This window comes from Colossoma macropomum, unplaced genomic scaffold (assembly GCF_904425465.1).
Source record: "Colossoma macropomum unplaced genomic scaffold, Colossoma_macropomum, whole genome shotgun sequence".
Classification (NCBI taxonomy): domain Eukaryota; kingdom Metazoa; phylum Chordata; class Actinopteri; order Characiformes; family Serrasalmidae; genus Colossoma; species Colossoma macropomum.
This window is the reverse complement of record NW_023494799.1, coordinates 8,619,537-8,683,549: the sequence shown is the minus strand read 5'-3', so window position 1 is coordinate 8,683,549 and position 64,013 is coordinate 8,619,537. Positions and strand designations below refer to the sequence as shown.

Below are 64,013 nucleotides of genomic sequence, written 5' to 3'. Positions count from 1 at the left end.
CCTGTTTTGGGACAGATGCATCCATATTGACTTCACTTTATTATAACTGCGCTAATAGACTAAAAACACCAGCTATAATTTTAGTTTTAGCTATTTTAAGCACTTCAATACTGCAGTAGCAATAAACAGTGGCATAACACTGTCCTTTCCTGTAGGTACCAGTCACGGTTGTCATATAATCCATCCTTCCTATTCGGTCAGTAACGTCCTGGATCTTTTTCCCACGTCGGGGCGGCGGGTGACGCGTCTGGGAAGAGTATGTGTCGTGATGAAGTGGAAGTCGGCAGGGTTGACATATCTATATAATCACATTCATTATGGGCATCTGCCAGGAGGCCCAGGCTGAGGCCTACTGCAGCCATAGCTGTTGCTATAGGGACCAGACTGGGGTCTATTGAGAGAACGGGCCCTGCAGACGAATCCTCGGCCCCCTGGGACCCGCCCAGACGTGACCCCTGAAGCCCCCCCTTCCAGCTGAAGGAGGAAAGGGGGTTAGTAAACCCAGACAGTTACCCAGTTTCTGACGCCGGAAGGGTGGATGTGATGCAGAGCAGTTGACTGGCAGTGCTTTTGGCTCACTGTGGACGTCACCTGTGTTTGTGAGGCTGTAATATAATTATATAATTAATATAATTAATTGTAATAGTAAGTGTTCATATTATCGTATTTTTTTTTATTAATCAGTGATATTTATCATATTATTGTATAACATTTATATAGCACCTTTTATACAGTGATGCAACTGAAAACAAATAAACGACCATAACTTGAAATGTAAATTTAGAGCAAAATTGCCATTAAAAAACATAAAGCAAAGAAAGAAGATTTTAGCAGAAATATTGATATGAAATCATCATACAATGATGCAGATAAAGAAACATGATAATGAAAAATAACGAGAAGAAAGACTAAAATAAACATGAATAACTGAATGTTTTGACAGTAAAAGATGGTTGGATGGTTCTATATGGAACTAGGAACACACTTTGCATGAATAAATGGTTCTTTGCATCATGAAAGGGTTCTTCAGAATGTGTTGTAGATGGTTCTATATAGAACCTTTTGGGAAAGGGTTCTACATAGCACCCAAAGGCAACGGTTCTGTTCAAAACCTTGACTTCTTTACAGAACCATTTGCATGCTTAAAGGTTCTTTGCAAGGTGAAATTGTTCTCCAGATTGATGGAGAATGTGTTGTATATGTTCTATATAGCACAAAAACAGATTCTGCTATTGTTATGATCCCAAGCTACTGTCTCAAAAATAGTGGTTATTTTAAGGGTTCTTTAGTAAAAAAAATGGTTCTATATAGAACCATGAACACTCAAAGAACCCTTTGTATGATTAAGGGTTCTTTGCATCGTGAAAGCATTCTTGAGATTGATGGAGAAAGTGCTGTAGATGATTCTATATAGAGCTTTTTTGAAAAGGGTTCTGCTGTTGTTACAATGTCAAACTTCAATCAATAGAACCCTTTTTGGTGCTATATAGAAGCCTTTTCAAAAAAGGTGCTATATAGAACCATCTACAGCACATTCTCCATCAGTCACAAGAACCTTTTAACGATGCAAAGAACCCTTAATCATGCATAGGTTCTTTGAGTGTTCGCGGTTCCATATAGAACCATTTTCTGTACTAGAGAACCTTTGAAGAACCTAATTTTTTAAATATGTAGTTCATTTGTATTTTATGTCCCAAAGCATGTAGACACCTGCTCATCCAGCGCTTCTTCTGAAATCAAGAGTAGGGAGTTTGGTCCTTTTTGTAGCTACTTTTCTGGGAAGGCTTTACACTAGAGGTTGGAGCATTGCTGTGAGGATCTGATTGCATTCAGCCACAGGGCCATTAATGTGGTCAGGATGATTGGTTCTGGGTCACGTTAGCTCATCCCAAAGGTAATGTATGGAGCTCCATCACTCCAGAGAACAGTTACACTGCTCCACAGCCCAGTGGGGATCTAGCCGACGCTTGGCACTGGGCATGATGACCGTAGGTTCATGTGCAGCTGTCCCATAGCGTCCCATTCTACTGGTCAATGCTTTTCTCTGAAGAAAAGGCCATATCATCGATATCACGCGCTATATTTGCTAGCTGTAACCTTTAGCATTAGCATTATTGGTGAGCTGATTTCCCTCAGTTGGTCTATAGGTGGTTAAACACTGATGTACTGACCGGGGCTTCTAAAGCGTCACTGCTACCATCTTCAGCTACAAATAGCTGACTTTCACCCTCATCTCTCCGAGCTCGGAGTCTCTATATAGCAACGGGTTCACCCACTTCAAAAAACAGACACAAAAGCCTCGCGCGTAATGCAGATAAAGGTTCTCGCTATCTCACGCGCTTGTGCGACTACTGAAATGACGGGTTCACCCACTTCAAAAAACAGACACAAAAGCCTCGCGTGTAATGCAGAGAAAGTGCATAACCCTCGCGCGAGAAAGGTTCGCGCTATCTCACGCGCTTGTGCGACTACTGAAATGACGGGTTCACCAAACATAGAAACGAACAGAACTTTAATCTTTACAAAAGATGGAAATGATCCACACAACGGCTCATAGCAGCAACATGCCGTGCTCGCGGTGGCGGACAAATAAGAGTCGTGTGCTGACCTCTTGTGGACAAAGCAGTGAACAGCCTAACTAGTTCTGAGTCCATCAGCTTCAGGGAGCAAAACGGACTCAGAGAAAGCCATGCAAACGATACAGACACACAACAGTGGACTAAAATTCTCACACAGAAGTACACTGATACTAAAAATGATGCTAATAATCACTTTGGCAGTTTGAGTCCACAAAACAATGTGCTTATTATCCATATTCTGTAAAAATATTAAAAAAGTAAAAATAAAAAGCATGGCTTTGATCAGTGCACACATACAGAGCAGCTACACACTCAAAAAAGATGGTTCTTCAAGGGCTCTTTGGCTTTAGGAAAGGCAAAGGCTCTGTTTAGAACCATCTGCACGCTTTGCAAGGTAAAAACGTTCTTCAGACTGATGGAAAATGTGTTGTGCGTGGTTCTATAAAGCACCAAAAAAGGTTCTGCTATTATGACGCCAAGCTACACTCTTAACAACGATGGTTCTTCAAGGGTTCTTTAGTAAAGAAAAATACAGCACATATATGTAAAGAACCACGACCACTCAAGGAACCCTTTGCATGATTAAAGGGTTCTTTGCATCATTAAAGGGTCCTTCAGATTGATGTAGAAGAAGGTTCTATATAGAACCTTTTTGAAAAGTGTTCTATGTAGCACCCAAAAGGATTCCTCTATTGTTACAGTGTCAAGCTCGTAACAATAAAGAACCCTTTCGGGTGCTACATAGAACCCTTTCCAAAAAGGTTCTATATAGAACTATCTACAACACATGCTGAAGAGCCCTTTCCGGATGCACAGACCCTTTAATCATGCAAAGGGTTCTTTGAGTGCTCATGCTCCGTTATAGAACCATTTTCTTTAATAAGAACCCTTAAAGAAGCATCTTTGTATGAAACAGGTAGCACCTTTTTGGTACGATGTAGAACCATTTTCATAAAGGTTCTGCATAGAACTGCATACAGCACATTCTCTATCAACCCGAAGAACCATTTCACCATGCAAAGAACCATTTAAGCATGCAAGTGGTTCTATATAGAACTCATGGCTTTTACCAAAGAACCCTCGAAGAACCATCTTTTTTAAGTGTGTAGATATTCAAGTTCACTGGTGACACAATATGTACTGTATACTTTATAACAGATTTCCATGAAAACTCTGGACTACAGTCGTCTACAGTCACGCTGCCCCAGAAATCAACTGATTCCGACATAAACCTCTGTACATTTCATTTTCTTTGAGCATCAAATAAGGTATAAACTACACAACAATCCAAAACAAAAATCAAATCAATCATTAACACGTTGCTTTATACATCAACCATCATCCTATTCCTATCAATGGAAATAGTGCATTTGCCATTTAAAGCTGCAGGTTAAAAAGCTGAGAGAAGTCCCTGAGAGAATATTGCAAGACAAATCATATTTAGCTTCCGAGATTATTTACAGCCCCAGTCAGGGATTGCTGAAACTACGCCACCAGCCAGGGCGTGGAATTCAGTGTGGGGGTCTGTAAGTGGTGACTTTCAGCCTGAAATGTGATGTTTAGGACATTCAGCTTTAAAGGGTTGAAGAAAGAAGTGCTATAAGCCATAAGCTACAGAAGGAAAGCCTTTCCGAGTGGAAAAGGGAAACACTGTTATGTTGTTTAACATGCGTTTAAATTTCAAGCGAGCGAGTAACAATCGGTTCAACATAACCTGATAAACTGAGAGACACTGTTTACAATGCTGTGTGTTCGTGGGTCTTCAGCCCTCTTAAAGGGATGATTTGGCCAAGAATCTATTTTACACAGTCTTCACTCTTACTCCAAATGCAGTCAGTCAATCAAGGCGTGTTTGGTGTCTAAGGTTTAGTTCTTTATCTCTAAACTGGAGCTATAAGCCTAAGTTGTGCGGAGTTTATGCCCATATGTTAGCGTCGTGCGATCCACATCGCCACTTGTCTCAAAGCATGTTGAGTTGTTAAGCAATCTCACGAAGACTTGTTTAAATGGTTTCTGACACTGTATGACATACAGTCATCAATAAAATGGACATAAATATACAAATTCTGGCTTGAAGGAGGCTGTAGGGATGTTTTTACCCATGTGGAAAAAATATATTCCAAATGTGTTTATCAAATATGTTTTTACAATGTATGAAAATGGCCAAAAATGTACTCATTACATATAATTTTAAAATGCATATTTGTATTCGTTATTATATTTTTAACAAAGGTTACAGATATAACTAAATATACATGAACTGAATGAATGGTACTGACTTCTATGTTTTGCATTGAAATTTGCATTAGCCATGTACATATCGCTGCTGTCGGAAGAAAACCTTGTATCTCTAAAATGGTAACTGTACAGTAAAAGCAAAAAACCTACTTTATTTTTAATGTAAGTCAGTGGAACCAGATTTTTTTCCAAGTAATTTTGGGCCGTTTCTTTTGGTTCATTCATCATAAAAAAGCAACAGGTACTTTCAAATTATGTAAAAAAAACTGAAAAATGACCAAAATGGAGATGCGAGGTTTTGTTTCAACAGCAATGATATGCAGTAAGACACTCGCACAAAATGTATTTCAAATAAATATCAAATCATAACTGTATGTTCACAGTGTATCAATACCTACAACACTTGCTTTTGCCATATTAAAGGTTAATTTGCTTATTTATATGTATATATATATATATATATTTCTATGTGTAATACTTTCCCCAAACATTTTAAAATAAATGTATTTTAAAATATATTTGGTTAATATGGCAATATATTCTGAAATACATTCTAGTGTTTGGAATGCATTACAGCATGGACTGCAATGTATTTGACATGCATTTAAAATATATCTATGTATCTATATATAAAACATATAATAAATCTATATATTTTTCCCATATGGGCAGCTATGTGACGTGCTCTTGAGTATATGAAACCGTCTCAGAAACCTCATAAGCAAGTATATTTAAAATTCAGTTTGCACGATGCTAACAGGTCAGTAAGTTTTCATTAACTATAATGTCTTGTCTTGGCTGATGGACTATATTGGGAGTAAGAAGAACATTCTGAAGTGATTTTGGCTGTTACTTTAAGAGGTACTGTGACTGAAAGTAGCTGAATTTCGGGTCCACTTTGGGCTAGTGTATGCAGAGCTGTGTGAATAGGGATTCAGGGCCGTCAGTTATCTCTGCCACTCATCACTCATGTCCAGCTGCTTCTCCTCCACAGAGCCGTGGGCTGTTCTGGGCTGGGCCGTGTAGCTCCCTTTCTGAAAGTCCTCCCTGTCCATAGCCGTATACGGTTCCGGAGGGGCATCACGGTCCCCCATTGGTGAGTGCTGTGGTATCTGATGGCTGGGGGGCGTGGCTGGGGAGCGGATGTGTTCGGGAGAGTGCCGCTCTGATTTGATGCTCAGGTTGAGAGAGGAGTGAGGTGGGGAGGAGGGGGAGGAGCTATGGGAGGGATAAGAGCAGCCAGCGCCTGACGACATCCTGCACACAGAGACAAATAAACAAATAAGTAAACAATCAATACAACATATCCTTAACAGTGATAAGACTGAGGGTACATACAGTATTTACACTGTGCAGTATAACATGCTTATTGGTAATGCAATTAATTCTAACACTACTAATCTAATCAAAGATGTATGTGCAGACTGAGCATGTGCAAAAATGACCTTACTGACTGTGTTGGTTTGGTAGTACTATGTGCTAATTTTAAGGCAAAAATAAAGTCCTTATGCTATTTTGAAACATAGACATACTCCAAAAACATACTGTATTTATTCCTATTGTGCAATTCAAAGATTGTGTAAATAGTACCTCCAGCCACATTCATGTATTCAGTGTATTTTTAAAAATAATTATGAAACATGCCAAAAATGTTAAATCATGGTGAAATTTTAGACTGAATAGTTTCCTCAATCGTTGCATTGAATTGATTAAAGAATCGTAACCAAATCGAGTTATTGTGAGATTAAATGTTTGCACTCCTGGAAGACTAATCAACTTTTTTCCAGTGAAAATGCTCTATTGCAAGAAGTAAGTAAATAATTATTATATATTATGTATATTTTTATTTAATCATTAAACAATATTAATAAAGTTTTACTGGTCATTTTGGATAGAAAATAAAATATATTCGCTATATACTATAAATGTCATGACCCCTGGTTCCTATCACCACCCCTAAAGTTTATAAGTTACATCACACCATAATGAATTACTCTCAATGACTTTGTTTACATCTCTATGACTGAATTATGCAGAATTTTGAAAAGTGGTGGAATTTCCCTTTAAATAAAACAGTGGCCAATTGGTCAGCACAGCTTTGCTCTGCTACAGTCACATATTCTGACCTGCTGCGTATGTCAATGATTTTAGTGCAGAAAGAACAACAGTGAACGTCACACTCTCACCCTGATTGTTGCGGCTCCTGGTGGCTGTGAGGTTGCCAGGTGTTTACTGAGCCGCGCTGAAAACCCATTGTGTACCCCGGGTGGCAGTAATCTGGAAACAGATCAAGTGGATGATTTCAGTACCTAGTATGAATTATTAAGTAACAGTTATGAAAATAATATGCAAGTCATACAGTTATGAGAGGTTTTAAGGTTCAGACGTTCAGCAGAATACAGAAAAAGTGAAAGGCAATTTGAACAGAGTTGCGCATTTACCTGAGGCCCCATAATTCCCTAGGTTGTGTCCAAGCAAGCCGGCCTTCCCCATGGCCACCATGTGGCCTCCAGGATTTATACTCTGATACAGCGCTCTCTGATTACACACAAATAAAAACACATTGTACTGTAGAAGTTCGTGAAGCCAACAGTGATACGATGAACAGTACATATAGTGTTACTCTATGTACTGTTATACTAATAGTGTACACTGTACAGTATAACACTGTTAAGGCTAAAGCAATTAATTCTAACATTACTAATCTAACCAGGCCTCAATGCTTAAAATCATTATATAGGACTAAAAGGAGACCTAAGAGCAGCTACTTCTTAAAATGTCTATTAAGACCTAAAAAACAACATGTTTAGGTTTAAGGCTCAGCTGTTACTGTAGCCCTTACAACAATGCTTATGCTGTAAAAAAAAACAATGATATTTCTGATGTTCAGAATTCTTCAGACAGGAGCTGTTATAACCTACAAATGATCTATTAAAAAGACGTTTCACATATTCCCATAATTCTACATAGGTTTTAATGTGCTTTTAGTTACACCTTTTTTAAATTTAATTTGTGAGCTACCATAGCTACTTAAATTCTAATTAGTTAACCACGTTATATACTTTAGCTAGTCTTTCATCATTTAATTTGTAAGCAACTGTAGTTACTTTAGCTACTTAAATAACACCAGACACTTTAGCTACTCATTTTAATTTGTTAGCTACTCCTTATCTATGTTCGCTATTTTAGCAACTCTTTTTACACTTAATTTGTTCGTTACTTTAGCTACTTAAGTTCCAATTAGATACTTAAGCGGCTCATTTTATATTCAACTTGTTAGCTACTTTAACTACTTTAGCTCCTTAAATTCTAATTAGTCATCTATGTTAGCTACTCTTATTACACTTAATTTGTTAGCTACTACACCTTAAGTTATACTTAACTAACAATGTTAAATACTTTAGCGGCTCCTTTTATATTCAATTTTTTAGCTACTTAAACTACTTTAGCTTCTTAAATTCTAATTACTTACCTGCTTAGCTACTTTAGCTACTCTTTTTATACTTCCTTTGTTGGCTACTTTAGCTACTCTTGTAATACTTAATTTGTTAGTTACTTTAACTACTCCTTTTATATTTAACTTGTTAGCTACTACAGTTACTTAAGTTCGATTTAGTTAACAACGTTAAACCCTTTAGCAGCTCCTTTTATATCCAGTTTGTTAGCTGCTTCAACTACTTTAGCCTCTTGTATTCTAATTAGTTATCTTTGTTATCTACTTTAGCTACTCTTTTAGCAGATTCTTTTATATTCAATTTGTTAGCTACTTTAACTACTTTAGCTCCTAAAATTCTAATTAGTCATCTGTTACCTACTTTAGCTACTCTGTTTACACTTAATTTGTTAGATACTTTAGTTACTCCCTTATATTTAATTTGTTAGATACTTTAGTTACTCCCTTATATTTAATTTGTTAGATACTTTAGTGGTGGCTCAAGTTCTATTTAGTTAACAATGTTAAACCCTTTAACGGCTCCTTTGATATTCAATTTGTTAGTTACTTTAACTACTTTAGCCTCTTAAATTCGAATTAGTTATCTTTGTTAGCTACTTTAGCTACTCTTTTTACACTTAATTTGTTAGCTACTTTAGCTACTCCTTTTATATTTACTTTGTTAAATGCTATAGGTACTTTAGCTCTCATTAGTTAGCAACGTTAGCTACTTTAGCGGTGGCTTTAGCTACTGGTACTTTAGCTGGTGGTACTTAAGCTACTCCTTTTAGCTACTCTTTGTACATTTAATTTAAAATTAAAAGAGAATTGATTACAGCAGTGATGAATGTGTGAATGACAGCATCACAAAGGTACCACATCAAAAAAGTGAACACTCCATATTTCTGATGTGAATAAGTACTTTGGTAGAATTTCTCACAGCATTGCTCAGATTGCTGCGGGCTCCGGTCAGACCCGGGTGTGTCTCCACACGCCGGCCGTCGCTGGCCAGGCCCAGCGGGGGTGGAGTCTTCATCTCCAGAGCTCTGCTCAGGTTGCCGTGGGAGAACATCGGGTAGCCAATGCCTTCACCCGCACGCAGACATATGGGAAGTGAAAACAAGATGTGGGTTAAATTCTCTTTTTCACTCTTATCCCCCTCCATCTCAATCTCACACACTCGCTCTCTGAAAGGAGAAGTATTTTTCACCCAGCTGACCTTTTGCTCAGTATCTACGCACGACATCTGTGAAGTGGTGCCGGCAAGCGTCAATTGCACCCACAGTAATGTCACCCGCACTGACTTGTCAAAATTCTAGTTTCATTTAAAAATTTTGTCAAAACTCTGCAAACTTGTCTGCATTTCAGAGATCAAAGTGGTGTCAAAGGTGGCGCTCGCCACATTCCAAACATAGTACCTGAGCTAGCGCTGAGAACCAAGACCTGAGCACATGTTTGGTTGGCTGGATTCCTGTACATTACTACTAATAGCAGCGGAGGGGTTGATGTGGAGGCTGCTTTAAGATGTCCAGCAGGTGCACTCTTCTGCATAGAAACCACAGCCTGCCTTCAGCCTTCAGCTACTGTTTCACATGTGTTTTGTGTGACTGTATGTGTGTGTGTATGTGTGTGTGTGTGTGTGTGAGAGAGAGAGTGTGAAAGTGTGTGAGAGTGTGTAGGAGGGCATGTATAGGCCTGCTGTTTCATATAGTAGAACTTCCTGTATTTAAACTATTAAAATACTGTATGTTACGCTTGGAATGAGTCCAGATGCCCCACCATCATTATACCGAGTTTATATACGCTTGTCTACATTAGTAACAGTTCCACAGACTTTCGTAATGCTCAGAAGACCATAACATAGAAAAGATAAATCCACAACATGCTGGAATTTATAGTTTCTGCATATGCATTTAACATTCATGTGACAGATACATTATATGGCCAAAAGTTTGTGGACATCTGGCCATCACATCTATATGAGCTAATGCATTAATACGGCCTTTACTGTTTGCACTATGCTTCCTGGTAGGCTGCGTTCTCCTGCCATTTGCCAAAACCAGACCATCAGACTGTCAGAAAACACGTTTCCACTGCTCCAAAGTCCAGCGGCGGCATGCTTTACATCACTCCAGCCGACGCTTGGCAATGCACATAGCGATCTTAGGTTTGTGTGCAGCTGCTCAGTCATGAAAACCAATTTCAAGAAGCCCCTTACACACAGTTAATGTGCTGGTGTTGCTTCTAGAGGCAGTTTGAAACTCTGTAGTGAGTGATGCAATGGAGAATAGGCGATTGGCGATTTTTCCATGCTATGCGCTTCAGCGCTCTATGAGTTTGCATGGTCTACTGCTTCGTGGCTGAGCTGTTGTTGCTCCTAGACTCTTCCGTTTGACAATAATAGCACTTACAGTTGCCTGAGGCAGATCTAGCAGGGCAGAAATTTCAAAAAACTGACTTGTGGCAAAGGTAGCATCCTTTGACAGTGCCAAGTTTAAAGTTCTTCAGTACGACCCATTCTTCTGCCTTTGTTTGTCTATGGAGATTGCATGGCTATGTGCTTGATTTTATGCACCCGTTAGGAATGGGTGTGGCTGAAACACCTGCACTCAATATTATGAGGGGTGTCCACAAACTTTTGGCCATAGATCAACAGAAACAGAATATATATACAAATAACAGAATAAACATAAAGTTAATGATATACAATGACTAAATATGATTATATTTCAATAGAATATACTGCAGTTAATAGGCAGTTTAAACCTGTGACACATAAACTGGCCACAGGCATTTAGAGTATCTACTAAGTATAGGCATACTGATAATAGGCATATAAACATAGAGAATATGCTTTAACCTACTAACATTTACTTTTAGACAGACAGAAACATAGACAGACAGACAGGCAGATAGTCAGATAGGCAGATAGATATATAGACAGACAGATGTGAAGTTGTAACAAATTTCTTAGATGCAGAGCTCCAGCAACAATGCAGTGCAATAACAAATATAAAACTATACTATTAAATAAATATATGCAAATAATGTGAAATATTGAACTGAAACTTGAAACTTATCAAAACATATCGATTTTTCATTTATCACACAGTTTGCAAACCCTGCTCTTTACACTGTTTGAACAGTACATGATGAGCCAATAAAAACTGTCCAAATTACTGTAAATTAAGGTAAAATCTTGCTACATTAATGTACATTAAAGTTGGAATTTTCCTTCTCCTCTAAATTTCCATCCAAATTCAGCTTTTGTTAAAAGGTTATTAAAGGTTCACACAGTACCTGCATGCGGGCCCATGAGTGCAGTGTGCGTGTTGTGGCCGGCGGGGCCGGTAGAGCCAGGTCTGGAGCTGAGCGGTTTGAAGGACGGAGGGCGGTTTGGGGTCAGGCTGGGGTTTGAGGCGCTCGGGTAACCGTTCTCACACCCGACGCCCATCAGCAGCTGAGCCTCAGAGGGAAGGAGAGACGGAGCCTGTAGAGGAACATCAGCCAGAGAAACACTCCTTTATATTCTCTGCCAAGCTCCAGAGACCTTGTCTCTCACCCTCAAGTGTCCTTCCCCTCTCATCTGCAGCGTTTCTGCTCAGTGACTACATTATGTACATTTACCAAGCCTAAAAATTCATTTTCAATGAAAAAAAAACTAAGCTCATAACTAACTGTATGCTTACGCTTATTGTACAATGCTGCACATTTTTAGCATATATATATATTTTATTTCATTTATTTTTTATTGTGAACACTTGATTCTTGTATTGATTTAACATTTTGTGGCTGTTGGAAAAAAAACAAACAAACAAACAAACAAATAAGTATTTTTAAAATGGTAACTTTACAGCAGAGGTCAAAACATTCTTTATCCTTAATGTAAGTTTATCTAAAGCCCATGTGTCAAACACAAGGCCCACAGGCCAATCCTATCCGGCCCGCAAAAGTATTTTAATTTTCTATTAATATTAGCCTGTTTCACAATGCGCTGCACTACAGTCCCCAGCATGCACTGCAAAGTAATGTGCCCTCTGACTGTCCTACACCAACAATAATATATGGGACAGCGGTTAGACTTCAGTTCTACATAACTCTACGCAATTCCACACCTGTCATATGACCACTAGCTGCATTTCAGCTGCAGTTCAACCAGTATAAACACTTAATGTCAGCTCAGCAGCTCAGAAACTGAGCATAAGTTTTAATGAACTTGCAGCAAAGAAAGGATGCCAGGTGTCTAGTTCAAGCAAATAGGTAGGTAAGCAATTTTGGAGCATTTCTGTTGGTTCATTCATCATGAAGGTTTAACACAATGCAAAGGGAACCTGTTGCATTCAAATGATGCTGAAAGATGAAAATACAAACGATGTTCAAATCATGTGCTTCACTTTTTGTCAGTGCATGTGACAACATAATAAACAATTCTGACTAATGAATGATTCAGATTTATACAGGTGCATTATTGTATTCCAGCAATTCAAATACTGTGACGTGGAGTCTGTAACAAGGATTGCCATTTAAAGAAGCTGAATTAAATAGATCAAATGGAGAAGTGCTGTAAGAAAAGTGACACATCATTTAATACAGTCAGTCCTAAGAAGTGATCATTAATTAATGCACTGATGAACTGTCTATCAGAAAGCTAAGGACTTATTTTGCTCATACTGACGTAGTAACGCTGTCGAGCGATGGAGAGGTCCATGCCCTCGTTCATCAGACACTTCTCTGCTCCCGCCTGCATGCCGTCCTCATGATCGATTTCAGCTCCTTCCAGGCCCAGCCCTTTCCTACGCAAGGTCTACGGTCACCAGCGAACAACAGACAGACAAGCAGGCAGACAGAGCAAGAGAGTGAGAGAGAGAGAGACAGAAATAAATAAAGATAAACTACTACGGTTGTTATGGTTGCTCTATTAAACTTGATTAGTAAAAAATAACAATAAACTAATAAAAAAATGAAAAAAAAAATATCAGATGAACCTGCAATGATTAGTTGGCAATTAATAATAGAACCTGCTCTTAAAATACAAAACAAAAACATTCATTTACATGTATAAAGATTTCTTAACAGTGGTGGCGGAACTAGGGGTCCTGATGATTATGATCAAATATAGCCATTTTATTTACTATTCAAAACCACCAGTGCAGCTGTCTTCCGAGTTTCTATATGTAATTTTAATGATTGGAAAATAGTAATTAATCCAATCGTTAAATAATAATTTAATGATTGGATTAATAATAATAAAAAGAAAAATAAGCTTTCTTTTGCGACTATTTTGCCTTATAACACCCTCCATGCATCCCTCCACCATAAATGGAATAAAATAAATTGTTTAAAATATATTTTAGGTCAAAACTTTTTTTACAAAACTACCGTAAAACAATGTCTCAGACATCAGGTGGTGTATTCAAAACCATTAACTTCCTGTGAGGGAGCTTTTAGAGGTGGACGTCTGGTTCCCATCGCCATCACTGTGAACAATTCTGACTCGGTCAGTTTCTCTAGAACGGAGCATTTCACACCAAACCACTCTGAATGACATTGTTGACATGTTAACCATTTAATAATGCAGACATTTTGAAAAATTGGTGGAGTTCCCCTTGAATACTACAAATTATATTATCAACATGACAATTTGAGTAAATGTAGAATCTTTGAAATCTTTGATATACATTCTGCAAGTCTGTGCAAAAGCCTTTGATCGGAAGATAAAACCTACCTGAGAGTCTGAACATGAGCTTCAATGCAAGGAATAAGACTAAAAACCTTATAAAAAAGCTTTAACATGTTCTATTTTTTCCAATTTGCTTAAATTTGAATAGTGACCTAAAACAGTGCAGAATTTTGAATATTTCTTCATCATTTTAATACGTCATAACTTTTTTGGGATGTTTGAGTTTTTGTCCAAGTAATTTTGAGCCATTTTTTTTTCCTCCATTCATCATGAAATTTACACACAATGTAAAGGACAACAGGCCAATTATGTCAAAAATGTATATATATATATATATATATATATATATATATATATATATATATATTTGTATACTTGTTATCTATTTAAGAAGTATTCATAATAATTGGTCACTTTCTAATTGATAACAATGAATAACGATGGCCTACGCTGTAAAAAGTGGAACAGAAGTTCATTTAAAAGTGTTTATGAGGTTTGAACTAAAGTAAAATCTTGAACTGATGTCAAATTTTTCTTTTGTCCATTATTTTACTCAAAGTATTTATTTGAGCTGAATAAAACCACATAAACTGCTTATTACCACATAAAGTATTTTTTTGGTTAAACTGACAAACCATAATTTACAGTGTAACTTGCAGGTGGCACTAACAATTCTATCATCTAGAAATGAAATAAAGTAAACCTTTATAAAGACTTTCATTATTGTTCTATCTATCATAATCAAACTCTGTGCTATACTACACAGGAACCTCTCTTAGCTGAGCATACAGGTCCAGCAGATCCAGTATAAATGGACTCAGAAGGGGAAGGTGTGTACCTCCAGTATGTCGGTGTTGGTGCGGCTCTCGTGCGGCTCGCTGTACTCGGTGTACTTGAGCAGAACTTTGTCCATGTCGGTGCTGGCGTACTGGAACAGACGGTTGGTGCTGTTGAAGATGATGAGGGCGATCTCGCAGTCGCACAGCACACTCAGCTCATAGGCTTTTTTCATCAGGCCGAACTTGCGCTTGGTGAACGTCACCTGGAGAAACCACAGCAGCCGTCAGAGGGGCCCCACAAGAGGATTCAGGAGGCGAAAACACACTCAGCTACTCACTGCTGTAACTCTTTTCACTGTTAGTAAAACCTAACTTATAAAATAACTTATAAAACAAAGCTTCCTAAATTATTTTTGGTTTGGACAAATGAGGCTCCTAACAACTGTGCAAGACCTGGTAGACCAAAACTGTCTGCATCAGATAAACAGGAGAAAATCAAGCTCCACACTTGATTCAGATCTGAAAAGATCCACAGGTATAACTGGGATTATTTGGATTGTGAGAAACAGAAAATGCAACCAACATCTAAGACTGAACTTTGGAAGTGTGGAAAAATATCCCTGCCGATTTCTTGGAAAAAACTGAAAATGAGTCTTCTGAAAAGAATGGAAGCTGAAATAAAGGCAAATAGTGGACATGTCAAATAGTTAAAATGACTGTTTTGACTGGAAATGAAACAAATGAGGCCTACGTTTACATTATGTGGGGGTTCTTTACATTTTAAAAACCATCACTTACACACATTTAACTCCCTCATACATCTCATTTACAAAAAAAAAATTCTTTGCAAGAATCACTCATTGAGTTCTAAGGGCACTAAAGGTGGTTCCTCTATTGCATCACTCCAAATAACCTCTTTTGGCACCTTTATTTTTAAGAGTGTTGTGAAACTTGAAGACGCTTCAAGCTAGTCAATGAATCTAAAGATGGATATCCTCAAGTGTTAGAGCACAAAGAATATCGCAAAACTGCAGTGTGAGTCTGAACGCTTCTTCAGAACGTTTAAGATGATCTTGAATCAGAATCTAGCTGTGGATCAGGAGTCTAATAATTCCACTGAATGATGACGCTCATAGTAATGTTGCTCAAACGTGGAGGAGCCCTTCTCAAATCCAGCTCTGTGGACCCGAAACTCTGTAGTTTCAGATACATCGGATTCAAAATAGCTGAATGTGTCAGAGCAGGGAAAACGTAAAACAATGTGCAGTATAGTGGGTTTCAAGGACCACAGTTGTCAACAATAGCCCTAAAATCAATGCGAATGCTGTTTTTGCCTAATTTGAGCTCTGTCAGTGATTGGGGGTCCTCAGAAACATAACTGACCAATCCAAGCTCTGCCTACATGTGTTCTTTCAAATACGTTGGCAAAAATCTATATAGAAATTATATCACATTAAAAACCGTCATACAGTGTATGATAACATTTCAAATAATACTTATTTTGAAAATGTGACAAGTTACACAAACAAACCAGGTTTTTTAAAATTTTGTCATGTCCAACCTGCTTAGTTTTAATTAGCGTAGCATTTTAAACCTGAAACTCAGCATCATGAAGCAAGTCAAACAAGCACAACTACAGATCCTCATTATATTGAATGGGCTTTTTGTCAATGTTCTGTTTAACTGGCCCAAGCTGGCAACAATTATTTCAAAAGAATGTTTTTTTTGGTTGGAGCATAGGTATCCAGTTAGCTGTATACTTAGTGAGAGTGGAAAACGGCAGGTTGCTGTCTTCACTATGATTTACCCAGCCATCAGCCTCAGCCTCAGACGCTCCGTCTATGAGTCTGTTGTAGCTTTGGCATGCTAGGCTGGGCTCAACTACCGGGATTTTGTTAGTTCCACTCGGACTGGCTATTTGCACATCCTTGTGTACACAATTCCATGCAGTAGATGTATTAGTCCGATGGGAAATGCATTTTTGCAAACAGCTCTGTGAGTTATGACTGAGCCTTTCAGAGCGTGATATAGTTGCTGAACTGCGGCATGCAGTCGTATGCAAAAGTTTGGACACCTGTGGTCAAATTCCATGTTTAGTCGATCTTCTAAGTGAAAATAAGTTAACATAGCCTCTACTGAGTACAAATGTCCACACATTTTAATGCACAAATACTTTTTATTTACTGAGTTTAACATATTTGGGTGAGGGGGGACATAAAATTTGGCCCGTGCAAAAGTTATGACACATTTTGTATTTCATGTGTTTTTATAATATGTTAAACTCCACAAATAAATAAAAATTGTATGCTAAAATGTGCTTATTTTCACCAAGAAAATCAACTTTTTGCATACGACTATAACAAGTTTAAAAGTTATTGTAGAGTGTTTTTTGAAGAATTTAGTAGCTTTTACACTTTTTTCACACATTTGCTGAAGCGCACACCAATTTGTTGTGTACAGGTTTGTTTTGTAGCACTGTTTTAACACACACCTGCCCCTGAACGTCACTATAAAACAGTGGTCTGTCACTAGTTTATTTGCATGGCAGCCAAACGGCCCCTTCCTGTCAAAGTAGGCGGTTCATTGCCATGTTTGGGGAAGAAAAGCAGTAGATTCTCTGACAACAGGCTTCCCAATCACATGCATCGGTCATGTTAAACAACAGGAATGAGTAGTTTGAATAGCAAACTGTACCTGGCGATTTCGCTGGTCAAGAATACGGGAGATCTGTATTTTCTTTCGCCCCATGATGTTCTCTCTTCAGCTCTTCTAGCAAACCGCTCTGTGGAAATAAAAAAAAGTTGAGGTCTAGTTTAGTCAATAATAGTTCCAAAAAACATGCATATTTTTTGTTTTTCAGTTAAACAATAACAATAATATGAGCTGAAAAATACAATGTAACCTCTGTTCTGCACAGCCAAGCCATCCTTAAACATGCAGTAATTCTTGTGTGATACATGACACGAAGTGCCACAACAAATCTGATGGGAAATGCTGTTTTGTCGTGATGCAATTAGTCCCGCTGCCCCCCCGCCCAGCATGAACGGGTGTTTATTTATACCCCTGAGAGGCGGTGGGGGGCTAAAGTTAGTGCAGGCAAACGCCCCCACAGTCTGAGCTGTCCCAGAGTGAGTGTGAGCAGTTCCACTGGGCATGGGTTAAAAATACGCCATCTCCATTTAAAGGTAGACTACAGTAAGCAGGGCTGCAGCCATGGTTAAAATAATAGAGCATCTCAGTGTGGGTAAAGTTCCTGTCCACCCCCTGCTCTCCCATGAGCGAAATGTACACAAACAGTGGGTCTGAAGGGGTACAAGGGTACACATGAGTTTGGACGATGCGGGGCAGATTAGAGTGACAGAAAGCATATCAGGTCCTTTGCATTGGCAACTGTATAATCAAATGGTGTTTAGCTGAAGATGCCATCTCTGATAGTATGAATGCAGTCTAGTAGATTATCCATACATTCAGGAGAATCCATATCTAGACGACTTATTCAAATAAACAATGATGTATTCCCGATCACAGCCACTGAGCTAATATCTCCAAATATAAAGTGACCTCTATATTTATGCTAGAACCACTAGTTCCTCATAGGACGATGTCAATACCATTTTCATTTTCATGTTTTAACACTTTGAAATGTAGCCTTATTCTTCAGTTATTAATACTAAGGCATATTACTTAGCATTAGGGATGTCACTACTGATTATAGAAGTAACAGAAATTTTTTTTATGATTAATCAAGTAATCAGAATTTTTAAGACCGAAACAATAAAAACAGACCAAATTGAACAATAATAAAACTATCCATGAACTTTCAAATATTCCAAAATACTTTATTGGAAAAAGATAAATAATAAAGTCTTAATCAAAAATGAATACATACTTTGTGGCCAAAAAAGCCTGGTAATGGGTTTGCTCACTGGGTGCTCATTGTCAGATGCTATATCGCACTAAAAAGGGGTTCTTCGACTCTTAACAATAGTGGAACCCTTTTAGAAGCCTGCATATAGAACCATTTTTAAAAGTATTCTTTAAAGAAGTCCATATACAACTGGTCTTTTATCATACAGAAAAATTTTGACAATGTAACCAATGACTCAAGTAAAGTCATTAACTAAAGAACCCTTGAAAAAACATTTTAAGAGTGATTTCTAACTGTAAGAGAAAACAGGAGAATATGAGAATTTAGAATATGTTATCAATGCTAACTAATCACTGTCGTTGTCACTGTTGTTCATCAAGGCAGTACGTTTTAATCACTGACTTTTATTAGGTAAATAATAATAATATTCATAACATTTAATAGTAACCTTTATTTACAATATTTTACAAGTGAGTAATTGAGTTTAATTGAGTAACCATGGCAACCCTAAAATATTCAGTGTAAAAAATCTATATTATTACCTTCTCCACGTTTGTCCCATTTTGAAATGTCATAAAACAGATAGTCCTGCTTCTAAAATCTGATTGGCAGAGCTGTGTAAGAAGACATTGTGAAATACTGGACAAAAGCACAGCTATGACCACCTCAACAACAACTGAATTCTGTATTAAAGTGCCAAGTCACCAAAACAATGTCCTGTTAATGGACTGCTATGCTGCTCACATGGTCCATTTTATTTAAACGGAAGGGCTGACGACACGTTTTCTTAAAAATGGAGCTAAAAGATCGCTAACAGGCTAATCGGCTGCTCCATTAATATTCACGGTTAGGCTTTGAATTGAAGTATTAACCGAACAATTCATTGCAAAACCGCAATATAATAGAATATATTACTTGAATATCATACACGCTTCGTGTCTGTGTGTTTAGTTAGAGCTGCCTTAAGTAGTACTGTAGCAAAAGTGCGGGAAAACAAATCTGTGGCACCGTTAGCTTGATGCTAACACAACACAGCAAACTACAGAGAGACACTAGTGGAAATTAGCATTAACGTTGAGGTGGATCTAGTCATAAGGTGAAGTTATAACGAATATTATAATGAATAGTTTTATGAACTGTATTTTTGGTGGAAAAAGTATCAATTTATTGTTAATTATAAATTAATTTGCTTGTTGTAAGTGCCGACATACTTACTTACTTATTTTTTTTTAATCCCAGGCCTTGTGTCCTCACCAGCCCTCCCCCCATCTCTGGGGGCGAACTTTATTTTAATGAGTATAAGTACCTGCTTATAAACACCTCCATTCAATATCTTACAGGATATATATATATATATATATATAATATATATATATATATATATATATATATATATATATATAATATACCAGTATTTATTTATTCAATTCTAGATATTTACTATCCCCCATCCCACCCATACATAGACAGAAGTGAAAACAAAATATCAGAAATGATATCAAAGCATTACACAAAAACACCCACACACACCAGCAAAAGGAACCCAAGAGATAGTATCAATACACAAAGAAGAAGAGAAGAGAGGAGAGAAGACAATTGTCTGTGTGAATCTGTGTGTGTGTGTGTGTGTGTGTGTGTGTAGTTAAGTATGAGCTGGGGTGTTTCACAAGTCAGCGTTGATTTATAAAAGCAATAACCACCTTACACAAGGTTTTAAGAACAAACCACAGTAACACACGGCCTCTCGTAGCTTTAGCATTGTGTTATCTATGTGTCACAAAGTATATAGGATTACTTGCTATTTCACCTGTAACCACTGAGCCAATACTGTCCTTATTTAAACATCTAAATTTACACTATGTTACGTTACAATAGCTCATCTTATATATTCAGTTCAATATCATAAGACCACATCATCAACATCTCCACATCGGCCCCATCTTAAAATGAAGTGAAGTATTGGTTGCCATGTTTCTCTCTGCATGGAGGGCACTGTCCCCAGCGTGTCCACTGATGATGCAAAAGCCTCAGGGAGCTCCACCGCTCCTTTTCCCCCCTCTCATATTAGACATGTTTGACCTCGCCTATTTTTAGACCCTCTAACCCAATGGTGAGCGGATATGGTGCCGAGGTTCTCATGACCCAGCAGTGCCCGCTGCCCTCTCGCCCACTCCTGGCACCCAGACGCATGAGGAATCCAGAGGAATCCAGATTTTGCGCCATTCTTTCCTTATAAAGAAGACGCTGCTCCGAGCCACTTGTGAAGCTTCATCATTCGCACCTTATAACTTCACAGGTGACTGGGTCTCAGCCATGGACAGTTGTTGTGTACAGATATGAATAGAAATGCAGGGAAGTGGTCTTTATCAAGAGATCTCTATCGCAAACCTTCACGTCTGTCTCTAAGTTTAAACTCTAAGGTTCCTCTTACTCACCAGCGAAGCCGCAAAGCTGAATCCATAAGCAAGGCTGCATATCGAATCAAGCACAGACAACATATTACATGAATATGTATACATTTATGACAACCTGCCTCAAAGTATTGGAGCTGTACGTTTGTGACATTAAACTTGAGTACATTTGACGTGTTTTGCAGACTTGCACTCTCAGATGGTTCTTCAAGGGTTGTTTAGTAAAGAAAATGTTTCTATATAAAACACTCAAAGAACCCTTTGCATGAATTGCATTTTATTGTTATATTATATTGTTACAGGGTTGACATTGTAACAATAGAAGAACCGTTTGGTGCTATATGCATGATTAAAGGGTTCTTTGCATCGTGCAATGGTTCTTCAGATTGATGGAGAATGTGTTGTACATGGTTCTCTATAGAACCTTTTTGAAAAAGGGTTCTGCTATTGTTACGATGTCAAACTTGTATCAATAGAAGAACCCTTTTGGGTGTTATACAGAACCCTTTTCAAAGAAGGCTCTATATAGAACCATCTCCATCAATATGAAGAACCAAGCAAAGAACTCTTTAGACAGAAACATTTTCTTTACTAAAGAACCCTTGAAGAACCATCATTTTTAAGAGTGTTCCATTGTAGGTTTGCATAATATACTTCAGATAGAACTTGCACAGCCAGTGATAAATTAGATGTGTAAGCATTCCATTAACTTCTTCTATAAGTACATTCAATAAGGTTAATATTATATATGCCATATTGTATTGGAACCATCAATTTATGTTCTCAGCAGAGAAAATCTGTGAGCTTGTTGCTCTTTTTAATTACCGTTAAAGGAGAATTCCACGAATTTTTTAAAATGTCAACATAATTACACGGATAAGATGTAAGCAAAGTCATTCAGAGTGGTCTGGTGTGAAAACTTACAGAGTCAGAATTATTCACAGTGGTGGTGATAGGAACCAGACATCCGAAGTGTTTTAAAGCACAAATGCACCACCTGAAACACTGTTTCACCATTGTTTTGGGAAAGTTTTTGTCTTAAAACACATTTTTAAAATACATTAATGGATGAGAGGTGTGTGCAAGGTGTTTTAAGGCAAAATAATCTCCTAGGAAAAATTGGCTTCTTTTTTCATCATCAACATTACATATTAAAAATGGCACGTGTAGGTTGACTGGTGGTATTGGATAGTAAATAAAATGGCTATATTTGCATTGTAGACTTCGGGCCTCATTCATCAACCGTTCTCAAGAAGAAATTTCTTCTTAAAACCCACTTACGAAGATTCTGACATTCACCAGTGCTTTCAGAATCTACACTAAGAGCACAAAGGTGAGAACAATTCTACACACAAAACCAGGCAACAACACAAGACATAACTGGCTTAAGAACACATCATGAATCTGATGTAGACTTTTTCTTAGGACTTTTCTCAAGAACAAATTTAAGAAAAACTTAGGAAGATATTAGCAAATGAGGCCCACCGTGACCCCTAGTTCCTATCACCACCACTTAAAAGAAATCAGTGCTGGTAAGCTTCTTAACAATGAACGCTTTTATATTGAACCACTCTTTGAGCTCTTTGTGCTCTTTGTTTACACCTCAGTGACTATGCTGAAATTTGGAAAAATTGGTGGAATTTAATTAACTCAAATTAACTTAAACTCTTAATTAACTTAAATTTTAATTAACCTCCTTTAGGCTAAAGAGCACCAAATTACTAAAGTCAAAATCTTTATTTGGATAAAGAAATAAAATATTTACTGAAATATTATGAGAGCTTTTCTCAATGGCATGAGTAGAACAGCTATTCGGCGATGCTAAAATTATAATTATGCCCCACATCTCTGACGCTGTCTGAGACAGTCAGGCTTCACTTCAAGTTAAAACGTAGAGCAGGAACAGAAACAATGATTTGCATTTTGTATTTACAGTTCTGACTAATTAAACTTCATTAAAAATGTGTGAATTAGCTTTGAGCCGATACATAATATCATCAAATACCATCATAAATCAAACAGGTTCCGATATTACGTAAATGATCATTCTTTCCGTCTTGTTCTCCTGCCATGTAATTTTTTTATTGCTTCGCCTTTTTCATTCATTCCATTTGTACAAACATTTTAGAAGTGTACAGTAGAATGACTGCACTCAATCGTAACCTGTACAAACAGAACATTAATTACTGTATATATATATATATATATATACCTCGCTGCTGTCGGAACAAAACCTTGTATCTCCAAAATGGTAACTTTACAGGAGAAGGAAAAAACATACTTTACTTCTAATGTAAGTCAATGGAACCAGACTTCTTTCCAAATAATTTTGGGCCATTTCTTTTGGTCCATTCATCATCAGATTTACAGACAATGTAAAGAGCAACAGGTATTTTCAAATTATGTCAAAAACTGAAAAACGACAAAACAAAAATGGAGATATATATATGCTTTAAAATTAACTTATATATATATATATACTTTAAAATTCTCTCGGAAAGATTATAACATAGATTTTTTGGCCAAAAAATGCTGGGAATACAAAACTCCAAGTAACTCCAGTACATTAGATCTGAACGTCGGTAGTGAGTAAAATAGACAAGCTTGTCCAGAAGACAGGAACTAACGCGGCAGTTTGGTTGATATTTTTGGTTTCCAATTAAACAAATGTGGAGAACCACTGACTATTAAGAGTTTTACATTTGCAAATCATAGTTTATTATTAATATACATTATAAAGTAATATTAGAAGCTAGTCCAGTTAGTAATTATATGGTAAATATAATACTCGCGCCACCTACAAGGTAAGGCCCTAAACCGCCCACACGGGGTACTGAATTTGGACCAATATTACAATTACAATTCTGCAGACTATAATCGTTCAATCATTATTATTGCTTAGTGAAAACCTACAGTACGAGGAGGTTCTTTACGCTTTAAAGAGTACATCTCATTCACACAAATTCACAAAAATTGGTTCTTTAAAGAATCATCCACTGGAAGGTTCTTCAGTGAAACTGTGGTTCTTCTATGGCACTGCTCTAGAGAACCCTTCTTAGAGCCTTCAGTTTTACGAGTTTGAGACCATGCTCGGAGACGGTATCGTACACTCATGCAACTATTGCGCGTTTTTGCTTTCCCTCAGCTCCAGCCTTTACCAGCTCAGCTTCCTATGAGGCCAGGCAGTGGAAAAGACGACACAACGGTGCCACAGCTCTCCGCCACTCTCTCCCACATGGGCCAGAGCAGACTAATTGCTGGGACCCTCATAGGACCAACAGTGCCTCCGCACCAACAACAAACAGTTTCATCATGGACAGTCGAAGCCACTGCAGTTCAAAAAGTAAGCAAGGTCACAAATCTTACGAGAACCTTAGTAAAATTACAGCAACTATATCATCACCGTCGGAACAAAACCTCATCTCTCCAAAAAGGTAACTTTACAGAAGGAGAGGGAAGAAACTTGCCAAACTGAACTCATATTAATGGGGAAAGATTTTTTTCCACGTAATTTTGGATCATTTCCAGGGCTCCTATTATCAGGAAGTATTTAAAATTATGGAAATTTCGCTCGAATATCGTTACTCACCTAGAATACAGTTTAGAAAGTGTCAGGATGACAACAAGTTTGGCTTCACACGGATGTGTAGATATTCTTGAATATGTCTCAAACAGTTTGCGCTAATAGTTGAACATGACTGGTTTGACTTGCGCAATATTTTAGACAGCACTGGTGCAATGCACACAGCACAGAAAATATTAATCCAGGTAATTCGTTTACCTCTGTGATTTGAAATCAACTCACCACAGAAGCCAATTTCAGGTATTAACTGTCGGACCCTCAAGGCTGCTCCTTGGAGACGAGACGGGTGAGATGAGAAACTAAACTAGGCCAAAAATAGCAAGAAAGGCTCCAATTTGCATACGAAAGGCATACATCCACATCCACAAGGCCTGTGCAAAGTCATGAGAAATTCTGAGACAGTCTGTATAAGAGCCAGAGCGTTTCCACGATAACACAATAAGTTCCTGAAGACGTTCATGAAGAACCATGGAGTACTACATCATTTTGGGGTCAATGTACATGGGGTCAAGGCCTGCACTGTTGCCCTAAACAGCTTATACACCTAGTATAATAGCTAACATGGCTTTAATAATGCGTATTCTTGGTGCGTCTCATACAGATTTCCTCAACACACTTATTTCTACACATCAAGGGTAATTCTCCAGCATCTCTTTGAGATCTGTTCTCTACAGCAGATGGAACAATGATAAAAAGACAAAGGCACTAAAGCAGCTGCGCCTAAAGGAAGAAGTGATATCAGCACCTCGATATGGGCACTGGGTATTTCTATTTCTAAGTGATAAACATGTACTATAATAAGTGCTAACAATAGAAATATCAGCGCAAGTGACTGCAGGTCTATCAGGCGTGAGTGGAAATGTTACAGTAGATATTTAGATAATAAGGTTACCCTAGTTTTACATCCTGGTAAGCCAGTGTTGCACCACAAAAGACAACGTGTGAACAATAGAACACTGCTTTAATTGTCATCAAAGCTGCTTGCATGTTGTAACATTTATGATCGCCCACTAAAACTCTGAACAGATGAGTAAAAGCGGAGTCTTAACAAAAATATAATACTTTGTCATATTACTTTTGGCCTACCTTAAGATAATCAGGCATGCATATTTACCGCCTAAGTGGTCTGACCTACAGGTCACCACTGACTTTTATCTGCAACAAAGTTTAGAGGTTTAATTACATATTATTATATGTAAATTATGCTGTACTTCCAGGTAATAGTAATGTTATAAACTGTTGCCTTTGCATCAGCATGAACACTATCAGCAAGGCAAATCTCGAGCTGGTAGGTTTGGAATGTCGTCTGGCAAAGCCATGAAAGGCACGGTTCACCACAAAATCAAATTTACACATTTTCTCCCTTAACTTGATAAAGTTGGCCCGGACATCTTTGCTGAATGAAGTTTGTACCTTTAGTCCTGCACTAAGGCTAATGTAGCTAAAAACGTAATGGAAGTCTAAGTCACTGAAAATCCTAATGTGCTTTTCCTTACATTAGCCTTGTAGTTTCAGTGCAAAACTGAATAAGCAAACATTTCTAGGCTGACTGACCACACTTAGGAGGAAAAATGTGTTAATTTCATTTTTGGGTGAGCCATTCCTTTGAGCCTTAATAACTTAATGTCTTTTTCTTAAAGGAGCAACGACAAAATTTCTTTCTCGATTTCTGTGGTTGAGATGTAAACCGAGTCATTCAGAGTGGTTTGATGTGAAATGGTTCACTGCACTGAAACTTACCAACTCTGATTCTTTACAGTGGTGCTGATAGGAACCAGGGGTCACAATGTCTACAACACAAATATAGCCATTTTATTTACCACTCAAAACCACCAGTGAAACTACACGTGAGTTCTGAGTTTTGTATGTAATGTGGAAAACTTGGGGGGCTATTTTACCTTAGAATGCCATGAAAGGACCTCTGTGCCACAATCAATCAATCAATCAATCAATAAATAAATAAATAAATAAATACATTTTAGAAAGCTTATCTCTACACTACTCTGAAATAATGTCTCAAACATCAGGCAGCGTATTCATATCATTTCATTCAATACATTTCTGTGCTGGAGCTTTTCAAGGCATTAAACTCTTCAGACGTCTGGTTCCTATCACCACCACGGTGAACAGTTCTGACAAAGAAGTTTCTCTTGGATGAAGCATTTCACATTAAACCACTCTGAATGCCTCTGTTTACATCTTCACCATTTAGGTATGTTGAAGTTTTGAAAAATTGCCCTTTATTTAATGGTTAAATAAATGCCTTTAAAGTCTCTTAAAGGGGAACTCCACCGATTTTTCAAAATTTCTGTACGATTAAATGGTTAACATGTCAATGTTCATTCAGAGTGGTTTGGTGTGAAATGCTCTGTTCTAGAGAAACTTACCGAGTCAGAACTGTTCACGGTGGTGGTGACAGGAACCAGGCATCCACCTCTCAAAGCTCCCTCACGGAAAGTTATTATACGAAATAATTATGAATACACTTCCTGATGTCTGAGACACTGATTTTACGGTAGTTGTGTGACAAATATTTGGTCTAAAATGTATTTTAATCCGTTCATGGCGGAGGGATACATGAAGGATGTTCTAAGGCAAAATAACCCCCGAAGAAAACTTAGTTTTTCAAATTGACCATTAACATCATCAACATTACATATAGAAAATCAGAAGACAGCTTCACTGGTGGTTTTGGATAGTAAATAAAATGGTTATATTTGCATTGTAGACACTGAGACCTCTGGTTCCTACAACCACCACTGTAAAGAAAACCTTTGTTGATAAGTTTCTATACTGATTAATTATTTCATATCAAATCACTCTCAATGACTGTGTTCACATCTTAACCACAGAATTATGGAGAAATGTTTAAAAATCGGTGGAATTCCCCTTTAAGACTAGTTCCAGCTAAGACGTCACAAAAACAATACCAACGAAGTCTGAGTGTTTTATGCAGATTAAGCCGCGTCCTTTTGAGGAACAGACTATAGATTATGTGTGCAGGTCATTTACATTAACTTACACACGGAGTCAAAAGAAAAACGCACAGTTGCCATAGTAACTTTAGCACGTCAACGAGATGGTGACGGTAACTTTTAACGAGCTGCAACTTTTACTCCCGTTTTCAGGCTAACCTGTGAAATCCTGGTGATAAAGTGTGAACTCTCACCTGATCCTGCAGTATAAGTAAAGGTCACTCTCTGAACTCCTCCTTCAGCTTCGTGCGTTAATAATCGCCGCGCTTCTCACTCCATCTCCAGCTCTTCATCCAGCAGCATCAGCTTATGTAGAAATTACCATAGCCCCGCCCACCGGTCGTGCCATTGGCTAAACAGCCCGCCACTCTGCCGCCTGCTCGCTCCACATTGGCGGCCCACTTCCACCCTTCCACCCAATCAATGACGCCAGGCTACACTGGCGCTGCAGTTGTTTAGCTCGTTTTAAAGACATAGAGCTGTAATTTATAAAATGCTTGGCGATTCTTATTATCTAGGTCGTGTTAAGACGGCATAAAAGAGGTTTAAACCATGAAGCAGGCGATCAAATACTGAACCACACGACTAAAAATTGAGCCTAAACCAACATGTCTTACATTCAATCCACAGGTGGTAATGGATGTAGATGCTGGGTAGGCCTTAGTTTGATTCAATAGAACTGCCTGCACTTTGTAGTTCTACAATTACAGACTGTAGACCATCTGTTTCTCTGCATTTTTTAGCCCCCTTTCACCCTTTTCTTCAATGGTCAGGACCCCCTCAGGACCACCACAGAGCAGGTATTATTTGTATGGTGGATCATTCTCAGCACTGCGGTTACACTGACGTGGCAGTAGCTTGTGTTGTGTTGGTACAAGGAGATCAGACGCAGCAGTGCTGCTGGAGTTTTTAAACACCCCAGTGTCATTACTGGACTGAAAATAGTCCACCAACCAAAAATATCCAGCCAACAGCATCCTGTGGGCAGCATCCTGTGACCACTGGTGAAAGACTAGAGGATGATTAACACAAACTCTGCTGCATCAGATGAGCTACTGTCTCTGACTTTACTTAGACAAGGTGCATAAACAAGGTAGACGTGTCTAGTAGAGTGGACAGTGAGTGGACACAGTGTTTAAAAACTCCAGCAGCACGTTGGTGTCACTCAAATGCTGAGAATGATCCACCACCCAAATAGTACCTGCTCTATGGTGGTCCAGTGGGGGTCCCAACAATTGAAGAACAGGGTGAAAGGGGGCTAACAAAGTATGCAGAGAAACAAATAAAATGGACAATGAATGTAGAAACAAGTAGGCAGTTTTAATGTCATTGCTGATCGGTGTATATATATATATATATATATATATATATATATATATGTATATATATATATATATATGAATATATATATATATATATATATATATATATATATATATATATCTGGAAGGTTTACTGGACAAGAGTCCGAAATTTTTCAACGCGACAAGCATTGAAAATATGCTCACCAAAGTATTTTACAAATAGACTGTGGGAAAACAGTGATGTCATTAGCTGATAGGGCATATATAGATACAGTTATTTTAAGGCCTCAAATGCTACTGCTGTAATATTGTTAATGACAAGCTAACTTGTCCTGATCTTCATGCTCAGTAAAATGAGACTGAGACTGAAAACTTAAACAACAAAACAATTTTCAAAACGTATTTTTGTGGCTGCTAAAAAAAAACAATTATCTCCAAAATGATGACTTTACAGGAGAAAGCAAAAACACTCTTTACTTTAAATGCAAGTCAATGTAATACATTTTTCTTAATTTCAGCCCATTTCTATCAGTCCATTCATTTTGACACAGTGTAAAGAACAGCTGTTGTGCTAAAATATTGGAAAAATAAAAACAGAAAAAACTGGAGATGGTGATAATGGAGGGTAGTGTAATTCTGAAGTTTTGTCATACATTTGTCTTCTCATCTCATCTTTAATGCAATATAGGAAGGAAAACTGAAATAAACTAGGGTTTTATTGTGTTTTATCTTCGGTGGTTGTGCCTGTGGTGCAGCGTTATATGTGTTTTAATGATTAAATTTATTCAGTCATTCATTCACTGCCACAGTCGTTGATAGGCATCATATATAAGAAAGGTGAGAAAGATAATGCACGTTTAGCTTCTCTCTCTCTCTCTCTCTATCTCTCTCTCTCATGCACACAGTAGTGAGGTTTCTCTCTAGGGGGACGGGGCTGCATGTCATCTGATGCAAGAACGAGCAACCTCGCGTCAGACTGCTAAACAGTCCCCGAACAGCAGGCCACATTCAGGCCTGCGCTGCACACATCTGGATTCCCTCAAATCCAGCCGAAAATTAACACCAAAGTATCTGTAAACAGGCAAATTAGGACACAATGGAGCTCCAAGAAAGCAAGAAAGTACTGCAAGAAGAGTGAATCACTAAACCTGTGTAATAACTAGTGTCAATAAAGCACTTGTGCGCTATCTTGTATTGTATCTACTACAAAATCACTAGGGCCACTAAAAAGAACACCTATAAGTCACATATACATTGCAGTGCATAAGTAATTAAACAGTGATGAAACATTTATTTCCTGTACTCATAACACATTGAGTTTAAAATAAAGCAATGGCTTTGAGTTTAAAGTGAAGAATACTGGCACTTCTTTCCTTCAGGCTTGTCTTCAGCAAGTGAAATGCTGCTCTGGAGTTCAGGTCAGACAATTTACTTCACCAGTCAAGAACATTCCACTTTTTGGCCCTGAAGTTGCTTTAGTATGTTTCAGGGCATGGGCCTATTGAAAAGCAGTGTACCATTACTGAGCTAGGTTGGTTTGGAGAGGTTAGGAAATCTCTCCACATGTCAGAATTCTTTTTATCTCCACATTTTCCTCTTTCTATCACTCTGATGCAGATTAAGCTCCATCTCAACTTTCCATAAAGTCTGTCCAGACCTTGGGCCAGAAATAAATGACATGGAGCATCTAAAAACCACAGGGGGCCACTACACACAGCTGAAGAAAATACAAATCTATGAATGTATGTCCAAAGGGGCCACACATCCAGGAGAGACTCAAGAGGTGAGCCACATTTGCCACAAATCTCCAAAGGTCCACCCATTTTGGAAATCTGTTCATTTATCTTTCCACAACATACAGCACATCCCTAAAATGCAGCCAGTTCAATATAATACATGCAAACCCTAGTATGTCAATCGATGTAGCTTTTAACACATGCTACATGCACGCACAAAATTCCATTTCACTTCGATTGTTTTTGTCGCCTGCCTCTGTAGAAGCATGTTTAAAACAGTGGCAAATAGTGGTCAGTAGAGAGCTAGGCCTTCCATTCAGGAATTGAAGGTGAAAATTCTGTCAACAACTTAGGGAAAAAACCTCTATGATAATGCTAATATATGCTAGCACCCCTATGGGATTCTAGTAATATGTTAGCACTAAGCTAAAGATGAGGCATGTTAAGATTTCATGGCTATTTTACATTAAACAGGGTTATCTGAAGCTTGTTATGTACATTCCATGTTTTATTTAAAGCTTTTAACAGATTTTAACAAATATTTTACTTTGTCACACTTTTACAATGAAGTAAAGAGCCCTGGCTCAGAGCTGCTGCTGTTTTCCATTTCTAACAACTGACTGAAACTCATTGGTCAGGCTACCAACTGTATTTCCAGTTAGTCACATATTTAGAACTTCCAGAAGGTTTAGAGCGATGTTTATTCTCAGAAAAACTGGTCCCACTCACTGGAAATGAGTCCTGATCAGTGATGATCAGTCCCTAGCGATGTTAATGGTTAATCTGACCCATTAGGCCTTCAGTTCAGCTCCTAAAGTCCTAACCAATGAGAGAGCTCGCTTGGCTGTATCTACCTAGATACCACAGAGGAAGAAATCCTAACTGAGATTTTACAGTGGGTTTTTAAAAATTAACCCTTTTGCTTCCAACCAAATTTTGACAAAGATGTACCAGTATTACTAAAGTACTTGCAGAGTTTAAGTACAACAACTACAATGATTCGATTAAATAAAAATAAACTAAGTTGCTTTTTTCTTATTTACAGCAATCATGACGCCTTCTCTGAGGTCACTGTTCTATTAAATGACCCCCTGATGCTGGGCTTGTCTTTGTCCCAGAACAGGTGCATGATGACGCAATCAAAAAGTTGAAAGACATTTTAGAGGTGTAAAAAAAAGTTGTTACCCCTTGATAGCAGGTTACAAGAAAACAATAAGATTTCACTTGCAAATGCTACATCTGGAATTAACCATAGACTTAATTAATGCTCTTGTGCTTAAACTTATAATTTTTCCAACAATGGATTGATCAGGCAGTTGTCCAGATACTTATGGTCCACTAAAATAGGTGATTATGTATAAAAAGGCTTGTGATTTCTATATGCTTCACTAGTAGAATTTTACCTAATAATTAGTTAATTTGTTCAATTAATAATGGTCTACTGAAATAGGAGGTCTATAGTCTTATTCAAAAGTTTGGACACCCCTGGTTGAATTGTTTTGTGCATTTTCTAATCACATCCTCTGCAGGAAACATGCGTCTGCAAAATTTATTGTACAACTTCTACTTAACTGTAGAAACTGGTAAATTTCACAGATCTGGAAAAAAAAAGAATTTGTATTTTTAAAAATCTCATATGTTAAATTCAGCAAATTAATAGGATTTGTGCACAAATGTGCCATATTTATATTTTTATATTTCCCTGTAGATGATATGTGTGTATAAAAAGGACTGTGATGCCATGTTTCTTCACGGGTCACCCAATACAGGTAAAAATATACTCGGATGCAGCTGATATTCTGCACTTTAACCTCACAGCCATAGCTTCACAAGTCCAATGTGGTGGACCAAAGACAAAGCAACAAAAAAGTGCCATTGTCCAATTACTTATGCACTGCTTACTATAATCTGCAATCTCTCTGAGCCCAAGAGTGCTCATGATTGTGGGCTGCCTTTTTGTAACTGTTTATTTATCACTACACAAAGAAAATACAGTTACTCAAGGCCTCGTGTTGAGTGAAGGAACCTTTGGAAAGCGTACATTAGACCGCTTTTTTTTCTTTTCCTGAAACTTCTCACTTCTGCTTTTGACAACATCAGTGGCTTCGATTTTTTTAGCATGTGGTAGGCCCTGTTGAATTCAGAAATAGCCTCCCTGGTCACTGTGCATGTGTTCGAGCGATTCTTCGCTGTGTGTACTTTTTTTTAGTAATCAGGTCTATCTCGCCTCGAACAGTGCAAACGCAGATCTTGAGTTCCCACCACCAAGTCAAAGCATTAAAACCCACCTGCTGCCTGATTCTGCAAGCTAACGGTACTGGTAATAATGAGCACTTTGTTCACTCTGTATCTTAGTCAGGCCCTGATCTCTTACTGAAGGTTTGCTCCATAGTGATAAGACATGATGTACTGGCTGAGGGCTTTAGGAAGAAGGTACCTTCAAAGTGTGTTAAAGAGCAGACCACTATAAACGTGTTGCAATGGGTCTGAAAGTAATCAAGCATAATTTTTGCGTAATTGTTGAAGTAAGTGTAAAATTGCCAGCAGCGAGTGGGGATAGTAGTCTATAGCTATACTGAAATTTATACTGATTTAATTGGAAGTAAAAGTAGTTCCAAAAAAAAACCCTCAAGTACAGAGTTCCAAATAGAACTGCAGCAGAACTTATATGTAGATTCAACATCAGTATGAGGACATGTGCCAATATTCAAGTAGAGACAGCACCAATTCGATACCAGACCTAAAGATTTCTGTGAAGTAAAAAAAAAAATCTAAAAAACTATTTAATATAATCATCATGCTTGTTGTACATAAGCTCTGCAAGCATTGTAGTAATACTCTTATTTAATTAACCATTTTGGTTGGGAACAAAGGGGTTACATTCTTGAAATGCCCAATGGAAAACTGTCCAATCAGGATTTTTTCCTCTGTGGTATCCAGGTAGATACAGTCAAGTCAGCTTTCCCATTGGTTAGGACTTCAGAAGCAGAAGGCCTTACACTTATATTACCCACTAACATAATTAGAAACTGACAGAAAACAGTTTGATTCCAATGAGTGAGACAAAGTTTTTGAGAATAATTGTCACTCCAGGCCTTCTGGTAGCTTTGGATACATCACCAACTGCGAGTACGAAGGGTAGCCTGTCCAAAACAGCAAAGCAGACCAGGACCTGAACCAACACAACAGAATGAAATAAATCCCCAATTAAAGATTTAGGAGCTAAATGTGAATGACTAAAATAGATGAGTACAAATATTAGCATTATGACCGAAAAATATTAAAAAACTAACTAGTTACTTTCTACCTCTGGTCTTTTAAGTGGCCTGAATGGCCTATACAAACCCATAGGCTATCAGTTACAACCCATTAGTTAAAGAGGAATTACATTACATTTTCAAAACATCTATATCATTCAATCATTGAGATGTAAGCAATCATTCAGACTGGTTTGATGTGAAAGGTTTCAATGTAGAAGGATTTATCGATTATTAACAGTGGTGGTGATAGAAGGTAGTGATGTTTACAATGCATAATACAGCCATTTTATTTACTATTAAAAAAGTGAACCTACACGTGAAAATTATATATGTAATACATGTTGATACTGGCAAAATGGGGAAAAAAATGATAATTGATAATGGTTTTAGGCCAAAACATTGTCTTGAAAGAATGTCTCAAGCAACATTTCATAACTATTTCATTTAATAACTTTCTATGAAGCAGCTTTAAGAGGCTTTAAATGCTAGAGACGTCTGGTTCCGTTCACCACCACTGCGAACAGTTTGTCTAGTATGAAGAAAAACCCCTCTGAATGGCTACGTTTACAGCTTAACCATTTCATTACACAGACATTTTGAAAAATCGGTGACATTCCCCTTTCATAAGCAAGGAAATATGTTGAGGCGAGGTGCTAAACTGGGAAAATGTTTTGGGACTTTGGACTTCTTAACATTGTTTTTTCTGAGGGCAATTTTTTCTCGAATTTGATCACTTTGCATCCCTTTCTTGTCCTGTTTTTTGGGACGTAAGCGACTTCCCAGAAAGCCTTGCACCTGTTCTTGCCAAGTGCTATGGTGGTCGGTGCTGGTGGAAGTTATCTTGCAGCTTAAAGTTGTTGTCGACCAAACAAGTCAGTTTGCACGAATCGAGCTGAAAAGTTCATTGTTGGGGGAGTTTTTCTGGTTTAATCTGGGGAGGATTGTACAGCAGCCTGTATCACATGCTCAGGCTGAGCCGCAACGACGGAGCGCAGAGATCTAATGTAACAACACCGGGGCAAAGAAAGTGTTTCCCTCAGCCTGGGCGGTCTGAGCGGTCCGGAGCCGCGATACACGGCGGTGTTTTCGGATGTGTCTGCAGAGAACGGCCTGCATGCACTTCTGTTTGAGCGTGTAAGGCGAAGGAGAGACTCTGGTTCCCGCTCGGCCATGTCTTACAGCCAGCGTGCTCTGGTGGTGCTGGCGCTGCTCGGCGTTTTGTCCTCAGTAATGTCCGTCCTGTCCGTGTTCCTCATCTTCCAGCTGCAGGCTCGGCAGGGGAGGGACTCGCTTTCCGTGGTGCCGAGCGAGATCTCGGCGGTTTTAATGCCAGTCGCCGTCGTGCTCTCAGCGCTTTCTCTCACTCTCAACTTCTGCTCTGTCGTCGTGTGTCTGCTGCACAGCTACTTCACTACCGAGATATGCCGAGGAGAGGAAGACACTCAGAGGTACAGCAGCGCTTTCACTCATGTTTAGACAGTGAAAATGAACCCCTCCCTCCTCCAACACCACCTCCATCATATTAGCATTATAGTTTTAAAGTTCTCTGAAAGTACAGAACTCTAAATGTAACATATTATCAGGGCCTTTTCTATACATTTGAGAAAAGGCCCTTCATTACACTTTCAAAAAAGATGGTTCTTCTATGGTTCTTTAGTAAAGTGAATGGTTCTGTTTGGAACCATGAGGTCTGTATAGAACCATTTCATGCTTAAGTGATTCTTTGCATGTTGATATGGTTCTTCAGACTGGTTCTGAGACAATAGAAGAACGCTTTATGGCACTAGACAGAACCATTTTCAAACTAGTTCTACATAGAACCATATACAGCACATTCTCCATCAATCTGAAGAACCATTAAGCATGGGAATGGTTCTAAACAGATTTAGATTTACAATTCCCTTGAGGAACCATCTTTTTAAGTGTACACTTGGGGTCCTTACACCCACCCACCCCAGTGGTATTATTTTGTATGTTAGGATGGAAATGAATTAATACTTAATTCATCTTGATCAGGGAACGTTAAATAAATGCGAAGGTAAACACAACGGTAACAATTTTAGTAACAAATGCTCGATTTGAAACCCATCTACTTTCTTAGTATGTAAATTGTTCGGTCTTCTTGACCCTCAGCCCAACATAAACAATGCACTTTGGCCCCAGCCAAGAAAAATATGTTGGGCACTCCTAATCTGAATGACTAAGAAGTAAATAAAATGCTTTTCGGTTGTGGGTGAATTACTTCTGCATTCTTGATTTTTTTTTGGAAGCAAAGTCCGTTTTGTCTTCATAAGATACTTCTCTGCTATTTCTCTGATATTACAGGGAAAAAAAAAACATACACTCACTGGAGCGCCTCATGACCCAGGGGCCATAACTGCTTTTACTGCTTACAGCAAGAAACGGCTGTGGTCCATATGTATTAGCCCAATAAACTACTGTATGATTTGTAATGATGGCACCCTTTGAACTCCTCTATGAATGTTCATTCAGAGTTAAATTGGCTGCCAATTATTACGTCTTGCAGCAAACTGGAATTGACCTTATGACTGTCTCTTCTCTCAGAGCTGACTGGTTTCTGTTGGACAGCAGGTCTGTCCGGCATGTCGCCATTGGATTGTTCTGCCTTGGAATCTCTGTTTATCTGGGAGGTGAGAGATGTCAGTAAACAGTGTTAAGCGTAGTTATGGACTACAGTATCCTTTCAACAGAGTACATCCACTTAGAGTGTTTAGAGTGTAATCAAAATTCACTCAGTTATATTCTCAGTCATTTTAATGACACATAGCCTACAAATCAATGTTAAATCAGTAAAAAAAAACAATATTTCAGAATATCATGTTAAAAGTAAGCATTCATAATGCAATATTAGTAGTATTGTACAGTATTTCAGGATTATGGCAATGTATTTAATTGCAGCTGAGAACAATCCTTTCTTTCAAACTCTTGATAAAATACTGTAACTGAGAATCTAGCAAAGGGCACGCTTTCACTCCAGCCCAGTGCTGAGTGCCAAAAGCCTGAAATCCAAAAGGAATTGCACTCTTAAGATGGAATGAGGCTCTTTCTGGCTCAGTGTCCATTCTGCAGACCAGTAACTGCAGTTCATATCCCAGAATTCTGCTTCTCACCACCATCCCTCATTATACTAGGATCCACAGCTCTTTTCCTGCAGGAAAGACAAATAAATAAACAAATAAACAAATAAGAAATAAACAAACAAGCAGACAGATCAGCAGTAGACCCACTAAATCTGCTTTGATTTGTCAAAAATCTAAAAGGTTTCAGATTTGTATTCATCACTTTTTCTCTCTAAATTCACAGCTATGGCTATCTACATGTTGCTCGTGTTCGAGATTGAGACGGGAATAGCCAGCGTTTGTGTACTCTCCTCCGGTGTACTGGTACTGCTGGTTATAGTGGCTCACTCGCTGTTCCGGGCTGCGCGCACAGCCAAGCATTTCCGCAACCAACATGTCAACACTGTGTACCAGAACGACCCTGAGAGTAGTCCTGGCATTCACACATCAGAGCTTAGCTTCAGAGAGAAACCCAGGAGACAAGCCAGCATGCACCGCCAGTTCCCCTACACACCCTCCGCTGAGCCCAAACAACAGTACTTGCCGCCGAGTGGCCCACACAGCCACTCCAGTGAAAGAGAGGCCTACAGTGGAAGTGGCCGGATGCACAGGACCCTGTCTGCAGAGTCTGGCCTGCTCCAGGCACAAGCAAAGCCCTGGAACGGCGTCAACAATGAGATGAGAACTGTGCTGGCTCGCAAAGCCACAAGCAAAGACTCCACATTAGTGTGAGCAACTGGAAACACAGAGTAGCTTTCAGTTTGACATGTTAAGCTGTTGCTTCTTTTACTGTGCACATATTGTGTTACGTCGCCTGTACCGGTATACTTAAAAAATTGTATGCATACATACCTAATATACCTAGGTATACACCTATATATATGCCTAATAAACGGTGTACCTACAGTACTGTCACAGACCACCCTTTATAAATTTAATTTCCAAATTTAAGTTTTCTAAAACTGGAGTTGAACAAATAGGACTCCTAACAACTGTGCACGACCTGGTAGACCACCAAAACGCTCAGATAAACGCTACATAAAGCTTTTGTCTTTAAGAGAGCGGGGAAAATCAAGCTCCACTCTTGCTTCAGATCTGGAAAAAAATCCACAAATTTTTCTGTCCACCTTCCACTGTGAGAAGACAACTCAGCGCGGTGGGTCTGAAAGGATGTGTAGCTGTCAAGAAGCCCTTATTGAAAAAAGGAAATAGACAAAAATTTGTAAATGAAAAAAAAAAACTTCGATCATGTGAAGCCAAAAGTGCAACCAACTTCTAAGGCTGCACTTTGGAAGTGTGGAAAAATATCCCTCAAGTACAAATGAAAGCAAGTCTAGCAATAAGAAAGAAAGCTGTAATAAAGACAAATGGTGGACACACTAAACACTAAAAAAATGAGATTATATTTAGTTGTTGAGACTTTTGTAAATTTTCTCTTAAATATGTTTTCTGCTTTTTATGTGACGCTAAAAATGAATAACTTGTATTCAATGGCAGTTTTGACTTGAAATTAAATGAATAAAGGGTGGTTTCTGACTTTTGCCCAGTACTGTATATATCTAATACACCTAGGTATATGCCTATAGGTGTACCTAATAAACTGTACAGTACTGCAGAGTCTCATTTTCCCCCTAACGCCCCTAATTCAGCACATAAAATGCTAAAGCGTCGGAATTAAAACCAGCGATGGAATAGACTAAACTGTTGGTCTCCAGATCCGGGACTAAAAACCACTCCAGCAGACCCTCTATGTTCAACACTAAGGACTGCGGCCTGTGTTCGTAAAAGCATGGAAACACTACAAACAGGCCACTTATGAAACTAAATACAGTGAAATAATGTTTATTCTACAGTTACAACACTAATAACATTGTTGAAGGATTAAAATATATGTTTATAGTCCATTTTCGTACGTGTTTTGTATTAGTAATTAATAATCTGAATTATATAAGGATATTTTCTAGATGTACTGGTTGGCACGGTATGTCACAAAGCAGGATTTTTCAGTTAACCAGATAATTTGAGACCAATCCCAAAGGTCAGGACTGTCCAGTAGGAAAGTCCCCCAGCTCTCCTCCTACTAGACAGTGCTGACTTAGGCCTTAAGTTATCTGACTGACTGAGAAAGCAACTTTGTGAATTAGGCCTGGGGTAAGTGGAAAATTGTGTAAATTTGTCCAAATCAAATCAAAACACATTTTTGTCACATCACATTAACACAGGTGTGAAGGTGAATGAAAATCTTAGGACCCCTTGTAGTAAAATTATATTAAAAATATATACACAATAGACTTTAAATATACACATCAATATATATCAGTATTTTACCTTCCTAGCCCTTGAATATAAACATGGACATGAATTAACCTGAATGAATTAATGTAAACAAGATATTTCTTTATTTAGGTTGACTTTAATTTCCGAAGGAATATAAAATGGGGCTACTAAAGCATCAAAGGATCAGGCCAGTGTCAGGCCTTTGGAAGCAGCACTAACCTTGGCAATAGATTTCCATATGTCAAGATGATGTGGAAGAGACATGTGTTGGAGGGTCATTGTGATTGGGTGCAGGCTTCACACCACTAAAGCAGCATGCATTGATCCAAAAAAAAAGAAAATTAAACAAATCTGAAAGTTTAATTTGGTTAAATGGCAAAAAGGGAAACATAAGAGTAAATGTGTAATCAACATAGTATGTGCTAGAATGTGACTGTAAATTACAAGCTATACAATCATTATCACTTAACAGACAAACAATAAAACTGTGAAAATAATTCCAAAATATTTTGCAAACCAAAACAGCAGTAATGGCTTTGGCACAATGCCACTTGATGGACGAAAACAAGCAAACATTAGAACACAATCATGAAACATAAGCTTACTTGAGGTGGGATGTAACGGAATGGTGAGATTATCTGATTTTAGTGGCCACTGTGAGCTAGTGAGAGTGAACTACCTTCGTCCTTGAGAACTGCTGATCTTTTCCTTCATTGCGATCGCTTGCCTTAGCAGCCCGTCAATGTTTTTAAAGTAGAGACTGCTGTTGGTCATGCTTTTCACAGCACTGCAAATACAAAAAGGAGAGCTCTCATCTTACAATCTAGTGCTTAAATGGCTGTGTTGTTTACAGATCATTAAAATATTACCTGCAAGCATACTCCACAGTATATATTGCGCCCTGGCTCTGTTCCTCCCAGCTCTGCATGTCTGTCTATAGAAAAATAAAATATGTCATTGTCAAATACCATCAAGAACTGAAAATATCGTAGCTCCATCTGGATGAGACATGCAAGGTTTAGATTAACCTGAGTGTAATGCACACTTTCCATTGTACTTGCTATGTATACAGGTGTCTGCAGGGCATTTTTCCACCAAGAAGACATTCCAGTTTTCAGTTGTTAAATGGTTCTAAACTAAAATACAACAAAAATTGCCCCCCCCATAGTGTTCCACAGGACAGAGAACTGCATCTGGTTCAAAGTGATCTTGTACAACCACATAAAAACAATTCAACAAAACTGTTTTCTAGAGTGACTTATTGTTAGTATTTTCTTTATCCCTGAGCTCCACTTTAGTACCAAACACACACACACACACACACACACACACACACACATTTTCTAAGCCGCTTATCCTTCTAGGTTGTGGGGGGAGCTGGAGCCTACCCCAGCAGTCATCGGGTGGAAGGCTGGAAACACCCTGGACAGGTCGCCAGTCCATCACAGGGCAGACAGACAGACATATTCACTCACACACACATTCACACCTTGGGGCAATTTAGCGTATCCAATTGGCGGTACCATAAACAGTCATAATTAATTTTACATGACCGTTTTAAAGTGGGCTTAAATTGAAAATCAGAGTACATTTCCTTCCATACTGTTCAGTTAGTGAAACACGGTATCAGTGTGTGTCTCTGAGCTAGCAGAGTGTTTTCTTTGGATGATAGGAGGGAGTGAGGAGGAGACGAAACATCATAGTACTGGTTAATATTATTTTCCCTGCTTGCTGGTGCATGGTGACGTAAATAAAAAAATCAAAAGATGTTTTAGAGGCAGACAAAAGTCACTACGTTTCGATGGAAGACTTTAAATATGATATGATGAACTGTGCTTAATATGACCAGCAACATGCACTAAAAGAGTAAAAACAAGTCCGATTTGACTTCAGGTTGACTTTAAGAATGATATATGTAAATTAGCTCTGTTCTCATTGGATATGCTCTGTTGTGCCTTATTCAAAAAGTAGTCCAGACCAAAACAGTTAACACAAAACAATTAACTGTCACATAAATAGGCAGGCATATGTAAATGTGTTGGTTTTCCTGACATCACAAACTACAAACAATACTTGTTTAAATGGTCCCTATTCTACTCTTTTGTATATTTTATTTTTTCGCTTGAGTCCACTTATAATGTTTGAGTGGTTTTGTGAACCAAAAATTCATTTTTTTATGACTATGTCCAGTATCCCTTAGAATTAAACTCAATGTTTTGTTACTGTGCCTTTATAACTGAGATATGTAAACTACCTCTGTTCTGAAGGGCTGCCCTGTATTGAGTCTCATCCAAAATGCAGTCCATGCTGAAACACTACTTAATTAAGCATTAGGTGGCTATATATAAATGCTGGTTTTAATAATGTCCCAAAATAGTGAATTGAAATTGAAGAGAATGGTACACTATTTAAAGCAATGGTTTTTCAAGGGTTCTTTAATAAAGAAAATGCTTCTATATAGAACCATGAACACTTAAAGAACCCTTTGCATGATTAAAGGGTTCTTTGTATCATGAAAGGGTTCTTCAGATGGAGACTGTGTTGTAAGGGGTTCTATACGCCACCAAAAAGGGTTATACTATTGTCACAAGCCAAAGAACTATTCGGTACTATATAGAGAACCCTTTTTGCTACAGTGTACATTTTGAAACTTCAACTTCATGTTTACATACGTCAAGCTTGTATTTCATAAAGTCATTTTCATTAAAGCACCCACCTTATGCTGAACCAGCTCCGGCAGTGATCTCCTGACGTGCTCCTGTAAGCGGTACAGAGCTATGGAGGGTTCATTCGCCAAAACATACATGCTCTCCGTGAACTTATCCGTTACTGCAACACAGACAAGATAAAACAGCAGTTGTTTCCTCAGTGTGGATAATCTGTCACGCATTCACGTGCATCTGGGGCAGAAACCACTCTGAAGGTGAAGACAGCTTCTTATTCGCCAGCTTTCTTATTCGAATTTTCCCGTTCCACCTTAAATGGTGCAGCAGTTACATTCTGGCGCCTTAGGCTGCACCATTTAAGGTGGAACGGGAAAATTCCAACAAGAAGCTGGCGAAGAGGAAGACAACGTCAGCCTCGTTAGCTGAGCTCAGATCAGCAGACCATCACAGCGTTACGCAAATTATGCTATTTACATCATTTTTTGCATGTGACAAAGAACAACCACGACGGAATTACCTCGTTTAACTTTCAGCTGCATTTCCTGGTCGTCCATTTTCACTAAAACGCTGACAATATGGTAAAAATAAATGAAATATTTCGCTATGTAACCTGTGCCGTCACAGGTTGTTGATATTACTCAGCGTGCATCTGAAATACCGCTCGGTTCGTAACACCGGCTACAACAAATAGTTCCTAGATGTAATAAAACGCTTTCACCGGAACACGAAAAAAGAACTGGCTACAAAAAAACTACGGTATCAAAATTAATTTTATAATCTTACTTTTAACCATACTGTGACAGCAGTGCGATGCATGTCTGTTTTTAAACCTAACATTAACGCAGCCTGGATCGCTGCAGTATGTTTTAGTTTCACTTTAGTTGTTCGCTAAAGAGTCGGGAAACCTAAGAGCAGAGAAACAATCTGCTTCAAGAAGTGATATAAGGCTTCTGATACAGCTCCAGAGGAGATCTGGTAAGAAAACATGACTCGTTCATTAAAATTGCGGTTATGTTTGCTGTCTTCATGTTTTATACACTCTTAAAAAAAGATGGTTCTTCAAGGGTCCTTAAGTAAAATAAATGGTTCTATATAGAACCATGAACACTCAAAGAACCATTTGTGTACTTAAATAGTTCTTTGAATGGTGAAATGGTTCTTCTGATTGATGGGGAATGTGTTGTACCTGGTTCCATATAGCACTAAAAATGTTCTACTATTGTAAGGATGTAATCCTTGTAGCCTAACAATAGCAGAACCCTATTGGTGCTATATAGAACCATTTTCAAAAAAGTTCCATATAGAACCATATACAACACATTCTCTATCAATCTGAAGAAAGTTTTCACCATTTTTAAGCATGAAGATGGTTCACTGAGTGTCCATGGTTCTATATAGAACCATTTCCTTTGCTAAAGAACCTTTGAAGAAGCATCTTTTATAGGAGTGGGCCTGTATTTTCAGTATTGGTTACAATATAACAGAAAGTCAGGCTATTAAGGTAATGAAATAAATTTCTCTGTCCTTTCTTTTCTAATGCAGGACTGATAGTAATGGTAAGCCATAATGGAGAATAAGAGTGATGATGGGGCGCTCCACACCACCACCCTGACGAATAAACAGCGGGGGAACGAGGTCACAGTCCGGCCGGCCACTTTGGACAGTAAGTGCAAGTTGGAAACTTCATCCCACTAAGAACGTTGTCCAAAGAAAAAAAACACTTTTACACCTTACATTTTCATAAGGCCTTTTTAGAGTCATTCAGGCCCACCAGGCCACCTTTCATTTTCATTTAGACCTTTTTAGAGTCATTCAGGCCCAGTACAAACTATGGGGCAACTTTGTTCAATATTACTTCTTTTTCTATTAGTACTTTTTAAACTGTTTGACTGAAATCAATGGATTTTTCACTTGTTTAGATCTCTCCATTCATCAGTTTGCCGCTCATGGAGAAATATCACAAGTAAAGGCACATCTTGCCTCAGGTAAGCAAGTCTGCTACAATGATCAGTGACAACCAACAGTACTGCAGTCCCACATATTTAAAGAGCCTGTATCATAGAAAACCACACTTTGCTTAAGTTTGATATAACGGAAACATTTTTAAAGTTTCGAAATGTACTGTTTACTACCTGATCCATATATGAAAATTAAGCAGCAAAAGCAGCCTGTTTTGACTTGACTTGTTTTTGTGATGTCACAAAAATCAACATATTTACTCCTGTACCTCTGTTTAGCCTACAGCAGTTTAGCTCCACCCATTCATGCTTAAATTATAAAGAATGTTTCAGCCTGGACTGCTTTTTGACTAAGGCACAGGCAGCCAATCAGAGCAGAGCTAATTTTCATATATCAATCTCAGGCACAGTAACAGAAACAGCATGTTTAATTCTAAGGAATGAAGTGAATTGGAAAACGGTGATGTAAATATGAATTAGGACTGTGTTTCTGGTACGTAACAAATGTACATACAAACGTTATAAGTGGACCTAAGGGAAAAAAAAAAGTATATACACAACAAAACATAGGTTTATGGACTTTTTAAAGAACGGCTGTGGTTATCCTTGCAGATATTTCCCTACTGAACAGTCAGGATGAACGAGGTTTCACTCCACTGATGTGGGCAGCAGCATTTGGAGAGATCGAAATCGTCCAGGTTCTCCTTGAGAAGGTGAGAAATAACTTTTGGTCCACAGCTTGGGTTGGCTATGTTGGATTTCACTTGTGTTGTACCTGGCTCAGAAATCATACTGTGTTTTCAAATCAGGGAGCTGATCCGAAAATATTTGCCCGGGAGCGGGAAAGTGCCTTGTCTTTGGCCAGTGCTGGGGGATTCGCAGACATCGTCAGTACTCTTTTAAAACATGAAGTTGACGTTGATTCCTATGACTGGGTAAGTACAAACCTCAATTCCAAAAAAAGTTACGACGGTTTGTGAAATGCAAATAGAAACAGAAAGAAGTGATTTTAAACCCACTCTGACCTGTATTTAAATGAAAATAGAACAAAGATTATGTATTTCATGTATTTCTTGTTCTGAAAAGTTGGGATGGGGCAATTTGTGAAATGTTAAAAAAATGTCTTAAACTGGTGATGCAATCATGCTTGTGTATACAAGCAGCATACAGGAAAGGCCTAGTCCATGTAAGCAGGGACAGGTTAGGGCTCACCACTTTGGCAAAACATTTGGCCAGCATGCACAGCTGAATGCCTGTGACCTTTGATCCATCAAACGGCACTGCATTAAAAACGGTAACAGATATCACAGCATGGGCTCTTTGATATTTTGACAAATCATTGTCAATAAGCACTGTCCATCGCTGCATCCACAAATGTAAGTTAAGACTGTACTATGCACAGTGGAAGCCATATGCCAACAATGTACAGAAACGCCACCAACTTATCTGGGCTGAGTTCACCCGAAATGGACTGATGCACAGTGGAAATGTGTATTGTGGTCCGACGAGTCCACCTGTCAGATTGTTTATGGAAATAAAGGACGTTGTGTTCTCCACACCGAAAAAGAAAAGGACCATCCAGATTGTTACCAGCATAAAGTTCAAAAGCCAGGGTCATGGTATAGGCAACTTATATATCTGTAAAGGCACCGTTGACACTGAGAGATACATACACATTTTGGTGCATATGCTGCTTTTTAGGCAATGTCTTTTTCAGTGACATTTATGCTTATTTAAACATGACAATGCCAAGCCATGTTCTGCACATTATAACAGACCGGCGGCAAAATCAGAGTGCAGGTCTGACTGGCCTGTCCAAACCTCCAATTGGGCATTATAAAGCACAAAATATGAAAAATAAAGGGCCCGTGTGAGAGTATATTTCGTAAGTTCATAAAGTAAAACATTCTACATTGTGTTTTTTTGTACTGTTTTAAATATAATAATAGATAAGAATCACTTTGTTCTTATTAGCATTTGACATTGTCCTTTTTTAGAATTTGGAAATGATACTGTAAAATAAAAATAGCACAGCGATGTATTGCAGGATGCCTTAAAACATATAAACATATTACCACGCACTCTGTTTCTACAGAATGGAGGTACTCCACTTCTTTATGCAGTTCGTGGCAATCATATGAGATGTGTAGAAGCTCTCCTGGGTGAGTTTATATTCGTTAAATGATTTTTTTTTTCCAGTTACTCATATTGTGCATGCTAACGCAATGCATATAATTATCTGTGCTTAGGTCACGGTGCAGATATAACATTTGAATCAGACTCCGGATACAGTCCGGTGGCCCTTGCTGTTGCTCTTGGCTACAAGAAAAGCAAGTATCATAACAATCTACAGTTCATCATGTGTAAAAATTAAGTTATACCTCAGATCTTTTAGCCTATTATATGTTTCACATACTGTGTATCCAAAAGTCTGTAGACACCTGCTCCGCCGTTTCTTCTGAGATGAAAGGTATTAATAGGGAGTTAACCCCACTGCAGTAACAGCCTTTACACTGGATGCTGGAACATTGCTGTGAGGATCTGACTGCATTCAGCCATAAGAGCATTAGTGAGATCAGGTATTGATGTTGGATGATTAATTCTAGATCACAAACTCATCCCAAAGGTATTGCACTGAGCTCCATCACTCCAGAGAATGCAGTTCTACTATCAGCAGATTCATCCACTCGGGGTAGGGGTCCAATTAGATGTTTCCACCAGCGAGGATTTCAGCATTCTAAAGCAGCTGAATTCACTAATCAGCAAGGTGTCCACATACTTTTGGGTATATAGTGTATTTCCTGTCTGACTGAGTCCTATATTTGCTTTTCCAGTGCAAAAGCTGCTTGAGGACCACATTCTGAAACTGTTACGGAACTGAAGAAGAAGATGTGACAATTTTACATTGCTTTTCTTGCTCTGAATGTAAACTTTTTTTTACCTTTTTAATAAAAATAACATTACAAATATACTTGCATGGGTTGATTTGTCTTGGCATGTGAAGCCATTCATAAAAAAGTTTAACTACTAGGGAGCAGCTGAATACATTTGAGCACTCTTATAAGTCCACTTGTGCAGTTCATGCAATCTGTCCATCACAGCGAGCTGGTTGCCTGTTTGTTTTCCTGGTCCTCTCATTTGTTGTCTTCTCCAAACATTACAAAGCTTGTTCTCCCAGGACATCTAAAGAGTAAACGATTATTCTTCCAAAAAAGTCTGTACTGCTTTCAAACACTATTTTAAGCTTCTGAACCAGCGGAGCATCCTGAATGGGAAAGCTGTGGGTGAGGAGTTAAGGCCATAACATAAGCATGGGAGGAGTGAGAGACATGCACTTTTTGGCGATGAGCCAACATCATCACAGGCTAGAGGCAAAATTATACCCCATTTTTCAATCATATACCCAAAAAAACATATGGATTAATCGTTGCTATACTGAAACGTTTTTGGCAAGCAGTGGAAAATCATCCATAAATGTATGTGCAGAGACTAGAGAGCATGAAGGTAACTGGACACAAGAATGGACATCACTCAAGCACTGTGTGTCATAGGAACCAATAAAGATAGGAATAATTCGGACACTACATTAGGTAACTAATAGATAGACTTGCATGCTTCGCTGCAAAGAAGATTTTTAAAAGGATATCTGTAGTGAGTTGTTGTCTTCTGGGTAGAAGTCCACAATGTGTTCAAGATTAGCCTCTTTACTGCAGCCTAGGAAAGAAAAAAAAACGAGAGATAGAAACAAATGTCTTTCAGAAAGGTTGACATTGCTATTACAGTCCTGCTATGACAATGACTATTCTTAAATATAGAAACATTCAATGTGTATGCACTATTGTGATTGAAATGCTAGGCCTGGTGGGTCTAATTTAGTCCTGAGAGGTCAGATTTCAGCAGTAAACAGTTACATTTACCTAATTAACCTCTTTTAGCGGTCATGTCAAGCAGTTACTAAATCAGCACTTTATCACCATATCGCTCGGCGATATGAGCCGAGCAGAACTCTCAGATCATTAGGAACTGGTCAGTTAGTCCTACCTAAGGCAAAAACTGAACATGGAGAAGCAGCGTTTAGCTACTATGCTGCTCTTAAAGGGAACCAGTTGACAGAGCATTAGAAGAGCCCCGACACTGGACACTTTTAAATCCAGACTGAAAACGTTCCTATATAAGCAGCTTTCAGCTCAGTTTAAAACACTCTTAGCTCTACTGTACTTCTCTCCTGTAACGGCACTTTATTATTCTAGTTTAATTTTTAATCTGGTTTTCTTTTCTTTTAAAATCCACTGTTTTAATTATGTTTCTAATTTCCATTTTCCTTTGTTACTTTTTAAATTATAATTTGAATTATCTTTGTATTTTATCATTTGTAAAGCACTTTCAATGACCGCAGTGTATGAAGGGGGGGCATATAAATAAACTTGCCTTGCCTAATATGTGCTTAAATACAATTTTGATCAATTTGAACTTAAGAATTTATTTTTTTCATATACGCTCAAGTAGACTTGAGAGGATATGAGGGTGTTGCTTTTTCTTTTCACATTGTTCTTTTTTTTGTACTTCATATTTAGTCCTTGATTCCTTTTTAGAATATTTTATTTTAGACCAAAACTATCTCAAAAACAAAACATCAAACTTCAGCTCCTGTGGTTTTATAAAGAACTTGGGACATGAGGGGTTGCTGCTTAGTGTTTTTTTTGGTAGCTATTCTTCTTCTGAATCATTATTTCAGTTATTTGACTGAAGTCACGTGAGGACGGCGTTCCAGTTCACATTTTTGTTGCGCTCCATTTCTTGAGCTACATAATCAGTCTACAGCTCCTTGTTCAGCTGGCTCAGGTGTTCGGAATTGGAACAGAATGAAAATGTGGGCCGAAATACCATGTACTAGGTTATAAGTGTTTTGTTGCAGATTTTTTGACAGAAAGCACCTTCTAACTTGCAGGATTTTCCTGAGAATCCTCCCTGGAACTGCAGCCTGAGCTCAGACACCTTCACCGGCACGGGAAACTCCAATAACACCCACTGCTGATCGCCCTGTGGGTGAGAGGTCCATGTAAGAAACACTGCTACTGTATGGAAAAATGCTTTTAATTCACAATATTTTAAAGTAAAAAAGTTATTTAGCTTGTAAAAGTTTCTTTCACAGTGGTGGTGATATGAACCAGATAGCTAAAGAGTTTAATGCCTCTGAAATCTCCTTCAAAGAAAATTATTATATGAAATGGTTATGAATACACTGCATGTTGTATGATAGGTTTGAATGAAGATTTTGGCCTAAAATGTTGTTTGTTTTTTGCATCCATTCAGCACAGAGAGGTATGAAGGTCATTATAGAGCAAAACTGTAACCACAGAAAACTTTTTCAGATTTGACTACAATCTTCAAGGGTTCTTTGATAAGAGGGAACTGTTCCATTTAGTTCTATATAGAGCCATTTCATGCTTAAATGAATATGTGCATGGTGAAATAGTTCTTCAGATATGTCTTACATGGTTCTGCATAGAACCTTTTTTGAAAATGGTTCTATTTAGCACTAAAAATGGTTTCTGTTACGACGTCAAGCTTATAACGGCAGAAGAACCCTTTTTGGTGCTATATAGAATCATTTTCAAACCATATACAACACATTCTCTATCAATCTGAAGAGCCATTTAAGCCTGAAATGGTTCTATATAGAACTCACAATTCTAAACAGAACCATTCCTTTTACTAAAAAACCCTTGAAGAACCATCTTTAAGAGGGGACCTTTGTAAACATTTCACAAGTAAACTCAGAAGACGTGTAGGTTCACTGGTTGTTCTGAATACACACTTAAAAGTGATGGTTCTTCAAGGGGTCTCTAGTAAAGAAAATGGTTCTAAATAAACCATGAACACTCAAAGAACCATTTGCATGATTAAAAAGTTATTTTCATCTGAAATGGTTCTTCAGATTGATGGAGAATGTGCTGTAGATGGTTCTATATAGAACCTTTTTGAAAATGGTTCTTCTACTGTAGCAAGCTTGACATTGTAACAATAGAATGACACTTTTTGGTGCTATATAGAACCCTTTTCTAAAGGGGTTCTATATGGAACTATCTACAGCACATTCTCCATCAATCTGAAGAACTCTTTCATGATGCAAAGAACCCTTTAATCACACAAAGGGTTCTTTGAATGTTCATGGTTCTATTTAGAGCCATTTTCTTTACTACATAACCCTTGAAGAACCATCATTTTTAAGTGTGTAGTAAACAAAATGGCTATACTGTGTTGTAGACATGGTGACCCCTGGTTCCTATCAGCACCACTGTAAGGAAAGAAATCAGAGTCCGAGTTTCTCTACAATGAACCACCTCACATCAAACATCAAACCACTCAGAATAACTTTATATTGCATAACCAACAAATGAATTAAGCAGATTTTTTAATGGATGAAATTCCTCTTGAACTGTAACAGTAAAATGAAACTGACCTGGTCAGAGTTCCAGCAGGTCTCCTCATTCGAATCAAACATGAACTTCTTCCCGAACTGTTTGACATCTCTGTTCAGCACTGAGCTCACTCTGAAGGACACAACCAGAAAGCCGTCAACAACACGCAGACGGACCACTGAGTCGTCTACAGTATATGAAGTACAGCTGGAAACGCTGTTGTTTCTCACCTGCTCTGTGTGTTATGGCAGATCAGAGACACAGCCATGCTCGCTGTGAACTTTCAACTGTGGGCAAAACGTCGACAGGCCGCGTGGTCTGGTGGTGTTTACGACATTTTGGGCAACGTGCAGTTTATATCAGTGACCGCCAGATGGCAGCATCGCTCTTTCCTTTACTAAACATAAAGCAGCGGTTCTCTTTGCCAGACCACGTTTTTGTGCTTCGTCTCATCCAAGACCTGATTCATCTCAGTGAGTAATTGACGGGCTCCTGGTGGTCTGGGTCAACTGAGTAGAGCAGGGAAAACACACAAATGTGCAGAGCATGGGGTCACATTATTCTACACTACAGTCAGGGGCAGATTTAGTGACTGTGGGGCTCTGGGCAAAAGACCTGACCTGAATGGGGTCCACTGGGTGCACATTTTTATATTAGTTTCATTTTAACATTTGTGTGATTTTTATATGCCAAAAAAACAGTCAATTTTCCAACCTCTGTTTATCCCTTAGAATTAAGCAGGCTTTTTTTGTTACTGTGCCTTTAAGACTGATATATGTAAATGAGCTCTGTTATGATTGCCTCTCCTGAATTGTGTCTTATTCGAAAGCAATCTGGGCTGAAACAAGCCTTATAACTTCAACTTGAATGGGCGGTGCGGTCATTTTACTAAGTGAAATATAATAATTGGGCTTGTCTTAAGAAATAGGCAAAATTATCTGCCACTATAGTAAGAATTTAATAAAATTAAAATAAAATATAATAATAATAATAATAATAATAACAGCAATAATTTTTCATTTTTGTTTTTATTGGGCCCTGTGACTGCCTTCCTCACCCCCTGGTCAACATGTGTTTTGTTGATTTTCTAAGTGAAAAAGTTAACAGGAAATAAATTTAAATAGAGCATAATTTTAGACCACAATTTCTTGAGTTTAATGTATGAGAAAAAAATAAAATGTAAAACATAAGAAGTGTGATAACGTTCCCACATGCTATATTTTGTGTTAGGTCAATTTTTAGCAAGGGTCATTTTGTCAAATAAAATTCTAAATAAAATAGTTTACGTTTGAAACCTTCGAAATCATAACATGTTGAAAAATATGGCGGCTTTAAAAGTTCATTTTTGTCCATAAATTCTGATTTCCTTCAGTGTCATATGGCACAACCAAAAACAAAGGACTCTTATTCTGACATGCTTTCAAAAAGAATGGGCAGTATTGCACCATACAGAAGACTGAAGAGCCTCATAGTGTAATGGCAAGTGAAGTAGCCCTTTAAATCATGGTCAGGCTGGTTCAGTGTGACCTCAGAAAAACCATGAACATGTGTTCGTGTTAGTATAGACCACTGTAGTCGTGGGTCATTCTGTAGTCCTCGTTATGCCCATATTAGGAACTCCGGGTCTGAGCTCCATTTCTCTATGGCCAGAATGAACAGGGTTTTCAAATCGCCTCTATCGCCCCCTGTGTTAAATAATAGTGTTCAGAACCCGATGTGTTTTGTTCTGTGTATATTTTTCTCCCGAACACCACTGGATCCTCCGAATTACGAGGTCGTTAAAGAGCCTTAACACTAATATTGCTACATGCGAGCTAAAGCTACTGCGCATCAATTTGATGTCACTAAGCTACACGAAACTAAGGCGGGCTGTGGCGGTGCCCTGACGAGCTGTGGTATCTTATCGAAATGTTCTACTGTAGCGCATATTTACAGGTATACCCGTAAGTAAAACCTCTGAGTGGGATATTTCGATAGGTTAAAACTCATTATCAAAAATATTACCCGTGTCAAAACTACGAGGCTGAATTTAGCTTCTTTTTCGCAGCTTCGTTTGACTGTTCCCGTTCCACCTTAAATGGTGCAGCAGCTGTGGCTAGCTATCACAAACATTAGCAAACGAGACAAAACACTGACCTGTCGGTTCTGTTAAACAGCAAAATAAGTATGTTAAGCGGAAATAGAGAAACCTCCTCACATAATGCCTTTCAACCCTCCATGAAGCTGAAGTCAGCTTCAGAACATGACTGCTGCACCATTTAAGGTGGAACGGGAAAAGTCTAACAAAAGCTGGCGAATTTCCTGAGAAAATGTTCTCAGAAATATGTTACCAGCATTAAAATAATAATGAGGATATTCTCAGAGCCTAAATCAGTTTATCAGGGGGTGAGCAGTAATATTAAACTGAGTTTGTACTAGATTAGTGCAGGTACGTTTGTAGATCTTTTCAAATCAGACTAAAAGGAAAGATATATCGTGTTTCAGTGAGCATCAGATGAAGAACAGAGAACGGAAGGGAAACCTGCTGATTTTGTTCTGACTTCATCAAATGGAAATGTTTACTGCCATAGCAGTATTAGTATTATAGCTCTTTAACGACCTCGTAATTCAGAGGATCCAGTGGTATTCGGGAGAAGAATGATCACAGGACAAAACGCATCGGATTCTGAACATTATTATTTAACACACAGTAAAATAGAGGCGATTTTTCGAAAACCCTATTCATTCTGGGCATAGAGAAATGGAGCTCAGACCCGGAGTTCCTAATATGGGCATAAGAACATGGCGCCAACTACAAAATGACGACACGACTACAGTGGTTTATTATAAAAGGGATAATTCCGGTCCTAAAATCTGATTGGCTGAGCCGCGTTTGAAGCCGTTGTAAAAACCACGATATACGACCGCCTCACAGCGTCTGAGCTCTGTATTACTGCGCCACAGCACGAAAAACCCTGCTGCTGTTAATGGATTAATCTTTGACTTTAATGCTGCTCGCAGAAACCACAGAGTGCACTGACGAAGTAAGAACCCGTCTTCTGTTTAAACTGAGCGGCTGGCACCTTATTTTCTTAACAAGAACTAGGCTGGTCAGGTAGCTCAGGCTACAGGATAGCTAACAACCTAAACAACTCCATCATTAATATCACAGGCTTGAATTAAAGCACTTATGATATGATTCACTGTAAAAGGGCAGCATGAAAGTCTAAAGAGTGTCACTTGAATGACTTACACACTTCAAATGTCCGTGTTTCAGTCAGAAGTAGCGTCAAACCCAGGCTGAATCCCAAACGGCTCCGTAACATTACTCCCTAAATAGTGTGCTAGCTATGGAAGTTTAGAAATTCTAGCCTCTACAGCCAAACAGTGCATCATTTATCGAGTGTGGATGTTGCTGAATCCCAAAAGACCATTTTTAGCTTTATTATTCACCGTTGGGCTGCAGGAACCGGTATTTAAATTCCTATTTAGCTACTGCATGATGTAGGGAGCAGGGAGCAATTCAGCCCCAGCGTGAGAAGAGGGGAGCTGTTGTTCATTGTTAAACGACAAAAAGTTAAAAAGTTCATGAAATTACCGCAGTATACAGCGATGGGCGACCGAACGTTCTCCTCATTTAGCGGTCCATGGTTGCTTGGCAACGATACCGAAGGAACTACGTTTCTTGGCGGAATACTTGTTTATGTCGATTATTATTAATGATAAATTATTTTCTGAAAAATTGTGTATTTTTTCATATTTCATGTTGTCTGCCGTTTTATAAAAGCAATAAGCCACTTGAGGCCGGGCGTTATTGCGATTTTGTCACAGGGAAGGTAGTTCCTTATTTGTGATTGACCCACATACATAATAAAATAAACTCCCATGTGGGAATGTGAGCTTTCACTGCAAACTAAATCTAAAATTTACTACAAGTGTCTTGTTTGCATGTGGTACTGGTTCTCTCTGAAACAGACTGCTGACTGATTCTCTATTGTGGCTCATAAGGAAGGCTCTGGATGCTCATTCTAAAACTGCTTAAACAAAGATGGCATGCTGGTGACCAGTTGTTGTGTTTTGGACACTTTACTGCTTGCGTTGTTGGTTTTGGCTTGACATTTCCAGCAAGACTGAACTTCGGCCAACACGGCCTCTAGACACCTAAGCCGTGCTGGTAGGCCAGCTTCATCACCATGGTCCAGCTGGAAACTGGCAGTGGGTTGTTTTCAGCAAAACAGCACATTCAAACCAAAGTGGCCTGCTGTAACAAGTAATATGACATTCGTCCAGTTCAGTAGAATCACAGAGCTTCAGATTTCTCTAACACACATAATTCAAGTGAACATGTAATGGGTTAGGCATATATTTCAAAATGTATGCACATAGGTATTGTGTATATGTGTGTAAGTATCAAATATTAGACATAAATGCACAATATATGGATCTGTATATATGTCTGATAGGTTGGTCAACACATGAATAATATATGGATCACTTATTTTACATAAGACATTTATGTATTAAATTATTTAAATTGTTCAGGAAAAATATTTTACTTATTTCAAGTATAAATGATTCTCTTTCACAGCTTACAGTGTGCATGTTTTTAGAGTTTAGTTATGTAGCTACTGTGCTCATTTTCACTTCATTCTGAAGTTTGTGGAAGAAACAAAGGTGCATGAAAACCGTCCATTATATACCATGAAGTTAGTATATACGAGCAATATATGCCATTCATGTACGATTTATGTTTTTCTAATGTATTGTCAAAGCAACATTATGTAACAATTTTAGTGTTAAAATAACAGCTTTAAAATCATTTTGATGATACACTGACTTATAATAGTAAGAATGGCGTCTCTGTCATTGCCACATAGTGGCCCAGAGTGCCTGCTATAGCACTATGTAACTTTGGAGGAGCAGGCATGAAACCTCTCAGGAGAACTGTGTAACGCTTTACAGCACCATGTCACACACCATGACTGTGGTGTTCAGCTAGCTCAGTTTTGCCAGCATGGACATCATTGCAGAGGCTGCCAAAAGACAGAAGAAGACGTTGTCAGAGCAAGTGAGGAAGAGAAAAAGTGCAAGTGACCAAGCAAGAGTTAATCTCGGACTGGCTTTTACTTTTTTGTGAGAGCTAAAAGACATAAAAGGATGCAAGACAATCTCACAGCTAACAGGAAAACAACGACAATCCGACAGCAGAGTGTTCATCCCTGCCAGTGTTATTTATGAAAGACTGTGACATAGGCTGTAATCTTACCGGTGTCATTACTGTCTTACAGAGTTTTGTAGTTTTTCCAGGATGCCAAAATGTATCTAACCTCATTCCAATTTTAGGCTAGCAAAGAAATAAATTCATCTCAAGCCACAAAGTTTGGTCAGTCTTTGTCAGGCTGATGCCAAATAAGCCTTGAAAGTTTTCAGCCTCCTGTAAACAAATCCTGTAATATTACTCTACCTTGTATGTTAACATGGTTCTTTATGTTGTTGTTCTTTGCTGGTGTTGTGTTGAATTCCATCTCGCCAGCCGAATCTGACTCTGTGTGCACGTGTGCCATGCTGGCTTATGGGTGGTACAGATTACACTAACAATTTCAGTTTTTCACACATAGAAACAAAGAAATTGTGAGTGTAATCTGTAGCGTTTACATGGCTGCATGATGCGCATGCACATGAAGGGGAGTCAGCTTCTGTATCTTTCAGCTCATCAAAAAATGCACATGTGCATGAGGGGGGCTTGCAGTGTGATTTGTATTTACGATAATAGTGTAAAAGTGAAATATACTCTGCAACTGTAGGGGGAGCCCAAGAGCAAAAATATACAAATTCTCACATAATGCTGCTTTAAATATATGTATTGCATGTATGTGCTTGTATATGGTGATATATGGCTGAGATTAACACTGATCAGGTGTAATTTTATGACCATCTCCTTGTTTCTACACTCATTGTCCATTTTATCAGCTCCACTTACTATATAGGTGCACTTTGTAGTTTCTACAATTACAGACTGTAGTCCATCTGTTTCTCTGCATACTTTGTTGGCCCCCTTTTACCCTGTTCTTCAGTGTTCACGACCCCGATGGACCCTCACAGAGCAGGTACTATTTGGGTGATGGATCATTCTCAGCACTGCAGTAACACTGACATGGTGGTGGTGTGTTAGTGTGTGTTGTGCTGGTATGAGTGGATCAGACACAGCAGTGCTGCTGGGGTTTTTAAACACTGTGTCCACTCACTGTCCACTCTATTAGACACTCCTACCTTTTCAGTCCACCTTGTAGATGTTACGTCAGAGACGATAGCTTATCTGCTGCTGCACAGTTTGTGTTGGTCATCCTCTAGTCCTTCATCAGTGGTCACAGGATGCAGTTGGCTGGATATTTTTTGTTGTTGGACTATTCTGAGTCCAGCAGTGACACTGAGGTGTTTAAAATCTCCAGCAGCACTGCTGTGTCTGATCCACTCAGACCAGCGCAACACACACTAACACACCACCACCACATCAGGGTCACTGCAGTACTGAGAATGATCCACCACCCAAATAGAAAATTGATTATATATCTGTGGTTTTGTCAGTTCGGAATGGCAAGAAGGTTCTAGACTGAATCGGCAAGACGTTTGCATGCTGTCCTACTGAAAACAACCCAAAGAACGAGATTTGAATACTTTGTCAGGCCATAAGTTGCTGTCTGACTTTATTGGTAGGCTGCTTTATCTTGACTGATGCACCAGCTTAACAAATTACGTAACAATGCAGTGCCATTCATCAAAAATTCATATAATCACTGTTGCATACATACAGAGAATGATGGGAAATAGCATTGTGGCTGCAGAACATCAGCCAGAGTCTTTTCATAATGTCACATGGAGCAAACATTGCTGTATTCACATGTATCAATGACATCATAGACATGATTTCTTTTACTGTTTATTACAATTTCAACATGACTGTAACATTATAGTCAAGGCTGAATACACAGCAAAATCCCGAGTGTTGAATAACCACCTACCTCCAGTATTGAATTCACTCTTACAGTGTTACATGACCACTTACTGTCCTCATGCATTGTTCATTCGTGTCCAGCTGGACTTAAATGAACACTGTAGGTGTTAATTCAACACGATTTTGTACCCAACTGTGTCTATTATGCAACAGGAAAACCAGCAGTGACACATGTAAAAACAGCCACATTTGATCCATGACAGCAGAAATATCACTGAATCAAACACAATTGGGTGACAAATGAAAGGAATAAATGAGCTTCCAGAATAAATGAGCTTCCAGAATAAACGAGCTTCCAGAAGCGTTCTGCAATTAACATAGTACTATGCTCTAAGACTTGTATGCAAGGCTGAGCAGGCCTAGTTGACCTCAATTTTTGTCAAGATGGCAAGAGAAAATGATCTTAGAGGGTTCATTATTGGGGCACGAATGGTAGGAGCTTTACTGACCCATGTTGCAGCTGAATCAGTGACTAAAGTGACATCTGCATTTAGCTCTATGGCAAAGACATCTTAAAACAAGGATGGAAATTGTGGCCAAAAGCACACATTCAGTGGACTCTGATGGTGGTGCATTAGTGCAATATGTAAGGAAAAACAGAACAGCTGTTCTCTCAGGTTACAATCCATCCACAACTACATACCATCGTACAAACCTCTGAAGTTGTGCATCATTCTGTTGGCCTCAACTTCGGGTCTGAACTGGATTTCTCTAAGGCAAAAATGAATGGGATTGTCAAAAATCCTCACTTTCACACCCTGTGGTGCACAAATAGTTCCAAACCCAATACCTTTTGTCCTACTTACATTTTTCCACTGAATGTCTCTGGATCCTCTGAATTGTAGTGGTCATGTTTCGACTCCTTTATGACCTTGTAATTTAGATGATCCAGTGGAATCAAGAGGAAAAACTTCCGAAGGACTAATATTGACTTTGGAACCATTCTTTTAACCACAGGGTGTGATAGTAGCAATTTTGGAAAATCCCATTCATTTTTGCCATTGAGACTTCCTAATATGGGCATGATGCCAACTACAGAACGATGATATAACTTCAGACGTATATATAAAAGTGAAATGTTTTTGTTGATTTTCTTCGTGAAAATAAGTTTACACACCCTCTACAGGGAACAAATGTAGTATAGAATGTGGTCTTTTTCTACAAAAAAAATTAATGCACTTTTTCTTTTTTTTTTTTTTAACATATTGGAAAATAAAACATTAACAGTAAAAGGCTTATACAGTTGTATGCAAAAGTTTAAACACCCATGATCAAATTATATGATTTTCTATTTGAAAATAAGTTAACAAACACACCCTCTACAGGGACCCTAAATATGCCAATTTTAGTACAAAATCTTATATATGTGTTTATTGAAAAAAAAAACCCATAAAATATAAATTGTGCCATAGCTGTTGTACAGGCAACATCTTGTTTTTTTAAATGTCAAATTCTATAAATAAACCTAATTTGACCAGGGGCACCCAAACTCTTGTATATGACTATACATCACATAAGAGGTGGACCCAGTAAGACCCATTAACACACCAAACATGATGCATACAAACATCACGCAAATGCATATTTGCGTTAATTCTCAATTGCTACACAGAGGATCTGACACTTTTTTTTCGTGCCGTGATGCAGAGAATTTCACTGCCTCACTCAGGAGCTGAAACTATATGGATATATGGATAGTTTGCTCAGTTTGAACTGATATTGGAGATGCAGCTCCACACTGGACAAAGCAGAGGACAAATGAATCCTTTTGACGTTTTTAAAAAAGTTCTAGTTGCTGGGTCACAGCCGATTAGTCATCTTATTTGTCAACACGGCGATGCCAGAGACAACAGCGACTGGTCGAGTGAGTTCATGTCACCTGTAAAACGTCACAAAAATCAAACAAACTGCAAATAAAATATCGTCATTATTTGGTTGTAATGTTGCAAAATATGATCAGTTATAAACGTGTTCAGATTAGCTCACTGACATCTGACCAAATTGAAAGAATAAACTACGTTTTAAAACAAACAAGTCACAAGTTATGTGTATTTTTTCCAGTATGTTCAGCAAATAAACAGTAATTTTGCGTGTTTTCTATAGAGGAAGGGTTTACTTATTTTCAACTAGAAAATCATGCAATTTGACCAGGGGTGCCTAAATGTTTGCATACACCTGTATAGCAAGGTTGTCATGGCTCAACACATTACTGAAACTCTTTGTGTTGGTTGTTTTGAGCAGTTTTGAGCAGTTGGCCTGTACATTCAACTAACTGAATGCGATTCATCTAAATTGAGAAGTTACATGTGCAAAATAAACGTACATCTCTCAGTTTTTACATAATTGTAGTGAATTAAGCTGATTCATTATGAATAATATAAGGAGTTTGCTAAGATCTCAGCAAAAGAAGTCAAAGAGAATCACAAGCCAAGAAGAATTTTGCTGGTTAAAGTGCCTACAAACATGTGCCAGATTTGATCACCAGATTAATTAATTGTTAGTTAACAGCTGCCTTGACTTTGTTGTAAGTTTGACACGGTGTGCGTTTGCTTTTTGTGGAGCATTTGGTGAGTTGTAAGCCGAAGGCACATCTGCTTGCACTAGAGCAATTAGCTGCGCGCTTCAGTTTTCCACTGTTCCTGGCATGCCACACGCACCCACACATCACTGGCGCTGAAATTTTCTGCTACAGTTTGAATGAGGTTCTTAATTAAACCATTAAGAAGCAAAGCGTTTGCATAGTATGGTTGGCTGCCTCCATTACAAAGCGTAATCAGTTGTAATTTATTCGTTTACAACAGCAAGAAATGGATTTCAGTCATTGTCGTCTTCTTTTTCCTGTGTTCGCACTTTTAGAGTGGACATGCATTAGGCTGTTTACCCAGTGGTCGGCATGTTACCCTGTGCAATATCACTACAGTGATTGACAGAGGAGGGAAATATTGACCAGAAGATGAACCGTGCTGAACCGTGCTTGTAGGGTAGTAATTGCCTGTTGTGGTGCTATGGGAGGCCTTCAGTCTTTCTGCTGGTGGAACTGATTATGTAATTGTGAGGCGAGCTACAGAATGAGACATTAACCTTGTGAGGTGCAGCTATAAATGTATCTCCAGGGATATTTTGCATTATTTTAAGGCACTTTTTAGAGCAAGACTTTTAAAAAAAGGCTAAAAATTGGTCTTGTGGACTCACCTCTTGCCCTTGTATGCCACAAGCCCTATTTTTTGATCCAAATGTACCTTAAATGTCACCCTCAGGGGTTTCTACTGCAGGTTGGCAGGACGCTGAACTGGCCATCTCAATCGTGTTGACAGGACTCCATTTTACAGGATTTTTGTCACAATGTCATGCTGTGGATTGTGCATCCCTCTGGCTATTGGTGCTACACAGCAAAAAGTACATGCATCAGCAGGGTTTATGAGGTGTGACCGGTCCCAGTTAGAACACCACTTGAGCAGACTGCCCAAGAGACAACTTGCTAAAGGGCCTGCTTGAGCAAAAAATCGGTCAAGGCTTTTTTGAGTCCGCTGATGTAAGTTAAAGGGAAACTCCTACTAGCAAGTGCCCATTCGCTTCTATTATAAGGGCGCATTGAGTTAGCAGGTTTTCTTTTCTTTCAACAAGCATTGAGCAATTCCTCACGCAACCTATTTATGTTTAATAGCTTTCTGTGAGAGAACTTTCAGAGGCATTAAACATGTCACATGTCTAGTTCCTGTCACCACCGCTGTGAACAATTCTGAGTTGATATGTTTCTCTAGAATGGACAAATTTACATCAAATCACTCTGAATGACTACTGATGCAATAACAGATTAAATGAAATATATAAAGCCAAAACGAGAAGTAAAAATTCAGTCAAAAGCTACATTATTTCAAAAATGTTTCTTAGAAGTGTGTACCAAGCTTGACAAAAACTTCCACGGTTTAGAAGTACAACAGAATGAGTCTTTCCATGTTTTCTGTATTTTATAGACATAAATAGACAGTCAGTGAGATAGGCATGTATTTGAAGGCCATTTAGAGCTTTAAAATCTGTCCTAAGATACAGACAGCCAATGCAGTTCTTTCACAACGGACATGATACAAGCTCTCTTTTTTGTTTTTTGTTAGGATACCTACATCTCAGCCATGTAATCATGCAGAAATAAAAAAACAGTGGCATTCCCCTCTAACCATAGTAAAATCACTGTAATGTGTGGCCTTGGCCTTTAGTGAAACACTCAGAATGAACAAATAGCGTTTTGTGCATTTTTGTGGGGCTGTTTTCATGGCCATTTGCAGATGCCCTTACCTCAATGTCTAGTACTTTATTCACTGTGATTTGTCTTCCCTTAGCCTTAGAATGAAGAAGGTTGCTGTCCAAGGTCAGCTACATAAGCAACAGAGATGAGAACAGTTTCTAGGCTCCAGCTGTCTAGACACCTGAGCCTTGGTTCAGCCCTGCAAATTGCATTTACAGCTATTATAGTAAAATAGCGTCTCTAATTAGGAGGACTCAATCTCATTAGTGATCATTTACACTGCCTGTGACAGCAGGGAGCACCTGCAGTGCGCTGTGTGTATGTACTGGTGGGGCGTTTTGTTATGCTGTAGTAGTGCTCTTAGGCCACAGTGTTAAAGCCCTACTACTGCACAGATAGCACTGTAATTGGGCTCTCCAAGCCCAGTCCTAATAGGGCTACCACACACATGATAGGCATGTGTGGGGGAATTGTGTGTGTGTGTGTGTGTGTGTGTGTGTGTGTGTGTGTTGGGGAGGAGGGGGGGTGCTGCACTGACTGGCAAAGGGACATCATGTCTGGGCCTATTCAATCGGCTTCATTTCAATGTCGTTCAGTCCGAGTGATTTCACTCTCAATGGCCGCCAATTGCACTCAATAAATGATCCAATTACCATGCACACCCAATTCAAACTCTTTCGCTTTAAATCCAATTCTCCCAACTTACCCGCTCATAATGGAAGCCTTTGCAGTCTCATAGCACCTCTTCAACAAAGAATGATGAAGCCACCAGACGTTTCGTCTCACTCTGAGTGCATTTGACCAGCCTTGGGAGATCAAACAATGCTGATTGTCTATTAAATACATGGTAAAGGGTCTCTAATACTCTGTCACTGCAAAGAAACATTCTCCACTGCTGCATGAGAAACCTCTGAGGATCAGCCCAGCATGTTTACAACTGACCTGTCCATGCTCCGCCCACAAATGCATTCTTTTGTAGCAACTGTTGCGAGGTTGGACGAGCTTTACAGAATCCCATCCAAAATAATGGAATATATGCATATAGGCCACACTGTTATGTGGAGGCTAATCAAGCTAGCATTAGCATGGGGCAAATTCATTGTCATTGCCAGCCGTTCTAGTTTTAGTTAGCTATAACTTAATCCACTATATAGAGATTTTACCACTATTTAGGGTGGCTAACGACAAAACTATTTGTATCAGAAAATCAGTCCAACAGTCTGCAGTATGGCTGTATTCATGTACAAGCCGAGGAACTGGAAAGGAAATTGGCTGAAGTTATGTTGCAAATCCAAACACAAATGTTTTGAACACAGGACTACACGTAGAGCACCTTACATGACATTGTAAACCATCAAAAATATATGAAACTGCATAAACTCACTGGCCACTTTATTTGATAAACCTATACTAATTGTCCATTTTATCAGGTCTGCTTACCCTGACCACATAGGTCCACTTTCCTACAATTATAGCTTGCAGTCAGTCTGTTTCTCTGCATAGTTTGTTAGCCCCCATTAGCCAGTGGCTACGACTGTGACCCTGTTAGCCAGTAAACTATGGCTGTTACAGCTGGGCCTTCAGTTTGGGTCATAAATTGAGCCAAAAATTAGGAAAAACAGCACCTCTACGATAATGCTAATTTCTGCTAGCACCCCTAAGAGATTCTGGTAGTATGTTAGCACCATGCTAATGGCGATTCACATGGGAATTTTTGGTCATTGGAGATTAAACACAGAGATCGGAAGCCTGTGAAGACGTTCCATGTTTTAAGCTTTTAGCAGATATATTAACAAATTGTTGCAGTCATAACAAAACCTTGTATCTCCAAAAAGGTAACTTTACAGGAGAGGGCAAAACAGTCTTTACACTTCTGAAATCTGATGAGATTTTATTCCAAGCAAATTTGGAGTATTTCTGTTGGTCTGTTTGTCATGACGTTTTGACACAATGTAAAAGGCAACTGACATTTTACAATTAAGTGAAAAAATGAAAAACAACAAAAATAGGGATGCTAGGTTTTGTTGCGCAAGAATAGATTTAATATTGTTGATATATATTACAACCTCGTTTCCAAAAAAGTTGGGTAGCTGTGCAAAATGTAAATGAAAACCAAATTCAATGATGTGCAAATCACTTAAACCTTATATTTAATTAAAAATAGTACAAAGACAACATATCAAATGTTCAAACTGAGAAATGTTATTGTTTTTTGAAAAATATATGCTCATTTTGAATTTGATGCCAGCAACATGTTTCAAAAGGTTGGGATGGGGCATGTGTTGCATCACCTCCACAACACATAAGCATTTGGAAATTGTGATTTTGAAAGTGAAATGTTTTTCCATTCTTGCTTGATATAGGATTTCAGCTGTTCAACAGTTTGGCGTCACCTTGGTTGTATTTTTCATTTCATAATGCACCAAATGTTTTTAATGGGTGACTGGACTTCAGGCAGGCCAGTTTAGTATTCAGATTCTTTACCTAAAGAGCTGTGCTTTTGTAATATGTGCAGAATGTGGTGTCTTGC

General features: G+C 38.5%; 5 protein-coding genes across 9 annotated transcripts; 2 read left to right on the top strand and 3 right to left on the bottom strand.

Moving 5' to 3' along the window:
* Positions 1-5,313: 5,313 nt before the first annotated feature.
* mef2b (myocyte enhancer factor 2b) lies at positions 5,314-27,844 on the bottom strand. Of its 2 annotated transcripts, none has more exons than XM_036587389.1 (9): positions 17,612-17,725; positions 17,404-17,491; positions 14,769-14,972; positions 12,926-13,054; positions 11,551-11,740; positions 9,191-9,336; positions 7,259-7,355; positions 7,004-7,094; positions 5,314-6,074 (listed from the first exon to the last, which is right to left on the bottom strand). In XM_036587389.1, exons 2-9 carry the CDS (start codon positions 17,455-17,457, stop codon positions 5,765-5,767), a joined length of 1,221 nt encoding a protein of 406 aa, XP_036443282.1. In that variant the 5' UTR covers positions 17,458-17,491; positions 17,612-17,725; the 3' UTR covers positions 5,314-5,764. The 2 variants fall into 2 exon arrangements, with proteins under 2 accessions (XP_036443282.1, XP_036443281.1); XM_036587388.1 differs by lacking the exon at positions 17,612-17,725 and adding an exon at positions 27,741-27,844 and having other exon boundaries at positions 5,321-6,074.
* A 6,815-nt stretch (positions 27,845-34,659) lies between these two features.
* On the top strand, positions 34,660-38,111 carry tmem221 (transmembrane protein 221). The gene is made up of 3 exons (XM_036586646.1): positions 34,660-35,294; positions 36,412-36,497; positions 37,171-38,111. Exons 1-3 carry the CDS (start codon positions 35,017-35,019, stop codon positions 37,656-37,658), a joined length of 852 nt encoding a protein of 283 aa, XP_036442539.1. The 5' UTR covers positions 34,660-35,016; the 3' UTR covers positions 37,659-38,111.
* On the bottom strand, positions 36,604-42,541 carry borcs8 (BLOC-1 related complex subunit 8). 2 transcript variants are annotated; one of them, XM_036586652.1, is made up of 6 exons: positions 42,387-42,541; positions 41,920-42,032; positions 40,073-40,137; positions 39,883-39,990; positions 39,423-39,508; positions 36,604-37,015 (listed from the first exon to the last, which is right to left on the bottom strand). In XM_036586652.1, exons 1-5 carry the CDS (start codon positions 42,421-42,423, stop codon positions 39,445-39,447), a joined length of 387 nt encoding a protein of 128 aa, XP_036442545.1. In that variant the 5' UTR covers positions 42,424-42,541; the 3' UTR covers positions 36,604-37,015; positions 39,423-39,444. The 2 variants fall into 2 exon arrangements, with proteins under 2 accessions (XP_036442545.1, XP_036442546.1); XM_036586653.1 differs by lacking the exon at positions 39,423-39,508.
* Positions 42,444-46,891, top strand: rfxank (regulatory factor X-associated ankyrin-containing protein). 2 transcript variants are annotated; one of them, XM_036586649.1, is made up of 9 exons: positions 42,444-42,625; positions 42,730-42,844; positions 43,412-43,532; positions 43,789-43,854; positions 44,440-44,540; positions 44,637-44,762; positions 45,923-45,989; positions 46,077-46,157; positions 46,662-46,891. In XM_036586649.1, exons 3-9 carry the CDS (start codon positions 43,436-43,438, stop codon positions 46,706-46,708), a joined length of 585 nt encoding a protein of 194 aa, XP_036442542.1. In that variant the 5' UTR covers positions 42,444-42,625; positions 42,730-42,844; positions 43,412-43,435; the 3' UTR covers positions 46,709-46,891. The 2 variants fall into 2 exon arrangements, with proteins under 2 accessions (XP_036442542.1, XP_036442541.1); XM_036586648.1 differs by having other exon boundaries at positions 42,444-42,844.
* LOC118819043 (nuclear receptor 2C2-associated protein) lies at positions 46,733-50,576 on the bottom strand. Of its 2 annotated transcripts, none has more exons than XM_036586650.1 (6): positions 50,480-50,576; positions 50,291-50,381; positions 48,762-48,867; positions 47,474-47,541; positions 46,892-47,107; positions 46,733-46,851 (listed from the first exon to the last, which is right to left on the bottom strand). In XM_036586650.1, exons 1-5 carry the CDS (start codon positions 50,515-50,517, stop codon positions 46,985-46,987), a joined length of 426 nt encoding a protein of 141 aa, XP_036442543.1. In that variant the 5' UTR covers positions 50,518-50,576; the 3' UTR covers positions 46,733-46,851; positions 46,892-46,984. The 2 variants fall into 2 exon arrangements, with proteins under 2 accessions (XP_036442543.1, XP_036442544.1); XM_036586651.1 differs by having other exon boundaries at positions 48,774-48,867.
* Between the last annotated feature and the right edge of the window lie 13,437 nt (positions 50,577-64,013).

Coding starts and splice junctions, on each gene's coding strand:
- mef2b (XM_036587388.1), bottom strand. CDS start 17,457: ATGGGGCGAAAGAAAATACAGATCTCCCGTATTCTTGACCAGCGAAAT. Junction 13,055..14,768: donor CCAACACCGACATACTGGAG/GTACACACCTTC, acceptor TGGTGACCGTAG/ACCTTGCGTAGGAAAGGGCT. Junction 6,075..7,003: donor CAGGAGCCGCAACAATCAGG/GTGAGAGTGTGA, acceptor CTCTGTGTGCAG/GATGTCGTCAGGCGCTGGCT.
- tmem221 (XM_036586646.1), top strand. CDS start 35,017: ATGTCTTACAGCCAGCGTGCTCTGGTGGTGCTGGCGCTGCTCGGCGTT. Junction 35,295..36,411: donor GGAGAGGAAGACACTCAGAG/GTACAGCAGCGC, acceptor CTCTTCTCTCAG/AGCTGACTGGTTTCTGTTGG. Junction 36,498..37,170: donor AATCTCTGTTTATCTGGGAG/GTGAGAGATGTC, acceptor CTAAATTCACAG/CTATGGCTATCTACATGTTG.
- borcs8 (XM_036586652.1), bottom strand. CDS start 42,423: ATGGACGACCAGGAAATGCAGCTGAAAGTTAAACGAG. Junction 42,033..42,386: donor GCAGCTGAAAGTTAAACGAG/GTAATTCCGTCG, acceptor TCTGTGTTGCAG/TAACGGATAAGTTCACGGAG. Junction 40,138..41,919: donor CGGAGCTGGTTCAGCATAAG/GTGGGTGCTTTA, acceptor ATTTTTCTATAG/ACAGACATGCAGAGCTGGGA.
- rfxank (XM_036586649.1), top strand. CDS start 43,436: ATGGAGAATAAGAGTGATGATGGGGCGCTCCACACCACCACCCTGACG. Junction 43,533..43,788: donor CCGGCCGGCCACTTTGGACA/GTAAGTGCAAGT, acceptor TCACTTGTTTAG/ATCTCTCCATTCATCAGTTT. Junction 44,763..45,922: donor ACGTTGATTCCTATGACTGG/GTAAGTACAAAC, acceptor CTGTTTCTACAG/AATGGAGGTACTCCACTTCT.
- LOC118819043 (XM_036586650.1), bottom strand. CDS start 50,517: ATGGCTGTGTCTCTGATCTGCCATAACACACAGAGCAG. Junction 47,542..48,761: donor AAAATCCTGCAAGTTAGAAG/GTGCTTTCTGTC, acceptor TTTCTTTCCTAG/GCTGCAGTAAAGAGGCTAAT. Junction 47,108..47,473: donor AAGACAACAACTCACTACAG/ATATCCTTTTAA, acceptor CTCCTCACCCAC/AGCTTTCCCATTCAGGATGC.